The sequence below is a fragment of the Malania oleifera genome, chromosome 6 (genome assembly GCF_029873635.1).
Source record: "Malania oleifera isolate guangnan ecotype guangnan chromosome 6, ASM2987363v1, whole genome shotgun sequence".
NCBI classification, from domain to species: domain Eukaryota; kingdom Viridiplantae; phylum Streptophyta; class Magnoliopsida; order Santalales; family Ximeniaceae; genus Malania; species Malania oleifera.
The window spans coordinates 41,146,360-41,218,448 of record NC_080422.1 but is presented as its reverse complement, the minus strand read 5'-3'; the positions used below and the strand labels follow the sequence as shown (position 1 = coordinate 41,218,448).

Sequence of the window (72,089 nt, the reverse complement as noted above, 5' to 3'; positions counted from 1 at the left end):
AACTGTCATGTTCGTAAATCTGTATAAAACCTGTCATATCATAACTCGGTATAAAAATCGTCATATCATAACTCAGTATAAAAATCTTCATTTCATAATTCTATATAGAAATTGGTTATAGATATAAAACCCTCATATCATAACTCGGTATAAAAACCATCATTTCATAATTCTATATAGAACCTGTCATATCATAACTTGGTACAAAAACCGTTATTTCATAATTCTGTATAGAACTGGTTATATCATAATTCGGTATAAAACCGTATCTTTCACTGTATAATACCATAAAAACCACCAGGTTTAATTATGCAATAACTATAAACATTCTCATGCCACATGATTTGAGTGATATATCATAATATAATAAACTGCTTAGGGAAAATATATTTTGCTGAAAATAAAGGTATGATTATCTCTAGGGCTTAGTTTAACTTAATATATATGTTTTTTTTCAGGAAAAGGAGATTATCACCCTACTCACTTTAGTTTTCCCCAAATACGTATAAAATACCAAAACCCTCATTTTCATATGACTGATTCAATCAAAAAATCATACATAGTATTCGTGTATCTATATACTTCAGTTTAATCGGTTCACATTTCAAAAATAACTGACATAATCTAATCCCCTTACATGTTCCTGAAAATCTGCCTACAACCTTCGAAGAATGAAACCCTAGCCTCTTATCTAGCTGAGGACGAGGACCGAAAAGTCGAGAGGAGAAAGAGAGAGGACTGGACAGTACATACGGAGAGATCCTGGGCTAGAGAGAGAGAGTGAGAGACTTAGTTTAGGGAAAGGGTGAGAGAGAGAGAGAGAGTTAGAATGAAAAATAAATATAAGATCTTGACTTATAAGCCCTTTGCCCGCAGGAAACCGTCGATAGTTTGGTTACTTACCAAACCAATTTTCCAGTGTTCTTATATAAAAACTCTCGATTGTTTGAAACCGTCGACGATTTTCCTGAGCTCCATGAAACCGTCAATGGTTTGGTCCTATGCCAAACATTTTTCTCTCTTTTCCTTTCCCTTTTCTTTTCTTTTCTTTTCTTTATTTCCTTTTTCTTGGTTCGAGTTCCTACATTTTACCTTTCCCTTCTCCCACTCCGAACATTCTAATTTTATATGCCTTAATTTCCTGTACTTAAAGCAACGAATGTCCTTGTTCCTCTTGGACTAAGTTTTATTACAGCTCAATCCACTCCAGGACTTGCCTTTTCCTTGATCTTGATTACCCTTCGCCACGAACCCTTCACCATGTGAACCCTCATCGCTAGCCTTTTTCCTTTGATGGAACCCTAGCAATGCACTCATAATGTCTTCCAACTATAGGGTTTCTTTCTCCCAAGTTAACGTTGTAACCAGATTCTCGTATGTAGGTGACGTAGATAGGGAATTCAGCAACATTAACACTATGTCCTCTTCCTCAAACTTCACATTAACTCACTCCAATCACTAATGATCTAATTAAATGTGTTGATATGCTGAGTCAAGTCCAAACCCTCCACCATCTTAAGACAATAAAGCTTTTGCTTAAGGTACAACTTGTTCGAAATCGACTTGGACATGTATCGACACTCCAATTTCAACCAAACCGTCATCGGCGAGTCCTCATCCATGACGTGATACAACATGCCATCAGCTAGACATAACCTGACTGTGGAAACTGCCTTCTCTTCAAGCTCCTTCCAACTTACATCGTTCATGTCGTCCGACTTCTTTTTGTATAACGCCTTCACCATCCCTTGCTGCACTAGCAAGTCCTTCACCCTACGTTGCCAAAGCCCGAAATTACCAATTCCATTGAACTTGTTCACATCGAACTTAATAGCTCTGATACCACTTATTCATTCATTTCCCACGCAAGCAACAAGTATCTGGTTTAGATACCAATTGTTGTAACCAACAAAAACTCTGATACCTCTTGTTAACATTCATTCAACTTGAACAATAATAAACTCAAGAAGCACACAATCAAAAACGAATGAATCAACAACCACTAATGCAATCACTCAATGATGTAATATACTCAAGAAGCAATCAAACAATAATAAAAAGAATAAAAAACATTGTTGGCCTTTGTGTATTCCCAAGAGGGGGGGTAAATTGGGTATTAACTCCTAGGTTCAACTAATCCAACAACAGTATATCTCAACCTAGGGTCTTTCTAGCATATACTAATTGTGCAGACGAAAATAATAAGCGAAAATTTAAATCATGCACATCATTCACACTATAACATACACGTGCGATAAATATAAAGTGTAAAAATATAAACAAACACACGATATGTTATCAGGGTTCGACAAATACTGCCTACGTCCCTGCCTCTAGCTCGCAAGCCCGAGGATTCCACTAATGCCCACTTAATAGGTGGAATTGCACCAGTTACAACAAGGTCAATTAGTGGGGTTGACCTCAACCTGCACCTTACCAGGATGGTGCACCTAACTTTCCTAACTGGGTTTAAGCCAATCCGAGACTATTCCACAGGACTAGTCTCCCTCTTTAGGCCCACGCCTAGAGTACAACAAATATGAATTTATGTACACGAAAATATGCTTCTGAACTAAGCAGGTATGTACTACAATACGCATAGCATACTCAATCAACCACACATCAACAATATAGGAAATTGTAAGTTCAGTGATGTTTATCTTTGTGCAAGCAACACTCAACAAGATGTGATAACAAGTATGCTCAAGAGTATTCTAATCAAGTTATATCTTTAAAACAAGTTATATTAAATCTCAATAACAAATCAGAGTTTCAAAGATACTAATCAAATATTCAAACTAACTCTAAATATTTTCTTTCAATGAAATAGGCACAAGAGTAGTTTGAAAATACTATAACTTAGAAAAATATTTACACAACAAAATCAAAGTTATAGGAATCTTGCAATGACAATGCAAAGATCATTAAGCTTGTTAGTTTATCCCAACGCAAGATTTATAATGTTCAAATCTGTGGGATAAACTTAACCAAACTCCTCCAAAATCAATATCAATAAACAATCAAGGCAATGAGAGTATTAGTAATATTTAACAATCACTAGCACAATTAATATGCTCTTGCAATACTAAAATGTATCAAGGGAATGAAGAAATGAGAGTATTTGGGCAAAATAGGATTTTAAAAAAAGAGAGGATTTTTGCTAATGATTTTGCTAATCTGATGCTAATCCTCACAAATGAACCCATATTTATAGACAAAGGTCAAATTATGATCGTTTAGGACATGTAGGGTATTATTAGGAAAGTTTTAAAACACATTAGGACTTTTAACCTGGTTTAACCTGTTTAACCTCGGTAAATAATTAAGTAACTCGAGAAGATTCAAGTGACTAAACTTTAGTTCGGTCGCCCAAATAGACCCAGCGCAAAAAGGCTTTTTAAATGGTTCAGGTGTCCGAATTCAAACTTGGTTGGCTGAACAAAAGTCAAAAAGTTTTGGTGCGTGGTTCGGGTGCCCGAGAATATGTTCGGTTAACCGAACAGAGGGATTCGGTTGCCCGAGGCTTATTTTGAACTAAAAAATTTGGCAACCTGAGTTGGTGAAAAGTCACTTTTTAAGGGTTCGGGTGCCCGAGGGCGATAAGGTCATCTTGGGTTCGGCTGCCCGAAGCTTGGTCAAACTATTGACTTTCCAGCAGTTTGGGCGCCCGAGGTGCTTTGAACTTCTGGGGTTCGGTCGCCCGATCTCTCTCATGATTTTCAATTAAGTCCAATTTTTGCTTCAATTAATTTCCCTAATTATGTAAGTGATATGGGGACTATTTGTGCATTTGTTTAGGGACCTAAGGTCTTTCTATCGTACCAAAAAAATCCGGCGTTGGTCGTCAACTGAAGGGTGCCCTAAGGTCCTTTGGCTCCCTATGGTTAAATTACGGTCTTGTTGAGCTTACAATTACCTACATACATGACATGCTAAGACTATTATAGACCGATATAGATTATTACAAACTAAATTTCAAAACATAAATGCATTTATAATAAGAATCTTCTTCTTCTTTCTTCTTCTCTTCAGATTCTCCATGGAGTTTGACAGAAGTATGATCTTTAAGTCTTTTAGGCTTCCAACAATCCTTTCTCATGCGTTTGTATTGAATTAATGACCTGTTCAAGTACTAGGCACACACATTAGTAATATGCAATTTGTCATAATCAAAACTAGAGATCGGACTCAAAAAGTCAACAAACACAACTAGAACACACAAGATATACGTGGTTCAACAATAGCCTACATCCACAGGAGCAGCAACCTCACTTTCACTATAATCAATGTCAAAACCACAATCTTTGAAGTTTACTTGAAGCTTAATCTTATCTATGGTTACATAATGATGTTTATATAACCAACTAATGCCTATAAAAGAGTTCTAGCAAACCTAAACTACATCTATAGTTATCCCCTGGAGGAAAATCATCCACATAAGCCCATCTACAAGACTTTGACTTCAAATTACGTAATTTGTGCCGACGAAAACCGTTGGCGGTTTAGCCAAACCGACGACGGTTTTGTGCTGAGCAAAGGTCCTCATGCGTACTGCCTGAAACCTCTTCTCATGCAATTGTCCCTCGCGTCATGTAGTTTTCTCCAGTACATGTGATCCGCTCTGAATATGAGCCACATCCCCAACACCTATCCATTTCATCATTCAAGAATCTCCTCCTAGTAATTACGACCAATGCAATCATTTATTCACATTCCAAGTGAACACTTTTTGGTTTTTATTATTCTCAAAGGACTTTTCATGATTTAGGTTGCTCGTGTTTCACTCTCGAGTTTGCATTCCTGATTATTAATTAGGTTGAGTACTCAATCTAGTTGTATGTTAAAGGGATATTAGTGCGTGACATGGGAAGGAATTTCCCATGAGGATTATATATATTTTTTCAAACGAATCATAAGCATTATTCTCCATCCCATTGTGTCTTTACAAATTTGCAAATTAAAAATCACTTTTTTGGTGGAGTTATATATCCTAATTGATTTAAATTTTGAGTTCTCACTTCAAGTCTCAAATTTTTAAATTTATATTGTTATGGTAACTATCAAATTATGGATGATCTATAATAAAATAGATAACCTAAACTATAAAATGGATAACCATATTAATAAAATTGTGATAGGCTAAAGCTTAGCCATCCCCTATTCTTGCATGGTGCAAATATGAAATGTGCTAAGTGTTTCAGTACAACAACATAATGAGCCATGAATGCCTTATATATTCACTGCTAAAATAATGTAAAGTGGTGCAAGCATCACCTTATGGGGCTCCAGTGGGCTATACATGGGTGTGCCCCTAATTTACTAGGAATCACATTTATGTACACATCTTCCTTTCACTACTTTTCCAATCTAAGATAATTCCATTCGTGTCTTTCAAAATTGTAGTGTGTATTGTGGGATTTTGAAAATTGCAATAAAAAGATTAATGAATTTGAAACGTTTCACTTTTCATTGCTAGTTTCTCTCTCTCCCTCCACACACAAGATATGGTTGCTATTGTTTTTAATGTTTTACACCTTTAGTCGATTGATTTTTTTTTTTTCAGTTAAACGATTGGATGATTTTATAATGTGATTTTAATTAATTTGGGATCTATTCAGCTCCCAAAAAATCATTTTAATTTTTCATTTTCATCCTTTCAAAGAATTACAAAAGCACCACCTTATTTTCTAGTTTTCCTACACAAGTGTGAGAAAATATAGAAAATAAGGTTGCATCTTTGTAATTCTTTAAAAGACTAGAAATGAGAAATAAAAATTAATTTTCACTGTGAACATGCCATCAATTCTTTTAAAATTTAAATTGATCCAAAAATTATAAAAAAAATAGAATAAGAACAAAGAAATGATTTGCAGTGACAATAAAAAATTAATGACATTTCAAACTTCATTTGGACTAACAAAAAAATTTAGTCCATTTTTATTGAATATTAAAATTATAAACATATGTTTAAAAAGCACGTGGAGAATTAGAAAAAAGGGTTTATATCAAAGTTGGAATTATTTTTTTTATACAAATAGGAAAAAAATTTATTTTGATAACCAAGCAAGGTCTAGTTCAGTTCTAATGACATAGTTGGAATGACTGTTGTATCTTTAACTTTTCATGTCATATGAGATTTCATTATTTAACTTTATTTAATAATACCTATTGGCTAAATAGGCATGTTAAATTATAATAACAACCAATATCATGTTCTTTACTCAAATAGAAATATCAATTGTTGGATTGCAGTCATGATACTCCTTAGGTAACTTGTTAATTCCTCCACATAACAGGGTTTTAAAAAAGGTCTGTATTTAAATAGAACGCAATCAAATGATATATGTAGGTAGTTGGGTATTTAGCCATTTGATACAATTCTCCTATTGTCGGGTTTTAGGATTTAATCTTATGAAAATTGGTTTATAGCATGTGATGATTTATTATTCAATGATTCATTGTTTCATTACTCTAACTAAATATCTAAGGCTACTCTTGCCTAAAGAACTAGCTGATCAGATGGACTCATTCTATAGTACCTCCCAATGATTTGGAAGACCATCTCATTCCAAAACCTAAAAAAAGGATAGATATTCTACTCCCTAGAAGAGGCAAAAAAGCTATTATCATATGAATAACTGTTCTAAGTCCTTTACACATTTATTTTTTGATATCTAAACTAGGTTATTGTGCATGCCAATTTTACCAAAGGTGAAAATGTTTTTACGAAACTTTTTTGCACATCTTACCAAATTGAGTGGAACTCAAAGAGGCATCAGTTGGATGTTCCTACAACTTGCCCAATTTGTTGCTCTAAAAATGGACTATTTTAACATTTATTTTTTTTTGTTGCTATTATGATTTGCTCAAGCAGTTTGGTTTGCATATGCTTTCTGTTCACAATGATTGACTACTTTTCTCACTCTAAACAAATTATGTTTCTCACTTTCTTTTCACATATTTCTTTGAGTTACAAATTGTGGTATGTGATGGGGTCATAACACTTCTTATTTTTAATCAAAACCACCTCAATGGCTCTATCATCACCTAGATTAATGTGATATTGCTCAATATTTGGAAAACTATCACTCATCTCATATTTCTTGGGCCATTTTTCTAGCAAGAAAACTATAGTGAGTTCTTTGACATTTTTATTTTATTATGTTATTAAGAAGGATAATTTAACATGCTTGGTTGGTGCTAGTGTGTGGATGTTTTATTCAAGACATCTTTATTCAACAACACATATCATGGATAATTACTCTTTGTCATGTGGCTATTATTTAGACTTATTCTCATCTTGGTAGTCTGTTGTTGTCTTGTTCATTATCTAAGATATATGAGTATTCATTTTTTTAGTTATTAATGTTATTTTTTCCCTTAAGAAATACAATATTCTTTTTCTTTTTTTTAGTTTTTTTGAGCTTAGAGAATCGCAACATAGGCTCACATGAATCTGTGTAGATAACTTATCTTTGGTACCCATTTGACGCTACCATAATTAGGATCTTTTGTCATGTGTTACAATCCCATGTTGGGCATGTACTAAAGAGATGTTGTCATATAAAGATATGTAGTTTAGGCTTCAACCTAATGAGGTGCCTTTTTATATGGCAAAGACGTAAGGTATAAATGGACACTAACTTAGCTAATTAGGTTGAATCATTTATTTATTTATTTATTTATTACATAGGAATTCCAGCCACCAACAAGCCCTTTGGACCCTCTGGTGCGGCACCAAACCTACGGATTAACGTCCTTCCCCTAGGTCTCGCTGATAAGGTAAAGTCCGAAATGCGGGAACGGCTTCCATGCATCAGTTGGACGTTTGGCTAACCCGATCCCCGAGACACATCTTCATTACTATCCACGATTCCCGCTGGCTCACAAAAAACTCTCACCATCTACAGTCCCCGCTGGCTCATAAAGCGAACTCTCACCATTCAGGGTCCTCGCTGGCTCATAAAGTAAATTATCACCATCCATAAGTACTGTTGGTTTCGTAAGTGTATTTACTAAGAATTGAACTCATGATACTCTTTTTTATGTATTGATATCTTTCCATCACTCCACGCCCGTAGGAGCAATCATTTATTTTTTTAAGGTCTAACAAAGAGAGGTATTACAGTTTCCATTCCCAAGTTAGAGACAGAAGCTCTCTTCCCTCTCTATACGGGATGCTTGGGATGGGTTGGGAAATGCTTGAGTATTGAGATTGATCTTGATTTTGAGTTTGTAACCTCTACTGCTAATATGAAATCTTCGCTCATCAAGAGTCAACGGGAATCTAATCTGGATTTTATAAGAGACCACGGTGGAAATCGTGGGGTTTGGGTGAGGAAGAGTGCGCAGCAGATTCAAGCAGAGGTAGCGCGAATCACTGCTGCTGCTGCTAATCGGTTTTCTTTGCTGCGAAAATCTGATGAAGCAGATAATGAATTGGAAGAGTGGGGGCATCGTTCGGCTTGGGTGAAGAGGAACCCCCATCGGAGCCCTTTTGGTCGAGATCTACGACAATCCCAGAGTGGTACGACTGTTCATGTTGTTCAAGGGTTACATAGGGGGAAAGCTATGGTTTACAGTAGCAGAACAGGGACGGATGAGGATGTTAATGAACAATCTGTTGTAGAATCGAATTCTGAAATCGATTCTGATGACAGCACGAATGAGGAATCTGATGGTGATTGTGATTCTAATGACAACACGAATGATGACCCTGAAGGTGAATCGAATGAAGAGATGGGAATTGATGATTTTGTGTTGGGTGTTCAACTGAATGTCTCGAAGGAGGACGCTGATTGTGATGATTCTGCTCTGGCCGGTTTTGGAGCCTGCCCTCCAGGTGTTCGATAGAATCCAGCTAACGCAAATGATGCAAAGGGCGATGTAGGGGCTCAACAGAATTCAGCAAAGAAGCTGGAATTGGAGGGTGATTGTGAACAACACACAGGGAAATCAAATCAGGAATCTGAGATGAAAGAGGAGATTGAAGATGCCCTGAAATTCATTGAAATTTAAGGTGGTATCCTGAATGATTGGGTTGAAAAGAAGCATTTTGAGATTATGGCTGAGTTTGAGAGGTTGTCTAAAATGATGACTCAAAGGATTCTTGATGATGAAGCTTGCATGCTAGGTGCTCGACAATATGTCTCAACGGACATACATAAAGATAGATGGGGCTCAAAGGGCAAATACGAGTGTTGATGCTGGAGATTGCACTCAAGGTGCTCGATTAAATGTCTCAAGGGACATTCATGAGAAAGGTAGGCAACGATGGGCAGTAAAATATTTAGGGCGTTATAACACTACCTGCACTCAAGGTGTTCGACATAATCCCACAAAGGAGCAAAAGAAGTTCTTAATGAAAGGGGACAAGAAGGTGCCATGGGCTGATTTATTTGCTAAGAAAAAACACCAACAAAAACTGTGGAGCTATCCCTAGTTTTGTTTTGGATGGTTCAGGAGCCTGTTTTGAAATTGAAGATTTAGCACACGTTGCTGAAAAATGGATATGGAGACAAAATTATGAGTCTGGGGAGATGATCTTAGACTTTGCTATGTCATATGATTTTAGTATAATGAATACTTGCTTTAAGAAGAGAGAAGAACACTTAACCTTTAAAAGTGGACAAAATAGAAGTCAAATAGATTTTTTTTTAACTAGGAGGGTAGATCGTTTATCATGTAAGGATTGTAAAGTTATTCCAGGTGAAAGTCGAACCACACAACATAGAGTCTTAGTGTTAGATATGTGCATTAAAAAATGGAAGAAAAAGGATAAAATAAACCAGTGTAGGAGAACTAGATGGTGGAACCTAAAAGGAGAAAATATAATAAAATTTAAAGATAAAATGATCAAAGATGGGGATTGGACCTTAGAGGATGGGATAGATTCAAATACTCTTTGGAATATATTAGCTAGCTCTATTAAAAAGATAGCAAAAGAGATTTTAGGCGAATCAAGGGGAAGATTCTCAAATAGCAAAGAAAGTTGGTGGTGGGATAAAGATGTACAAAAAATCATAAAGACAAAAAGAATTTGGTATAAAACATGGTAAAAATGTAGAAACAGAGATAACTTTGAAAAATATAAGGAGGCAAGAAAAGATGCAAAAATGGCCGTTAGTGAAGCTAAAAATAGATCATTTAATAGTTTGCATGATAGATTAGGTACAAAAGAAGGGGAAAGAGATATATTTAAAATTGCTAAAGCTAGAGAAAGGAAGAACAAGGACTTAGGAAACGTAAAATGTATAAAAAGTGAGGATGATATTATCTTGGTTAAGGACGAAGATATTAAAGAAAGATGGGGAAGTTACTTTAGTAAGTTGTTTAATGAAAACCAAATAGAAGACTTAAATTTAGAATTGTCAAATGAGGAAAAGACTAAAAATATAAGATTTATTCGCAAAATTAGAGTTAACGAAGTTAAGTTTGCATTAAAAAGATGAAAAATGGGAAAGCTATGGGACCAGATAACATCCCAATTGAAGTTTGGAAATGCTGGGGTGATAACGGAATTATATGGTTAACTAATTTATTTAATACAATTATAAAAACTAAGAAAATGCCAGATGAATGGAGAAAAAGCACTTTAATACCTATATACAAAAATAAAGGAGATATTCAAAATTGTAATAACTATCGTGGAATTAAACTTATGAGTCATACGATGAAACTATGGGAAAGAGTAGTTGAACAAAGATTAAGGTTAGAAACGAAGATCTCAGAAAATCAATTTGGTTTTATGTCTGGGAGATCTACCACAGAAGCTATTTATCTTTTAAGAAAATTAATGGAAAAGTATAGGGAAAAGAAGAGGGACTTGCATATGATATTTATTGACCTTGAGAAAGCATATGATAGGATACCTAGGGAAGTTCTATGGTGGGTTTTAGAAAAAAAAGGGTGTATGTTGTAGGTATACCGATGTCATTAAGGATATGTACGATGGAGTAATGACTAGTGTAAAGACTATAGATGGAGAAACTAGAGAATTTCCAATTACCATAGGTGTACATCAAGGATCCGCTTTGAGTCCTTATCTTTTTGCTTTAGTGATGGACCAATTGACTAAGAGTATTCAAAAGGAGGTTCCATGGTGTATGTTGTTTGCAGATGATATTGTATTAATTGACGAAACTAGGGATGGAGTAGAGACTGAGTTAGAATTTTGGAGAGAAGCTTTGGAATCTAGAGGCTTTAAGATAAGTAGAAATAAAACAGAATATATGAAATGTAATTTTAGTAATGATAGGAGGAATATTGGAGACAAAGTTAAACTTGATGATAAAGAAATAAATAACACTTGTAGATTTCGATACCTTGGATCTATTATGCAAGCTGAAGGAGAAATTGAAGATGATGTAATGCATAGAGTTAAAGCAGGTTGGGTAAAATGGAGAAGTGCTTCAAGTGTTCTATGTGATCGTAGAATACCCTTAAAATTGAAAGGGAAATTTTATAGAACAGCTATAAGACCAGCCATGCTATATGGATCAGAATGTTGGGCGACGAAGAAACATAATATTCAAAAAGTAAAAGTTGCCGAGATGAGGATGCTTAGATGGATGAGTGGTATAACATTGAAAGATAAATTAAGAAATGAACATATTCGTGGTAAGTTAGGTGTAGCTTCTATAGAAGATAAGATAAGGGAGGGATGACTCAGATGGTATGGACACTTGCAACGTAGGCCTTATAGTGCACCTGTGAGGAAGAGTGACTTAGTTACTGTGGGGGGCAGTAGAAGGGGTAGGGGTAGACCTAAAATAACTTGGGAGGAGATAGTGAGTAAGGATTTAATACCTTTGAATCTATCAAAAGAAATGATCCATGATCGCATAAATTAGCGGAAAATGATTCATATAGCCGACCCCACTTAGTGGGACTAAGGCTTGGTTTTGTTGTTGTTGTTGTTGTTGTTGCTGAAAAATGGAAGAACTACTTGGTTGGTCACTTCGTGGGTAAGTTCCCAGGTAAAGCAACCCTTGATTTTATTGTTGGAAAATGGAAGGTTAAGGTTGAAATCTTTCACCGTGAGAGTGGTTGGATTGTTTTCAAACTAGGAAAATAAGAGGAATTGATCCATGTGCTACAAGGTGGCCCTTATCATGCATATGGACGACTTCTTATGCTCAAAAGGATTCCAAATTTTTTCCAATTTGAGAAAGAGAGATTTAGTGTTTGTCCAATTTGGATTAAGCTTAAAGATCCGCCCCTTGAATTTGGGTCTCCATATGCTTTGGGAAAGATTTGTTCCGAGTTGGGAAGGCTCGTGTGCACCGATAAACTCACCACTAATATGGAGAGATTATCTTATGCTAGAGTGTTGACTCTATGAGTGCAATCCTGTTTTGATAATGACAAATCACTTAGTATTTGATTTGTACATTGAGAATGTGAGCAGGAACATTACTTACCATGCCCGGAAGGTGATGAAGTCATGGAAGCCATGAGAATTAAAGCATACATAACCTAGCACAATCTATAGAACTAAAAGAGTAGAAGAATGAAGATGCAAACACCAAGTTTAAGATTGTCATGAGAATGAGTATTTAGAATTGATGTATATGCATATTTTATATGATATAGCTAGAAGTTCAAAATTTACCCTGCACATGCATTTCATGAAAACTTTTTAGGGTTAAAGATGGACTTAGAGAACTTATTTTGAACCCCCGGAAAATGTTTTATAAGAGATTAAAGTAAGAGAGCTCAAATGATTTTGAAAACTAAACTGAAAATTCTGAAGTTGATCTGTCCAGGCGACTGAGGAGTACCCTCAGAAGTCTGAAGATACAATCTTAGACAACTGAAGTTTTACTTTAGACTTCTGAGGAATTTCCTTAAAAAGACTGAAGAATTAGTTCAGTCATCTGAAAAATTAATTTTGAAACGCAGAATAGACAAAACACCTTCAAACATTTGGATTTTCAGTTCAGTCATCTGAATTGTGACTTCAAAAGACTGAACCCACAATTCAGTTGTTTGATCCTGTGTCTAGATTATAATTTCCAGTACTTTAAGGAACATCAAACGTTTGAACCTGAATGCTCAGTCGTCTAAACCTGCTGGAACTTTAAAATTCTGAGCTTTAGCAAGAAAACACGTGAGTTATTCACTTGATCAAATTGATCCAACGGTCAGGACTTAACCTAAGGCCGAGATTACTTATAAAAATAACCTCTAAACCTTAGTGCCTCACTTTTTGCATATGATTGAGGAGCCTTGAACATTCTTACACATCTCTTGAGAAGCTTTGAATACTATTGCTAAAAATCATCGCCTGCACTGCAAAGAACACACATTTACTTGGGCATTTGCATATTCAAGATCTGAGCAAATACTCGCGCAACTTCTGCTAAATCTAGGTTTGATCATAAGGTTTGGAAAAAGAGTTTATTGAGCCTTCAATTTTTTATTAATCGGTCATCTTCTTTATTATTTGTTTACTGAAAAATCTTTTTAGGAGCAAGAAACTTATTTTCTCATAGTTATTTATTTGAAAAATATTTTGAGAATAGTATTCTAAAGTTTGAATCATTCTGATATTTAAAGTTATATTTTAATTTAAAGAGATCTATCTTATTGGTACAAAAAGTATTTGAAAAATATTGTTTAAATTTTTGAAATATTCAAAGTCATATTTTTATTCAAAGATTTAATCGTGCGAGTTATTTGATAGTAAGAACTTAGATCTGCATAATACTCAAAGACTTTTTCATCTCATAAACTTATTCTTGAATATTTATTCTGAGAGATTGATCTTGAGTTATTATTTATATATACTTTTGTGAAAGATCACTACTTGAGAAAAGTTTTTGTTTAAAACTAAAATCTTGAAGAAAGTTTTAAATATATCTTCATTCAAAGAGTTGCTATTTGATTAGTATAAGAATTTTTTATTGCAAATACTAAGAGCTTCTAAATACATATTCTTGAGGAATATTATTTTTGAAATATAGTGTTTAAATCTTTGTAACATTCAAAGTCGTATATTTAATCAAAGATTCAACTTGACAAATTATTGATAGTAAGAACATAGATCTACGCATTATTAAAGATTATATTTGAAAGGATCTTATTTTCTAATCTTGCATAAAGTATTCTGAAATCGAACCATACATTTCTCCAAAGTATTTATTTATAAAATCATTTTTGAGAGATATTGATTTAAAAGGTAAATTTGTGAAGCATATCATTCATATAACGATTACATCGTTATATACATATTGAGTTTCAAATTTTATCATATGAATATGTGTTAAGAATTTTTATTGTAATCATTGGCTTGTTCAGAAACATATGAGTGTTCAGAAATTTCATCAATCTATTGTATTGACAGTTCGGGTTGTGAACCGGGAAAAAGAAAATTGTGCCTCTTGTAAGCAGTGAAGTAGGAGGAAGTTGTGCCTCTTGTAAATAGCAGAGTAAGAGGAAGTTGTTTCTCTTATAAGCAGTGGAGTAGAAGGAAGTTGTGCCTCTTGTAAGAAGGGAGCTTGTAATGGGAAGCTTCGTCCTAGTTAAAGGAGCGGATTAGTGCAATCCTTGGGGGTTTTGCCCAAGGTGAGGATGTAAGCCGGATTTGGCCGAACCTCTTTAAAAATTCGATGTCTGCACTCTCTCTCTATCCCTTTACATTTCCGCATTTATATTCATATTATATCTGTTGTGCATGTTTTAAATTTCGATATATATGAATATCTAAAATATATGAGAATAATTGGGTAATACTGAATTAATTGAGATATCTACGGATTAAATCAATTGAGTTGTATAATATTGAAATTGTGTGTATCCAAATTTGTGTTTGTATGGTTAGGATTCAATTAAGGATTGAAATACCAAAGTAAAATTTAAAATACTCAATTCACCCTCCTCTTGGGATTACACCTAAATTAACAATTGGTATTAGATTCTCATTACATAGACTTAAAAGTTTTTGTAAAAAGATCACGATGACTTATGTTGGTGTATCCCCATTTTGTGAGGGAAAATTCTCTACAAGCCCTCCAATGTTTTATAGTGAAAATTTCTTCGATTTGAAACTAAGAATGATTGTTTTTATCAAATCAATGGATTGGAAAACTTAGAGAGTAATTGTTCAAGGGAATTTTATACCTATGAAAATTGTCAATAATGTTGAAATTCCAAAGTTAGAAAATGAGTTTAATAAAAATGACATAGAATTGATGCAAGAAAATTTTAGTGCAATGAATATTCTATTTCTTGCCTTAGATACTAATGTCTTTCATGAAATTAAATCATGTCAAAGTGCTAAGGATATATGGGAAGAATAGGAGATTTGAAGAGACCAAAGGAAAGAAGTCCACCACTTGGGAAGATTCATGCTCAAATAATCAGGTAGTGGAAAATTGTGGTTTGATTGCATCTATTGATGAAGAGGTACACTCTACTCATTCTACTTCTCATAATGATTCTCAAAATGATTCATGCAATGATTGTGATACATATTGTGATACATGTTGTGATGGTAGTGAATATTTCTCCGATTGGAAACTAAGAATGACTGTTTTTATCAAATCAATGGATTGGAGGACTTGGAGAGTAATTGTTCAAGGGAATTTTATACCCATGAAAATTGTCAATAATGTTGAAATTCCAAAGTTAGAAAATGAGTTTAATAAAAATGACATGGAATTGATGCAAGAAAATTTTAGTGCAATGAATATTCTATTTCTTGCCTTAGATACTACTGTCTTTCATGAAATTAAATCATGTTAAAGTGTTAAGGATTTATGGGAAGAACTCGATAAGAGATTTGGAGAGACCAAAGGAAAGAAGTCCACCACATGGGAAGATTCATGCTCAAATAATCAGGTAATGGAAAATTATGGCCTGATTGCATTTGTTGATGAAGAGGTACACTCTACTCATTCTACTTCTCATAATGATTCTCAAAATGATTCATGCAATGATTGTGATACATCTTATGATACATGTTGTGATAATTCTGGTAGTGAATATTATGATGAATCTGATAATGATAACATGCCATCTTAGGAACTACAAAAGGGATTTGCTAAGGCTTATAAAATTTTAACAAAGATGTCTAAAAAGAAAATAATGCTGAAAAATGAAAATAAAGATTTAGCAAAACAGTTAGAAAATTTTAGAGAGTCTCATACTTCTTGGGAAAAAGAAAAGGTTGAAATGGAATTAGAAATTAAGAGATTAGTAACCAAAAATGAGGCATCACTGAAATATTTAGAATAAAAAATTAGTGTTGAAAAAGAAAAGGATTTGAAAATCATGAAATTAGAAAACAAGAATGATATGATGGCAAAAGAGATAAAAGAGTTACGATCCAAGATTTCAAGTGATAATGCAAAAGATCTTCAAATTTCTGAACTTGAATGTAAAGCAAATAAAATGACCTATGAACTTGTAAAATTACAAGTTGTTTACAAAAGTTTAAAGAATTTAAAAATTCAAGACCTAGAAAGAAAGATAAAGAATCAAGTTAAGATCATTCACACATTTACTAAGGGAAAAGAAAATTTTGACAAGCTTTTAAGTTCTCAAAAGATGACCTTAGACAAATAAGGTATAGGTTACAATGGAATTGAAAATAGGAGAAGAAAGAACCTATACATGGGGTACTTTGTTAAAGCGTCAAAATTCTATGCTAGTACCTCATCCAGTCTGTATGCTCACACCACCTACGTATTATGTAAAAATAAAGGACACATTAAATTTGGATGTCCTTTTAAAAGGAAAGGTGTAAAACCTAAACAGGTTTGGAGAGTCAAAGAAAAATGGATACTAAAAAAGAACCCCAAAAACTCCTCTTTAGACTTTAGGATTGAGAATTTAGTGGAGTCAGAAACATAAACAAAAAGGTGTCGTGATGACTAATAGGCTTGGGGAATAGTATATGCTTAAAATGTAAAATCTTAGTATATGTATTTACCACACTATTATTATACTAAGAATCCTACAAGAAAGTTAAGTCAAAATGATTCCTTTAAGCAATATATCCAATCTAACTACCTAATGCTTTTATATCATAATGATTGAGTAAAATGTTAAAATATTGGATAGCATGCTAACTTTGATTTGTTCAAAATAAAAGGTTGAAGGCCTAACTAGTTAAAATATCAGAAACCTTATATCTTTGCAATGAGTAACATAAATCATGACATTGAAGAATAAATCTACATCCAAATGGACAAGGTAACTGTTCCTAATAGATAATTCTTATTGCTTAACCCATCCTTAAATATTAAAATATTAAGTTAAGCAGATCATGTCCAATGCATAAGTCTGAGCCTTAGGAAATAAATCATATATTAAACATCATCTAATCCTAAACTCATTCTTGGAGCCTTAAATGGTTAAATCAGTCATCACTCTAGCCACAAGAATTAATAATCATAAATTTCATATCTATCAAGTGCTCATTAAAAGATATCCAGTTATAATCAAATTAGTGGAATTCTTTAAGGGATCAAATTGTTTACCAAGACATTTTTAATAAATATTCCCTTTGTGCTTAAAATATAAAATTTCCTAATTTTGATTTGTGATTAAGCAATTTCTTGCATAAGAAATATTTACCATACCACGATTATATCTGGAAAAGATTCATCTATCCTTAGCTCGTACCCTTGCTTAAAATTGAAGACATACTTATAAGGTACCGTCCAATGATTGGATAATTAGAAATACCCAAAGACCAGTATTCAAAAATTAAAATTCTCCCAAATTGCCTTTTGCCTAAATAGTTGGATATATTTGCTTCCATAAAATATTTTGAGTATTGTCCACTCATAATGAATATTCTTCTGAACTTAATGATAATTTAATTGTTAAGAGTATTTGTCAAATCTCACTTCACAAGCTCTCAAACTTTAAGTCAAATCTATTATAAGCTTTTGAATATGTCAAATGACTAAGTTATTTGCAATAGGTTCAATTTATATGAAAATGCAAATGACTAGGAAACCTAAGCGTTGAGATCCATAAGAAAAGAAGCTATATAGGCTTATGATCCTGATGTAAAATTGTTTATGACTTTTTGGTCCTCTAAGCTAAAGCAGGTAAAGTCAAGTATAAATCATTGAAAATCTTAGAACACTCGACTAAATTGGTGAAGAATGATTAAAAGAAAAAGACATAAGAATATGATAAGTGCATAATTGAAGGGGAGCAAATTAACTTGAAAATACTATGACTTTAAAAAATAAGCATAATCACATTTAGTATCATTTTTTGTATGTACATCTGGTATCAACTCATGAATGGTATGTGTACATTCTTTTGTGCATATTTGATGCAACTTGTTAACCATATGAATTTTTTAAAATTATACTGAACTAAATTGCATGCTTGAAAATATTTAGGGAAGCTGAGCTCCATTTCTAGAGAAAGAGCATAAAGAACTCATGTGCATCATGGTATCACTATAGTTGGTCTAAGTTATTCTAAAATGATTGTTTATACGACTTGGAAATATTAGTGAAATTAATCTTTGATAAGTATTAACATTTCATTTCATCTAAGCAAGTCTTCAAACTCTTTTTTTTTGGGGGGGGGGGGCATCTAAAAATTATTTCCTATCTTATTATGCTCACCATTATTATTATACTTAGATGTGCATTGAACTTTTTGTGGCATATACTCAATTATGATGATTTTATTGAATACTCTAAATGAAAAATATATTACTTTACTGCAAGTTTCTTAAGTTAACCATAGATCTGGCTTTAAAATGCATTAATATAATTCAGATTTGTGTGGTTAGTCTTTTTGGTTATAATTCTTTTCGGAATGTACTTAAAGCAAAAATCTAGAGCACAATTTGTTTTGAAAATCCAAAAGGTGAGAGATACATACTAGAGTAAATTTTTTATCAGAACTAAAGGGAAAGAGAAATTTTTTTTTTTTTGAGATCAAAAGGGGGAGAGATATTTTTTTTTATAAATTTCATAGCCTACAATGTGTATGAACTTAAATAAATAAAAAGGGGGAGAGTTTTTCTGAGCTAAAATAAATATAGTTGCCTAGAATTATATTAGATTACATAATTCAGGGGGAGCAACATTAATTAATATTCACAATTGGTTAGAAATTTCAAATTTGCCTTATTTGTTCACATTTGATATTAAGCTAATAGCATGATGATTGCATGTTAAATGACACATGTTGATCCTCACATAAACTTTTGAATTTTAAATGACTGCTTTGCTTAACCATGTCTATGTAAATTGACACACTGTGTATGTTCACATTGAAATTTAATTCAACAACACAAGTTTGCATTAGCAAGGGGGAGAAGTAAATTGAATATCACAGGGAGACATATTTCATAGTACAATTTTGAAATATAAAGGTTGCACATTTTTAAAAAGATGAGATATAATTATGTCAAAACATTTTTATTCTATACCTTTTTGTTGATGTCAAAAGGGGAAGAAAAATATAAGGTTATAACAAAAATAGTTAGCAAAAATAGTTTGCAAGGGAGAAAAGTACATAAGTACATGAGTTATACGTGCAAAACTATTGCCTATTTTACATTGTGCTGAATTTTATATTATGCATTATTTGAGGGGAAGTCTTGTTAGGTGTAACCCATTTTATATTTTTACTCGTGTATTTATCATCATCAAAAATGGGGAGATTGTTGACTCTATGAGTCTAATCCTGTTTTGATAATGACAAATCACTTGGTATTTGATCTATGCATTGAGAATGTGAGCAAGAACATTACTTAGCATGCATGGAAGGTAATGAAGTCATGGAAGCCACAAGGATTAAAGCATACATAACTTAGCACAATCTATGAAACTAAAATAGTAGAAGAATGAAGATGCAAGCGTCAAGTTCAAGATTGTCATAGGAATGGATATTTAGAATTGATATATGTGCATATTTTATATGATATAGCTAGAAGCTCAAAATTTACCCTACACATGCATCTCATGAAAACCTTTTAGGGTTAAACATGGACTTAGAGAACTTATTTTGAACCCTCGAAAAATGTTTTATAAGAGATTAAAGCAAGAGAACTCAAATGATTTTGAAAACTAAATTGAAATTTCTGAAGTTGGTTTACCCAGACGACTAAGGAGTTCCTTAGAAGTCTGAAAATACAACCTCAGATGACTGAAGTTTTACTTCAGACATCTGAAAAATTTTCTCAAAAGACTGAAGAATTAATTTTGAAATACGGAACAGGTAGAACACCTTCAGACGTCTGAACCCGAATGCTCAGTCGTCTAAACCTGCGGGAACTTTAAAAATCTGAACTTTAGCAAGAAAACACGCGAGTTGTTCACTTGATCAAATTGATTAAATGGTCAGGACTTAACCTAAGGTCGAGATTACTTATAAAAATAACCTCTAAATCTTAGTGCCTCACTTTTTGCATATAATTGAGGAGCCTTGAACATTCTTGCACATCTCTTGAGAAGCTTTGAATACTATTGCTAAGAATCATCGCCTGCACTGCAAAGAACACACATTTACTTGGGCATTCACATATTCAAGATCTCAGCAAAATACACGCGCAACTTTTGCTAAATTTAGGTTTGATCTTGAGGTTTGGAAAAAGAGTTTATTGGGCTTTCAATTTTTTATTAATTGATCATCTTCTCTATTATTCGTTTATTGAAAAATCTTTTTTGGAGTAAGAAACTTATTTTCCCATAGTTATTTATTTGAAAAATATTTTGGGAATAGTATTCTAAAGTTTGAATCATTTTGATATTTAAAGTTATATTTTAATTCAAAGAGATCTATCTTATTGGTGCAAAAAGTATTTGAAAAATATTGTTTAAATCTTTGAAATATTCAAAGTCATATTTTTATTCAAAGATTTAATCGTGCGAGTTATTTGACAGCAAGAACTTAGATTTGCATAATACTCAAAGACTTTTTCATCTCACAAACTTATTCTTGAATATTCATTTTCAGAGATTGATCTTGAGTTATTATTTATATATACTTTTGTGAAAGATCACTACTTGAGAAAAGTTATTGTTTAAAACTCAAATCTTGAAGAAAGTTTTAAATATATCTTCATTCAAAGAGTTGCTATTTGATTAGTATAAAATTTTTTTATTGCAAATACTAAGAGCTTCTAAATACATATTCTTGAGGAATATTATTTTTGAAACATAGTGTTTAAATCTTTGCAATATTCAAAGTCGTATATTTATTCAAAGATTCAACTTGACAAATTATTGAAAGCAAGAACATAGATCTACGCATTATTAAAGATTATTTTTGAAGGGATCTTATTTTATAAAATCATTTTTGGGAGATATTGATTTAAAAGGTAAATTTGTGAAGCATATCATTCATATAATAATTACATCGTTATATACATACTAAGCTTCAAGTTTTATCATATGAATATGTGTTAGGAATTTTTATTGTACTCATTAGCTTATTCAGAAACATTTGAGTGTTTAGAAATTTCATCAATCTACTGTATTGACGGTTTGGGTTGCGAACCAGGAAGGAGAAAGTTGTGTCTCTTGTATGCAGCGGAGTAAAAGGAAGTTGTGCCTCTTGTAAGCAGTGGAGTAGGAAGAAGTTGTGCCTCCTATAAGCTGGGAGCTTGTAACGGGAAGCTCCGTCTCAGTTAAAGGAGCAGATTTGTAGCGCCCCGGTCCTTTGTACGAACCTAGAGTGCTACTACGCATATGTTGTACTTGCATTTGATAAACATACATAAACAACCTACCCTAAATTGGGACAAAAAGGTGTATCTCATACAGATCTGTATTCATGCACAGCAGAAAACGTAAATATTCTTACGGGATCCTATTAGATATATACCAGAGTTCTATCAGTGTTTTTCAGTACACAAAATTCATACTTAAAACATAAACTGTATTATACCCCTTTACATTCAACCAGGCTAACAACCTAGTACTGATACAAAAACTTACGTCTACTAACAAGACTCTACGCGCCAATGTCCTTCTAGAAGACTAGGACCGACATCCTGTAGGACCTGAATCAAAGGTTGTAAGATTGGGGTGAGACACTTCTCAGTAAGGTGGAAGATATTACATCAGCACGTGACTACATGAGTTTATTTCAATTCAAAATAGTTGCACAGTATCACATTCACAATACTATACTATAGCAGATATATAAACATAATTTAGCATCATTACAAGCGAGAGTTCTCGAGGTTAGGGTAGGGTACATGCCAATACACTGTACGATCCCTCCACACGGTACTCAAACCTGTGACTTTGGCAATTTCAGTTTTTTTTTTTTAAATCATGTATATGAAAATTTAGGACAATGACCAGCTTTGGAACTTCCGTAAATATGCCTAATTACCCCGTGGCATGGGTTATGCACTGATAAAATCTGACAGGGCCCTGTTCGTGCAGGCACTGTCAAGCATCATATATATAGTCCGTTTGCCCCACCTGGTCCAATATTTCACCAGTGGCCCCATACACTCCTGTAAGCTGACTATCTCGATACCCACGCCGATTCACATGTGTGGTCGCACTGTACCTCAGTTAGCAACGGAACCGCGCCTCAAGCTATTTAAAGCCTCAGATAACCTGGAGTGTCTTTCAACTCCTTCAGAGTGTCTTTCAACTCCTTTAGTGACAAGCTATGGTCCCAATTTATCATATATATAATTTACAATGAAAACATAACAACCTGTACAATTCCAGTAATTTCATAACTGTAATTATGCAATCTTTCATGTATTCTTTCTTTCTTTCAAACAGTGGTGTTAACCGGCACAAACGCTCTCGGCTCAACCCTTTTTACATATAAAGTTTCGTGATTAACCGACACCTGTTTTCCACATTTTTAGATAATAGAATGGAACTTCAATTCTCACAGTTCATTTACAAGTATAACAATTAGGTATGTTCCACTTCATATCATATGTCACGCTCGTTTTGTCAAAACCGCTATAAACAGTGCATAACTTGAAAAAAATACTATTTGGACTGCAAACATGGGTATTAAATAGTTCTTACTTTAGTTTTAAAACAAATAAAGTAGTTTTGGAAAGTTTGGAGTTCATAGGCCAAAACCCCATTTTTGCCAAAAACCGTAAAACCATAAAATCGTAAGAAATATCTTTTATACCCAGTAAAATTTTGCAAATAAATAGTCTAAACATGCATAAAGAAATAAGCTAACTTTCTAGTGGTTTAGTTTTCTAAAAATACTGATGTAAACAAATCCCCTTACCTTAATCCCGAAAACCAAAACACGAACGAATCGATCCAAAACAACGACTCGAGATTTCGAAACCTAAAAATTGAAGAACAATACTTCACTATAATCTCGACTACTATATAACTACCGAACCAAAAACAAAATCAGATCCTTACCTCGATTTTTGGGAAAAAACCCGAAAATCCACAGATAAAAAATCTTATCCGCTATAACAGTAGAGATTCTCCTCCTAATCCATGTAGTGATGTCAGATCGTTAATTCCAGCAACAGACAACATGAAATCTTAGAGAGAAAGAGAGAGAGAGAGAGAGAGAGAGAGAGAGAGAGAGAGAGAGAGAGAGAGAGAGAGAATGGAGGTAACCTAGCAAGAAAGAAATGAACATTCTATTTATAACTAGTTTGACCCGGCCAGCCTCGTCGACAAGTTGAAGTTCTCATCGACAAGCCGAAGAAGGTCGCTCATGGCCGAGAAAGTGACCTCGTTGATGAGTCTGAGATTTTAGAATCTTTGAAAATCTCTCGGCATCTTTTCATCGATGAAACCCTACGTCTCATCACCGAGCCACAATAGATACTTCATCGACGAGAAATAGAGCCTCGTTAACGAGCTCTATTGTTTTATCCTTTTTAATTTTCCTTCTCTTTTCTTTATTTATTTTCCAAATTCGGGTTCCTATAATCTCCCATCCTTATAAGAATTTTGCCCTCGAAATTCACCAACCGATACCAAGCCCACTCTACCTTACATCGGAGACCTATAGAAAAGTCGGCAGCTACTCATAAAGCAGCTCCGACCCGAATTTATTACCTACTCTCACTTATGGCGGAGGAATACCGTGGTTACAACATAAAGCTTCACGAGCTTACAATATACACACAAAACTTTCCCAAAGATCATATCTACTTACTAAACATACTAGCATACATACATTCACTTACCTAACTAACTTTAACCGTCTCTGAACAACTGAGGATACTTCTATCGTATCTTAGTTTCTAACTCCTATGAAGCTTCTTCTTCAACTGCATGGTTCCACCACAATACCTTCACTAGCGGTATTTCCTTAGTCCGTAACTGCTGAACTTTTCGATCTAATATCTGTACTGGTACCTCCTCATATGATAAGACATCACTGATCTCTAGAGGTTCGTAACTTAGCACATAGGAAGGATCCGACACGTACTTCCTCAGCACCAACAAGTGGAACACGCCATGGACTTTGGATAGTGCTGGGGGTAAAGCCACCCGATAAGCTACTGAACCTATGCTTTCCAGGATCTCGAAAGGCCCGATATATCGAGGACTTAACTTCCCCTTCTTTCCGAACCTCATCACCCCTTTCATCGGAGCGATCTTCAGAAACACCATATCTCTTACCTCAAACTCCAGCTCTCGTTAACGAGTATCAACATAACTCTTTTGCCAACTCTTAGCTGTCATGATTCTCTCCCTGATCAACTTGACCTTTGCAGAGGCCTGCTGAATCAGTTCTGGACCCAATATCTGCCGCTCACCTACCTGATCCCAGTACAATGGAGATCAACACCGATGACCGTACAATGCCTCATAAGGTGTCATCTCTATGTTGGCCTGGTAATTGTTGTTATATGCAAACTCAACAAGCGGTAAATATCGTATACATCCGTCACCAAAATCCAGTACACATGCTCGCAGCATATCCTCCAACGTCTGAATAGTTCTCTCAGTCTGTCCATTTGTCTACGGGTGAAAAGATGTATTGAATGTCAGTTATGATCCCAAGGCATCCTGTAAACTCTTCTAGAAAAGAAACGTAAAGTGGGAATCTCAATGCGAAACAATAGAAACAGGGATACCATGGAGTCGTACTATCTCCTGCATGAACAACTCTACCAGCCTATTCAAGGAATAGTTGACTCTGATAGGAATGAAATATGCAGTCTTTGTCAGCCGATCAACTACAACTCATATAACATTTTGCCCATGCACCGTCGTAGGTAACACGTCACAAAATTCATCGAAATGTGTTCCCTCTTCCACTTGGGAATGTCAAGTGGCTGAAGTGGTCCTGCTAGCATCTGGTGCTCTGCCTTGACCTGTTGACATGTCAGACACTGCTCTACAAATCGGGCGATCTCTCTTTTCATGTTGGACCACCAAAAACATTCCCTTAGATTCTTGTACATCTTCGTACTGCCAGGATGTATGGTGTAGAGCAAACGGTGTGCCTCCTCTAGAATGACCCATTTAATCCTAGCGTCATCTGGTACACATACCCTGTTATGGAATCTCAAAATCCCATCACCAGAGATACTGAAATCCAGCTTTAATCCACTCTGAACTCCTTCCATAACCTCAACTAGCTCTGGATCCTCCTTCTGCGCTGCTCGGATCCTCTCCTATAAGGTCGGCTATACCACCAAGCTAGCAAGAACAACCTGGTGATTTCCTTCCACCACTTCTAAGCACAACCTTTCCATTTTCATACAGATCTGATGCTGAACTCCCACTGCAGAAACTAATGCATTCATAGACTTTCGACTCAACGCATCCGCTACCACATTTGCTTTTCCTAAGTCATAGCTAATAGTACAGTCAAAATCTTTTATCAACTCAAGCCATCTACGCTGCCTCATGTTCAACTCTTTTGGCATGAAAATGTACTTAAGACTTTTTTGATCAGTAAAAATCTTGCATCTTTCACCATACAAGTAGTGCCTCCAGTTTTTTAATGCAAACACCACAGCTGCCAATTCTATATCATGTGTCGGGTAGTTCTTCTCGTACTCTTTGAGTTGACGAGAAGCGTAAGCAACCATCCTTCCCTGTTGCATTAGAACACAACCAAAACCCTTCTTAGAGGCGTCACTGTAGATAACAAATCCGCCATCCCCAGATGGAATGGTCAGAACTGGAGTAGTAACTAGTCACCGTTTTAGCTCCTGGAAACTCAGCTCGCACTCATCAGTCCAATCATACCTCACGTTCTTCCTCGTGAATCGCGTCAATGGACCTACTAAACTGGAGAACCCTTCTACAAAATGACGGTAGTAACCTGCAAGACCTAGAAAACTTCTGACCTCCTGAACATTCTTCAGTCTCGCCCAGTCCACTACTGCCTCTATCTTACTAGGATCCACTAATATCCCTCCTTTGGACACTACATGCCCTAGAAACGAAATCTGTTCTAGTCAGAACTCACATTTCTTCAGTTTAGCGTATAACCTCTTATCCCTGAGCACTTGCAATACCAGTCTCAGATGAACATCATGCTCTGCAGCACTCCTAGAATATACTAGGATATCATCAATAAATACCACGACAAACTGGTCTAAGTATTCATGAAAGACCTTGTTCATTAGATCCATAAATGCTGCAGGTGCATTAGTCAAGCCGAATGATATAACCATAAATTCGTAATAGCCGTACCGAGTTTGGAAAGCTGTTTTCAGAACATCCTCCGTTTTCACCTTCAAATGGTGATATTCAAATCATAGATCGATCTTAGAGAAAATCTGCGTGCCCTGAAGCTAGTCAAACAGATCATCGATCTTGGGTAACGGGTATTTGTTCTTTATCGCCTTGTTAAGTTCTTTGTAGTCGATGCACATCCTCATCGACCCATCCTTCTTCTTCACAAATAGCACATATGCTCCCCAAGGAGAAACACTTGGTTGAATGTACCCCTTATCTAGCAGCTCCTGGAACTGTTCTTTCAACTCTCTCAATTCAGTTGGAGTCATATGATATGGAGCTTTCGATATCGGTGTCGTACCTAGAGCTAACTCTATAACGAATTCCACTTCACGGTTTGGAGGTAATCCTAGCAAGTCCTCTGGAAACACGTCGGGGAACTCGCGTACTACAGGATTCACCTCCAGTTTACTTTATTCTATCGGTGTGTCTTTCACAAACGCTAGATGCCCTTGGCATCCCTCCCAGAGCAATCTACCAGCCTGCAAAGCTAAAAGGATCCGTGGTGCAGAACGCACACACGACCTTATAAACTTGAATTCCTGCTCCTATGGAGATCTAAACCTCACTTCTTTCCCGTGGCAGTCGATACTGACATAATTGGAAGACAACGAGTCCATCCATAAAATGATATCGAAGCCATACATGTCAAATACTATAAGGCTAACTGGTAGTACCCTTCCCTGGATCACTACGGGAAAATCACGGACTACTTTATTACATACAATTGCCGACCCTGATGACATAGCCACTACCAGTTCATAACCCAACTGTTGCTTCTCTAATCCACACAATTTAACAAATTCCTGGGAGATAAAGGAATGCGTTGCTCCTGAGTTAAATAATATAACAGCTTTATTGGAAAGCATGTAAATATTACCTGTTACCACATCTCCAGCGTTTTCTGCATCACCCGGAGTCAAGGAGTACACCCTAGCTTGGGCAGTACCCCCTTACTGTTCACTTCGTGGCACCTGGGTACCACCTCTGAAAGGTTGCTGTGCTCCACCGTACCTTGGCAGATTACAATCCCTCACTTGATGTCCCATCTTACGACATCATAAACAAGCCTCCATAGCCCTCCAACACTGCCCCGCGTGAGGTTTCCCACACGTAGAACAAATAGAAGTGGACGTGGTACTCTGAGAAACACCACTACTGTTCTTCTTCTTCCAGTCCTAGTTTGCCCCTCCATAAGAACTGGAAGGCACAAGTCTCTTCTTTGGAACCTGAACCCCAAGGTCCTCGTGCAAACTCTCCTCTACTACGGTGGCTTTGTCAACAAGAGTAATAAAGTCCTACATCTGCCATATCGCAGTCTACTTCCTGATCTCCTTCTTCAGGTCCCTTTGAAATTTCCAGGCCTTCATTGCCTTGTCCGGAATCATGAATGGAGTAACACGAGATAGCTCTTGAAATTTGGCAACATACTACTGAACGGACAGCTGCCCCTGCTCTAGACTCATGAATTCCTCCATCTTGGAATTTCTGACCGTGGCTGGAAAATACAATTCAAAGAATAAGTCCTTGAATTGGGCCCATGTCACAACTACAAGAAGAGGTCGATGCTCTTCAAGCATCTTAACTGACTTCCACCATCTCTCTGTTTCACCCGTCAGCTTAAATTTCGAAAAAGCTACCTTCTTCTTTTCAGTGTAGTTCAGGACATCTAGAATCTTCTCAATCTCTCTGATCTAATTCTCAGCTCGAATCAGATCTGCACTCCCTACGAAGATAGGAAGTTTCAATTGTGTGAACTAGTTAATGGAGCATCCCAACTCAGCAAGGGGACGATCCTGACCCTTATTCGTTTGGAAAACCTCAACCATAAGCTACTGAGCGAAGTCCCGCAGAACACTCGTGGAGTTGCTGCCAGCCTCATGGCCAACTCCTTCACTACTACTGCCTCCAACGTTAGCAATAATATCCTTGAATTCCATCTTGAAAAAGCAATTGAGGAAATCAATTAGAAGCTTAATCAACTAATACTGCAATATTATAAACTCATTTCCCATAATAACATGCCTAGTACTGATGTACTCTAATGACTCACATTCTCATTCTAACTCAAGTTCCGCACTTTCACTTGGAAACAAAAGCCGTCAATAGATTGCCATGATTTTTTGAGCCCTTCGATGATCTAGAAAAACACAGAAGTCTACCAATGGATTTCCTATCTCTAGGTGTACAAAGCTTCACTCGATAATCATATTCACATCTTAAACTCTAGTATAGTCTAATCTACAGAACCTAGCAACCTAAGCTCTGAGCATACCCATAACCAGGCAGTGCAATTCACATCACACTTCCGGATTGCTAGGCTCTGATACCAAACTGTAGCGCCTAGTCCTTTGTACGAACCTAGAGTGCTACTACACATATGTTGTACCTGCATCTGATAAACATACATAAACAACCCGCCCTAAATAGGGAAAAACGGGTGTATCTCATACAGATCTGTATTCATGCATAGAGGAAAACGTAAACATTCTTACGAGATCCTATTAGATATATACTAGAGTTCTATCTGTGTTCTTCAATACACAAAATTCATACTTAAAACATAAGCTGTATTATACCCCCTTACATTCAACCAAGCTAACAACCTAGTATTGATACAAAAACTTACGTCTACTAACAAGACTATGTGCCAATGTCCTTCTAGAAGACTAGGACCGACATCCCGTAGGAATTGAATTAAAGGTTGTAAGATTGGGGTGAGACACTTCTCAATAAGGTGGAAGATAGTACATCAGCACGTGACTACATGAGTTTATTTCAGTTTAAAACAGATTCACAATACCACATTCACAATACTGTACTATAGCAGATATATAAATATAATTCAGCATCGTTACAAGCGAGAGTTCCCGAGATTAGGGTAAGGTACAGGCCCATACACTGTACGATCCCTCCACATGGTACTCAAACCTGTGACTTTGACAATTTCAGTTTTTTTTTTTAAAATCATGTATATGAAAATTTAAGACAATGACCAGCTTTGGAACTTCCGCAAATATGCCTAATTACCCCGTGGCATGGGTTGTGCACTGATAAAATCTAACAAGGCCCTGTTCGTGCAGGCACTGTCAAGCATCACATATATAGTTCGACTGCCCCCCCTGGTCCAATATTTCACCAGTGGCCCCATACACTCTTGCAAGCCGACTATCTCAATAACGGGGCCCTGTTCGTGCAGGCACTGTCAAGCATCACATATATAGTCCGACTACCCCCCCCTGGTCTAATATTTCACCAGTGGCCCCATACACTCTTGCAAGCCGACTATCTCGATACCCACACTAACTCACATGTGTGATCACATTGTACCTCAGTTAGAAACGGAACCACGCCTCAAACTATTTAAAGCCTCAAATAATCTGGAGTGTCTTTCAACTCCTTTAGTAACAAGATGTGGTCCCAATTTATCATATATATAATTTACAATGAAAACATAACAACCTGTGCAATTCCAGTAATTTCACAATCGTAATTATGCAATCTTTCATACATTCTTTCTTTCTTTTATACAATGGTGTTAACTGGCACAAATGCTCTCGGTTCAACCCTTTTTACATATAAAGCTCTGTGATTAACCGACACCTGTTTTCCATATTTTCAGATAACAGAATGGAACTTCAGTTCTCACAGTTCATTTACAAGTACAACAGTTCAATATGTTCCACTTCATATCATATGTCACGCTTATTTCGTCAAAAACCGCTATAAACAGTACATAACTCGAAAAAAAAAATAATACTATTTGGACTACAAACATGGGTATTAAATAGTTCCTACTTTAGTTTTAAAACAAATAAAGTAGTTTTGGAAAGTTTGGAGTTCATTGGCCAAAACCCCATTTTCGCCAAAAACCGTAAAATCATAAAATCGTAAGAAACATCATTTATACCCAGTAAAATTTTGCAAATAAGTAGTCTAAACATGCATAAAGACATAAGCTAACTTTCTAGCGATTTAGTTTTCTAAAAATACTAATGTAAACAAATCTCTTTACTTTAATCCCAAAAACCAAAACACAAACGAATCGATCCAAAACAACGACTCAGGATTCCCGAAACCTAAAAATCGAAGAACAATACTTCATTATAATCTCGATTACTACATAACTACCGAACCAAAAACAAAATCAGATCCTTACCTCGATTTTTGGGAAAAACCCGAAAATCCACAGATAAAAAATCTGATCCGCTATAACTGTAGAGATTCTCCTCCTAATCCACGTAGTGATGTCAGATCATTAATTCCGGAAACAGACGACACGAAAATCTTAGAGAGAGAGAGAGAGAGAGAGAGAGAGAGAGTGCTGGTTCGAGTTCTAGAAAGAGAGAGAGAACGGAGGTAACTTAGCAAGAAAGAAATGAATATTCTATTTATAACTAGTTTGACTGGGCCAGCCTCATCAACGAGTTAAAGTTTTCATTGACGAGCCAAAGAAGGTCACTCGTGGCCGAGAAAGTGACCTCATCGACGAGCCTAAGATTTCAGTATCTCTAAAAATCCCTCGACATCTTTTCGTTGACGGGTCCCTGCGTCTCGTCGTTGAGCCACAGTAGAGACTTCGTCGACGAGAAATGGAGCCTCGTCGATGAGCTCTGTTGTTTTATCCTTTTTAATTTTCCTTCTCTTTTCTTTATTTATTTTCCATATTCGGGTCCCTACAAGATTAGTGCAATCCTTGGGGATTTTGCCCAAGGCGAGGACGTAAGCTGGGTTTGGTCGAACCTCATTAAAAATTCGGTGTCTGCGCTCTCTCTCTATCTCTTTACATTTCCGCATTTATATTCATATTATATCTGTTGTGCATGTTTTAAATTTTGGTATATATGAATATCTAAAATATGTGAGAATAATTGGGTAATATTGAATTAATTGAGATATCCACGGATTAAATCAATTGAGTTGTATAATACTGAAATTGTGTGTATCCAAATTTGTGTTTGTATGGTTAGGATTCAATTAAGGATTGAAATACCAAAGTAAAATTTAAAATACCCAATTCATCCCCCTCTCGGGATTACACCTAAATTAACATAGAGCTTTGGTTGAGATAGATGTTGCCAAAGAGATTAAAGGTTCCGTCAAGATCAGGCTTCCTAATGAACAAGTAATTTCTAAGGAGGTTATTTATGAGTAGATGCCCAGTTTCTGCAAAAATTTGTTCTCGTCTAGGCCATGTTGAAGAGAATTGTACAGCTAATGAATATGTTCAGAGCAAGATGAATGAAGAACAAGCAAGTGTCATTCTTACAGAGAGAGCTGTTCAGAATAATACGAGTGCTGCACAGGGTGAGATGTTTGGTGAATCTGAAGTCACTAAGGTAGCTATGGTTCAGAGCATTCAGCCAGGTAAAGCTCCTGCAATGGATAGTGATTCTGATAAAGGATTTGCTGTAAAAGCTCCTCTTGTTTGCACTAGGAGTGACCTGAATCATGGAGAGGGTAGCCAAACCGAAATTGGGAAGAAGGTGCAGGGACATATTGTGCTAGCCTTGACTACACTTACGACGAGTAAGAAAAGGAATAAGGGCACTCGGCCTCCTTGAGGTTTAGCTATTCTTTTCCCATTTTGTTCTTGAATGTATCTTTTTGGATTGGTCTCTGTGCCCCTGGGAATGCCTAGGTTTGTTGTGTAGCTTTTGTGTTACTTTGAGTAGGAGCTTAGGTCTCCTTTCTTGATGTAGGTGGCCTTTTAGTTGGCCTTTTGATTGTATTGCTTAGCAATTGTGTTGGGGACTTGTTTCCCCCCCTCTCTGTGTATGTCCGGAGTATTTATCATTTACCAATCAAAAAATTACTTTTGACGCTAGATACTATTGTGTGAGTAGAACGTAGAGGTGTAGGTCCCACATGCCACTCTAATGGGGGTGTTAGAGGTAAGGTAGAGGATTTTGTCACGATCACACATTAGATGTTTATTAGGACATCTTAGCACTTTAAGGGTGATTTATATTTAAATCTCGAGACACTTTTTATAGGATAAAACAATGATGCCCAATGGATCAAAAGCACATAGTACCTCTTTAAAGTTGGACCAATATCACCGCATTACATATATCGATCAAGTTTACCTGACCAACTTGATTCCACATATGCTTTTCTTATTGCCACTTCTGACCTTCTCTTATTGTGTCTTCACAATTGGTGTTTCTGAGCCTCATATTTTTACCCCTTTATGTTTCTTCTTCCAACTTCTTAAGTTTTTTTTTTAGAAAATTCTGTTAGGTCAACTTTAATAAAAGGATAAAGACATAAACTCCTATAAAGTTTGGTGAAAATATGACCTTTTTTAAGGTTTTAGAAATTCTATGAATCTCCTTTAATGCTTGACAAAAAGGTGTAAGCTTCCTTTACAATTTCAAAAATTACATACACCTCCCTAAGATTACGCAAAAAACGTAATTTATTCGACACAGCAAACATGTTCAGAAAAGGATAAAAATTCAAAAAATCAATGCTTAAGGAATGTTGGTGAGATTTTTGAAATATAAAAGAAGTCTCCAAATTTTTTTTTTTTTCAAATTTTAAGGAAATGACATTATCTTATGTTCTTGTATAGTGTTTGAACATAAATTTTAGATTTGAATTAAAATTTATATGAATTTAAAATAAATATAATATATATATATCTTCTAAATCCAACTAAACCTAAATATAAATTCAAATAATAAAACTCAATGCTCCCATTCACCATCTTAATGAAATTGTATTTCCAACTTTCCAAGCTATAGTTCCAGGGAGGAGACGACAGGCAGCCACACGTGCAAGGTCACGTGCAAACGGCAGTCATGGGCGCAGCAAGAGGAGAAGCCGTGGGCAGCGTGAAAGTGTATGCTGCTCCAAGCGGCGACCACTTGAGCCAGCAGCATTTGCTGCTTTCCAGTATCTCCGTCTTCCTCCCATCCTTCCATCCCCACTCCTATCTCCGTAACAAACCCTAGACCCCGAACCTCTTAACACCGAAAAGCATCCCCCATGGAAATGCAGTAGCATGCTGGAGGGAACTCTCCCTTCTTCCTCAATTTCATGCCAACGTCTCGCCTTCTCTCCCGCATCCGCCGCTCCAAGCCCGTCCTTCAGCTACTCATCAGCCACTCATCAGAGACCCTCCGATTTTCGCCTCATCAGGGGCTTTGCTACCATACATGTACGCAGTTTAGGCACGGTTCTCGGAGGCTCCCCTTTTCGCCAATCGCAATTCGGAGCTCTCTGTCAGTGGATTTCTCTGAACGAATCGTTTCTCTAGGTTTAGTTGCATTCAATTCTAATCACCACTACTCGCTGCATCACGGTGAGTTTACTTTATTGTCTTTGCTTTAGTTAAGCTTAATATGATTTTTTTTTTCCTATTTCTGATCGTAGATATTATTTTAAAATTTTTTTTATTGTCTTGATTTGTAATCGTAGAATTCTTCACAAGAGCTAAGGCAATTAAGCGGGTAGATGTCGATGATCACAGGTGAACTGTTGACTGGTGTTTTTGTGCTGTATAGGAATATATATTCCAGCATACATATGTTCATACCATGTCTGGTTGCAGAGAAATTTGGAGATAAAAAAAAAAATTAGAACGGTGAATTTTTGAATTGTCATTAGTTGAGACCTGGCTAAGTGAAAAAGTTCTACTTAACTGATTATTACTTATTTATATATATTTTGTGTGTGTATGTGTGTGTGTTGAAACAACCCAAAAAAAATGAAATTTCAACTTTCATGTATATTATTTAGAGTGCAAGTGCAAATGTTGAAGTAATAGGTTTTAAGTTTTGGCTATGAAATATGAAACCATTCTTTGATGAATATGTTGAGATTCTTTTGTCTTTTAATGTTTGATTGTAATGTAAGTGTAAAGACAAGTCTTCTAATAAGTGAGCCAAATTTTAAACTTCTCTAAAATTTTGGAACTTTTAGGTCCGTTTGGAACTTGAAATTGGGGAAAATAAAAACATGAAGGAATCCACTTTTTTTTATTTGGTTATCAAGGAAAGTGAAAAAGAAAATGAAATATATAGAAAATGAATGAATATAAATTTATTTTGCATATTATTAACATTTATTTTTTTCAATTTTTAAAAGTGTTAAAAAAAGGTTCAATCTTAGCAATTTGAACATAGTGAGAAAATACAATGAAAATTCATCTCTTTCTTGTTTTCTTCCCTTTCTTTTCCTTTCCTTAGACAAAATTCTTGATCTAAATTCTGCCTTAGGGCCTGTTCAGCAGTAGAAAATAATTTTCATTTTCCATTTTCGTTTTTTCATATAATTACTAATATGCCACCTTCTTTTCTAGTATTCCAAAAAACATTTGTATAGGAAACTTGGAAGACATTTTTTATTGTTTTAAAACTTTTATATGGAAATGTTTGAAAATTGGAAAATAAGGTTGATTTCGGTAGTTCTTTAGAAAACTGGAAATGGAGAATGAAAATTGTTTCCCACAACTGAGAGGCCCTTAAATTCTTCCACATGTACAGTTTGCAAGAAATTTGCCTGAATAAAATAGAGTTTCATAACTATTTGATTTAGAAACAAAATGCAAAGCCAGACACTTTCCCAGGCTATGCACTAGAATGTTTGTGCACCTGCATGGGTGGCATGGGCAGTCAGTTTTGGGGCTCTAGGTTGCATTAGTGGCAGCACTTGGTACTTAGCACGAAGCCACATGCAAGTGTGCGTGATTGTGATCGTGTGGTGGAAATTAACTTTTCTTGTGTGATTGACAATGCTAGATTACATTTAATATTATGCAGTTTGTACAAATTATAACTAGTTTCTGGAGCGGTGCCTGCGTTTGTAAGAATTGGTGTGGTTGTGACCCTTAAGGTTTTAAGTAAATCTGCCTTTAGAATTATCTTTATATGTTATTCTTTAATTTGTTTTAAATACATAGCCATATTCACACACTATCTCATTGATAATTTTGAAGAGAATCTTCAGAATTGTTATTTCAGATTCTACTTTAGGCTCTGGCGTATCTTGGAGGCAAATTGCTGTATAGAGAACTTGTTTAGAGTGGGAAATTTTCGCCTTAAATAGTGTCACTAAAACATACCTTGAAACCTAAAACCTATGTCCAACTCTGCTGTCTTCTCTCTGTTTTAACAGAATGTGTATCATGGCTGGACCATTGAAGAGTGACAATTATGGAACAAGAAGGTTAATTTAATAGGAAACAAGAAGGCAGGGCACTTATTTTCTTTCCTCCAAATTTTGGATAATTAAGGACATATCAGCTGTAAAACTACAGTACAGTACACAGAATCAATACTGAGGTACTTGCTTGGAAAATGTGAAGAAGCTAACCAACTAATTTGCAAACGAAGACAGCCTTCCTATATTTGACCAAACAAAATCTCGTTTGCTGATCATGCTATTGAAATGTATAGAATATTGAGGTTGAAATGCCTTTTTTTTTTTTGGCTCTGTGAGCTTGAAATATTTAAACGCAGGGAGAGAGAGCTAGAGTTTCTAAGGTAGTGTTGGGAAGCATGGATTTTGGGGCTTGTATTCGGATTTGTATGGATTTGAAAGAAACTTAATACAATTTAATACTACCTTACCTTTTGTCCAAATCTACACAAATCCAAATCTATGGTCTGCATTCCATGCTCCCAAACATAGGGTAAGTGAAATTAAAAATAAATATGAAATATCGAACATACTCCAATAAAAATGGAGTTGCGGGGCACCTACATAGCCTATCCAAACATGGCTGTCAAGGCTGACCCATCCTGGCTGATTTACACCCTTAAATGCTGTGTTTGGATAAGCTATCTTGTATGTACACTTCATTTGCCTGGGTGGATAAATATTTAAGAGTTGATAATTTGATGGTGCTCCTATGTCTTAAAATAATGGATAGGAGTTGTACATGTGCATATGCAACTTATGCTTGTATATGGGTACTTTTAACTTAGGTGGTACATTTGTTACCAGTACTTGATGCGTAGCCTTCTCTTTACATGTTATTTAAAAGTTCTACAATTTTGAGATGTGGACCCTATGGGTTGGTTTGGAGTTGGATTATGTTTTTAGTGTTGCTTTGGTGCTTGACTAATGGCACTTCTGAAAGAGTGCCTTCATTTGTTTCTTGTCCTCTTACTCTCATTTTTTTAATAATTTTCTCTTTTTAATTAAAGAATTGATGGTAACATCAATCTGAAGTTATATATTTTTCTAGTGTTCTCCAAATTGATATTAAATGTCATAAATGGTTGGTTGGATTTGGCTATCCTTGCATGCTCTGGTCACTTTGATACTGATTAGAACATGTTTCTGAGTAATTTAAGGGTTTGGTGCTATGCGCTTGAAATAAATCTGGTTAAAAGCCATACTGATAATGGAAAGGCAGAAATCTTCCTCTTATTGGTCACATTCACATATATGATTAGTTTATCCAATTTGGATATGTTTAATAGACTATCAACTTGGTTGTGGCTTGAAATAAATCTGGTTAAAAAGCCATACTGATAATGGAAAGGCAGAAATATTCCTCTTATTGGTCACATTCTGATTAGTTTATCCAAATGTTGGATATGTTTAATAGACTATCAACTTGGTTGCGGCTTGAAATAAATTTGGTTAAAAAGCCATACTGATAATGGAAAGGCATAAATCTTCCTCTTATTGGTCACATTCACATATATGATTAGTTTATCTGAATGTTGGATATGTTTAATAGACTATCAACTTGTTTGCTCATTTAATCAATTATCTAATTTTTCCTTTTTTGGTCTTCCTTCTGCTATTTTTTTTTTAATTCTGGTCAGTGCTTTTGATACATGTTTATGCTAAAAGCCCTGTACACAATTTAACCTCCTCCTTTTAACCATCAGATGCTCTTGTTTTCCTTTTCTTCATCTGCTTAACAATGTTATTGTAGCCAACGAGCGGTCACAACGGCACTGTGGTGCAACTTTCTCGTTTTTTCTCTCAAATTTGTTGTTTGGTTCGCAACTTCTAGCCATGTTATGCTGGCTGAGGTTGTGCATTCAGTTGCAGATTTTGCAAATCAGGTACTCTCGACAGTGATCTCATTGTTCATCCTTATGCTAGAGTGGATATTCTCCTTTTGTTTTGCCTCTCTGTTTGAATTTAACTTTTTCTATTAACGTTTAATATATCAATGGAGAGAAACTAATTTCTGTTGGCATTGTAGGCACTTCTTGCTTATGGCCTGAGTAGCTCAAAGCGTGCTCCAGATGCTCTTCACCCGTAAGTCTGTTACACCATAAGCCACCTTTTTTCATCATTAATCATGCCTTTCTCATGTTGCATGTACGTTTGCTTTTTGACATGTATCAGATAATTGTTCTATATCAAAATACACTCAACCTCTTTTAGAGAATCTTAAATTAACAAAATGAGTAGGGGAATATTCATTCACCTTATTGGGAAAAAAAAACCATCCACCTCTTCCCTCCCCCTTTAATTGATGTGAATGTAGTCATCAATTGATTCAGTTCAAGTAATCTGGAAGTTTTGTAGGACTCATTGAGTTTACAGTAGATTCAGCAAATTGATTACTATTCTGGTTGAGGGTGGAGAAGAAAAAGTGAATACGTTGGCCATGATCATGATCTTGTCACTATCAATCATATCAATATTTGGTTGAAATGTAATGGCTTCTTTGTCATAACCTGAACCATGATTGTTTGCACCGACTTTCGATAGCTGATTTTTAACTGCAAAATTTCAGTTGCTTGAAAATTTTTCTTTGGTTGTATAGATGCACTGAAATGATTTCTTTGATGTTTTTATCTGAAACAAAATTAATTTTGACGTTTTGCAGTTATGGCTACTCGAAAGAAAGATTTGTTTGGTCTTTAATATCTGCTGTTGGTATCTTTTGTCTTGGTTCTGGTGCTACGATTGTTCATGGGTTTCAGAACTTGTGGACTGCACAGGTATTCATCTGACTGATTTTTTAACTGGTCTTGTTTTCCAAGATCTTAAAGACTCTGTTTCTCTCTTGTTTCATCCTCTCCCTATTCCAGTTTGTCTAGTTGTTCCTTAGTAAATGTGATTGTGCATTATTGATTTATGAACTCATCTTTTTTAGGCCCCTGCAAATATTCAGTATGCTGCTGCGGTGATTGGTGGTTCATTCATAATTGAAGGTATAGCTTATTGCATTATGGTTTTGTCTGCTGAGTTTTTGCTGGCACTTCTTTGGATTTATCTTCTTTAGCACACTCTTCCTTTACTAGTTCCTGCTTTCTTCTAGGTGCTTCTCTTGTTGTAGCCACACAAGCCGTCAGGAAGGGTGCAGCTGCAGAGGGAATGAAAGTGAGAGACTATGTTTGGCGTGGTCATGATCCCACATCTGTTGCCGTCATGACAGAGGCAATTTCTTGTTACTTGTTCACCTTTAGTGTTTGAACTAGTAGCACTGTTTCTTAGAAGTAGATTAATCAATCAGAATAAGATAACTATGATCTGAAGATTGTATCTGTCCTGTTTCACATATCCATGTTTTACTTTCAATGGGCTCGGTTTATGAATATATTCACTTGTGAGTGGTCTAAGAAGTGCAAAACAATCAAATGGTAAAAGACATATAAGATGACGTTGATAAGTATTGCATAAATTATATATCTTGGTAACTCTAATGTAATTGCAATCATGCCAAAGTGATGTACTTACAGCGTTTAATTGAAGGACAAAGGAAAAACTATGCAAAATTTAGCATGTGTGGAACTTCATATGGAATGAATTCTTTCTTGCTTGCTTCTTTCTTAACAAATTTTCTTTTGTTGATATTTATATAAAAAAACATAATATTGCCTTTCCTAGTTTTTGTGGCTTAAAATTTTTTTAATTCCCATGGAGGAAAATAAAGAAACCATACCCCAGAATATTGTGTGCTTCCAATGGACATGACTCAACATTTCAAAGTGGGAGTAGTTCTATCTATATAATCCTGGAGTTCGTAAAAATTGATTATTGAAGTAATGTAACAATAGTTCGTATTTTAGTAACATAACAAAGATAAATATTTTGAGACTATAATTGTTGGATACAGTGCTAAAATATGACAACAAATAACAAAGTACATTTGTTTCTCCAACTTCCAAGAAATCTATTGAAAATGTAATATTCTTCCTTTTTTTTGTTGAACGGGACATGAAATAAGGGCTGTTCTGTTTCCTCATGAGAAAGGATACTACCAAAAAAAAAAAAAATGGATGCTACACACATAACAGGGATGAGCATTTAATCAGTTAACCGAATTAACCGAAAAATTTCTGTCGAAGGATCTTGTTAACAAAGCTAAAACTAAATTTGATATTAACCGAACCCAAAACTAACCGAACTGAATTTCGGTTAAATCAGTTAATTGTTTTAACATTTTCATATATATAATTTATATAATGTATATAATATATATAATTATATAAAATTTTAATATAGATAATATAGGTAAAATTTTTAATTATTAATATATACTAATCGGTTAATTCGGTTAATCAAACACATTAAACCCCAAAATTGAACCGAAAACTGAAATTCAGTGAAAATAAAAACCGAACCAAACTGAATAAAATTTGAACTGAAACTGAATCAACCAAATCGACTCCATTAATTCAGTTAGTTTAGATTTGGTTGAATTATGCTCATCCCTAGCACACACAAAAGAAAGAAGCGTAATTGTTAATCTTTGTTTGTTTGGAAAATTTGTGAGTAGAAGTAATAGAATTATGACCATAGAAATACAAGAATGATCCAATTATTGAATTAGAGATTTAAAAAAAAAATAACTCTTATTTTTCAATTATCTTTGATTACCACCTTACCAAGTTGTAGGTTGTGGGCCAGCAATTTATATTAGGCCTTAAGGACTTAAATAAACAATAAACAACACCCATTATAGGAAATAAGATAATTCTTAACATACAAACGAACAATAAACACGGGTAACAAGACTAGAACCCTGGACTTCCTGTCAACCTAGCTTTGATACCAACATAATTGCCACTTTACCTAAAAGCTTAAGCTGTTTGGTTGTGGGCCAACAATGTGTATTAGGCCTTAACAAACCATAATTGAGATGCAAGCAAGCCGCTTCAAAGTTTCTATCTATTGAAGCTTGAAAAAATGTGACTTTTGTTCAAGCTTAGTGAATTGCTTAGTTTATTATAGCGGCTATCTTTAGCTTGGATTTTTTTTTCCTTTCGTAAGAATTTTTCAATTCGTTCACAAGACTTGTGTTCTAGATGGTCAAAGGTTAATTTATTCTAGCAGTAGCTACCTCCCACTCAATTTTGGTGGCGGGGGTGGGGAAGCGAGGAGTATAGACATGACATTTCTTAAAAGAGGAAAAAATACACAATCTATTGCGTGCTTCTTCCCTTTTGTAAGGATTTTTTGAGTAGTAAAGAGAAATTATATAAAAAATAGGCATCAAGGGGATGCCATCCAAGAACAACAGGAGAGAAGCGTTCCTTACTGGAAAGTGTCAAGAAAATCAAGGATTACTGGGGGGTCCCTTCCAACAAGCCCATAATGCAAAGTGGAGATGATAGCCATCCACTGGTCCATGGCAAATTGAATAGGAGAAGTAGTTCCTTCGAAGGCTTTTATGTTCCTTTCTCTCCACACTACTAAAAAAATAGCGAAGGGGATGATGGAGAGAGATTTCTTCCTTCCTTATTTGATCTGATCCCTTTCCAAGTCCACAACTCATCTTCCGCCGTAGCTAAAGTGATCCACTTCTGATTTAAGATGGCGATGGATAAGTTCCATAGTTTCTTGGTCTAGGAACAATGTTGAAGGATGTTACGAACCGATTCCTCCTACTCCAAGCATAAAAAGCATCTATTGACAATAGAGAAACCTTTTTTGTAAAGATTGTCCATGGTAAGTAATCTTCCAAGTGAAAAAAGGCAACAATTGAATGGGCTTCTGTTTTCCAAATCAGCTTCCAAGGGAAGTTAGTGCTGCTCTCATTTGGGGAACAAAGATGTTTGTAAAAACAGCTGATAGTGAAGTTCCCATCTTTGCTCAAAGCTCATTTGGGCTCATCTGAAATAGCCTGGCAATGAGTCTTATAAAGGCTACTGAAAAATTCTATAAGATTATCAAGTTCCTAATCGAAAGCATTCCTATTCGTAGGAATTTTTCAAATAATCCCTTGACTAGTGAGTTCCATGTGTTTGCAAATAAGGGCATCTTTGTTGTCTGCAAATTTGACGATGGAAGAGAAAGAGGATTTGAGTTGGGACTTGCCAATTGGCACGCCAAATATCATGCCAAAAGAACGCATCCTCTCCATTCCCCACTTGAAAGTAGATGAGAGGGAAGAAAATCTCCCATGCTTTTCTAATATATCATCAAACACCTGTACCATGAGCTTCCTTTGAAACTTTTGAGGTCCAACCATTGTGATGGAGGCCATATTTGAAAACAATAACATCCCTTCACAAGTGATTTTTCTCTATCATGAATCTCCAAAGCCATTTCCTTAAAAGGGCCTTGTTAAAGAATCAAAGATAATAAAAGATCTAAGGCCAAGACCGCCCTTTTGTAAAGGTTGTTTAACCAATCCCCATTTAACAAGATGATATTTGAAAACCTCCCTAGTGTTTCCTCAAAGGAATCTTCTTTGGATGCCTTCCAATCTCTTGGCATCCGCGCAAGGGATGGGGAAGAGAGACATGAAGTAAATTGGGAGGTTGGACAAAGTATTTTTAATGAGAGTGAGTCTTCCACCTTTTGACAGGAAGTTCCTTTTCTAACCAGTGGGTTTCTTTTCGGACGTGCCGACAATGGGATCCCAAATACCCTTACCCTCAAACTTGGCTCCTAATGGGAGGCCAAGATAGGAAAAAGGGAGGGCTTCGAGCTTATAGCCATGGATACTTGTATGCAAAGGACCACGATTGCAAGTCCCCATTGCAATGATTTCACTTTTTTGCCCAAATTCACTTTTATGCCTGAAACTGCTTTAAAACTAAGGAGGATGCAACTTAAATTAAGAATTTGCTCCAGCTCATCCTCACAAAAGATGATAGCATCATCTGCAAAAAAGAAGTGGATGATTTCCACAGAGTCATTGGACCTTCCAATGGCCTTTAAGAAGACTGCCTTCATTTGCATTAGTTATCATAAGACTCGACACTTCTATGAACATGATAAATGAAAGGGGGAAGGGGTCACGTTGTCTTACACGACAGATGATCTGAAGAAACCAGAAGGGCAGCCATTTACTAGAATTGAGAAAGATGAGGTTGAAATTCATTGACGGATCCATCTGCACGAAGGTCCCACAAACCCATTCTTCTTAGAATGTATAGAAAAAGGCTCCAATTGACATTGTCAAAAGCTTTCTCCATATCCAGCTTGCACACCACTCCTCTTTTTCCTCCTTTCATGTGGGCATCAACAACTTCATTGACAATCAAAGTAGTATCCATGATTTGTCTACTTGCAATGAAGGCGTGCTGGTGCTTTCCGACAACTTCAGAAATTGCATGTTTGAGCCCGACTACTAGGACTTTGGATAGGATTTTATAAAGACTTCCGACTAAGATGATTGGGCGAAAGTCATTGTTGTTGCAAGCATGTTGATGTAGGACGGGATTGGTCGACCTATGTCCTACGGTTCAACCCTCGCAAGCACATACACTCAATACACTTTAAATTAAGAATTTAATTAGCCGAACATAAACACTATAAATCATACTATATTTCACATGTTGTGGGATTTTTGAAAGGGCGTATGATGCTGTCCAGAAATAAGTCCCAAGAGTTCTTTCACAAAAGAATCAAGTTATATGCAGCAAAGATGTTATTCAAAAATTCAAGAATGTATGTTCTATTGTTAGCATAGCAATATTCCCACAATTGATTTTAAACTAGGAAGTATCAATATCGCAATCTATGGATTCAAAGGCTTATCAAATATGGAATTTCAGGTTTTCAAGCAAAGGTTTTCACAAAATTAAGCAAGGGTTCAAAACAAATACCGAGTTTACCAATAGATATGTTGGATGACTTGACACTTTTCAACACAAGTTAGTCCACACCTTAGGTTCTTCGTACAAGCTTTGAATTACCAAGACAAACACAGCAATGGAGTGGGGAAATAGTGGCCGTGTGGGGGGTATTTTGGTGATGGCCGTATGGGTGAGTGGGGAAGATGAAGATGGAGTCGTTGGATAGAATAGTGGTCTCTCACCACCTGATCTCCGAAGAGAACGCGTAGCCTCACACTACTCAATTGAAATGATTGGACAAAGCTATCAAGCTTCACAAAGGAATTTCCTTTCAATATTTCAATATTCAAACTTAGCTTAATTTTCAGTTCTTACAATGGAGATATATGCTAGCATGGGGGAGGGGGGGAGACAAGACATTAACTTAGCTAACACTCCCCACACAAGCATGGGAGACAACCTAATTAATACACACAACTTACTAACATATTTAATTCTATCACAACTTACCAACACACACAACTTACTAACACATTAAACACTCACATGCAAGCAAGCTTAATTGTCTTGCAATACTACAAATTAAATACAAAGACATAAGTCAAAGGGAGGCCCAATCCGCGTGGGGCCCATTGGAGCCGTGTGGGGACCATGTGGGGCCCACATGGGTCTTAGACTCAAATTTGCTTTGGCATATCAACTAGGGCTTCATGCACCGAAAGTCTTCATGAAATCCATGTGTACCTACAAAAGAGTTACAAACTGAAGTGGACATCTGGAGGTCGTCCATGTGTCACCATATCTGCAAACGAAATGGGTAATGCCAGTTGATCCTCATCACCCCTAGGTTCTTAGGAATTAGGGAAAAAGTTGGGTTGATGCTAGACACAAAATTGGTAGTTCTACGAAAATCTTAAAAAACATGAAAGATATATTGCTTGATAAAGTCCCAGTTCCTTTGGAAGAAAGCCATTAGGACCGGGGGCTTTATCCCATTGCAACTTTTAAGGGCTCGAACAATTTCCTCTTCCTCAAAAGGCCTTTTGATCCACCGTGTTGTGGAGAGGCTCAGGTTTCTAAACATAACCATCAACTTTTGGTCTCCATGACTCTGGTTCAGTGTACAAGGCTTATCATATTAAATCTATGGTGCGCATTAGTTGCATGATGGAAGAAACTGGTATTTCTAACCCCCTTCTTCAATCAGAGAGCTGTAGATTTTTGCCTCCAAACCATTTCTTCTAAAGTGATGACATGGGCAATATCCTTTTTGAGGGCAATCCTTGTGAATCTGTTTTCAGCATTGAGACCATCATTGATTTCCTTGTCAAATAGCCCTTTAATGTTGTCAAGAAACTCCTTTTCTCTTAGAATGATGTTGCTAAAAACATTTTTGTTCCACCATTTCAATTTATCTTTGAGCAATTTAAGCTTTGGGGCAACCACAAAGCTGGACTTTCTTTTAATTTGCAGCGCAAGCCACCATTTCTTTACTTGTTCATCAAACACTACACGTTTAAGACACATGTTCCAAAACGGAAAGGGTTTGGCCGCCACATAATTCTCCTTGTGTCAATGAGGATTGGAAAGTGGTTTGAGACAGGACGAGGAATCAAGGATTTGGTAACATGAGGGAATTGTTCCTCCCAATCATAGGAAATTAAGAATCTATCAATTCTTGAGTGTGACGTCGAGTTTGACCACATGAAAGGGCTTCCAATGAGTGGGGAGTTAACGAGAGCATGAGCATTGACGAAATCATGGAACTCCTATGTGCAAATAGATTTAGAAGAAGTCCCATTCCTCTCATGAGGATAAAGGATCATGTTGAAATCACCCTCAATGACCCACAAATTATACCATTTGTCTTTAATTTTTGTCATTTCTTTCCACAAAAGATGTTTGGAAGGCTCTTCACTTGGGCCATACCGCAAAGGTGTCACACTCATACCCAATGGATGTAATGGTCTTGGGCCCAACTGTGGTAGGGTATTGTTTGCTTTAGCCCTTTGGCCTCACGGGTTTGTCCTATAAAAGGCGCCTCACATAGTTGGAGTTCAAGCCATCCCTATAAACATGCTTTTAAATAACAGTAACGGTTCTCATAACACTAATGGTCACGTTGTAATAGTCTTGGCCGTTGCGAATGTTATGTAACGGTCATTGCGTCCGTAAATTCATTTTTTGCATTAGCTAAAAATATATAGATTCACTTGTTTTGATCCTAGGATCCTTACACTAATGCTTTAAATGATTTTTAGCAAATTTTAATCAATTTAAATATAACATATGCTACAAGTATTATATGTCATGTTGGTCCCTTTAGTTGCTATTGGCGAGAAGAAGCATGCATTTGCTAATTTTTTCATTACTTTATTAATTGTAAGTAAAATTCAAAATAAGAAATCATAAATTTAAAGAAATATAAAATATAGAATGCGAACTTTTGTATCTTTTAGTCTTTAATGGAATTTTTGTTATCCATAAAACAAAATATAGAATGTTTATATGTTAAACAAGAACAAAAATGCATACAATAGAATGTATTTTAGTCTCCAAACTAGGTGTAAGAGAAACAAATTTTTTTTTTAAAAAAAATTAAAATAAATTGAAAGACCTTAGAATACGAACTTACGTAATTTAGTAAGAGAAAAAGTTTGGTTTGGTAGTAATTGAAAAAATGCATACTAAATGTCAAGGAAAATAAAAAATGTATCATTGATTAAAAAAACCAACTTAAAATTGAATTTATAAACTTCAATAAAAGGAAATGGAAGGGAAAAATGCAAAAAAAGGACTCAAAAACCAGTTTTAGTCATTCACAGTTAGTCTGGCGCTGTAATGGTCCTTAACGCTCTGTAATGGCCGTTATGGTACCATAACAGACTGTAACGGTTGTTATGGTTGTGAATCAGAGCACCGTCAAGGTATCACCATGTGACAATCTCGGAAGCCACCAGTATCGTTACATAACGTCTGTAATGGCCATTATGCACTGCCGTTTTGCACTGATTTTTAAAACTGTACTTATAAGCCCAAGATTTCTCTAGTACACATCTGATGTGAGACTGTAACAATAGACCCCAGTAAACTTCTGAATGAGATTATCTTCAACACTCTTAAACAAACAAGAGACCGAGAAGGCATTGATGGATTGTTTGAGCAATTCTACAACCAAATAAAATAAAATAATGAGAATACCTCCTGCGTTATCTGTTGCATTCGGCACAGTCCATTTACAATTCTTAATGCCCCATAAACTGTTAACCAACCTGTTGTCCATGTGAAGGAATTCACCGTTTTTTCCTGAAAACAAATACATCCCCTTTCCAGTCGTTGAGAAACAATCTGATTATAGATTTTTTGTTTTATCATTGAGTCCCCTCTCATTCCATGTGATTAACTTCCTCAACATGGGATCAGTTCACCAACCCAGCTGCTTCCAGCCTCTCCGAATTAGAGTACTCTCCGAGCTTGTCATAGCTTTCAGAGCATTCCAATCTCTTCAATTCCCTACTTGGGCCTTGCAAGTGGCTCCTACCTTGCTGTTTTTTCCCAGAAATAAGAAATAATTACCTTGCCCTTTCCTAAAAGCCATTTAAAGATATCCTGATAGTTTTACTCACCAAATTCATTTTGCAAAGCTCCCATTTAGACACCTGCAGATTGAAATCTGTGCTATCAAATCCCAAATTATTAAATTCCCTCAGAAACTTGGTTGTGAGGCACACCAGAAGAGTGGTCACCAGCCAGGACAGGGCAGACCTGCTTCATTGAGCCTTGCTGGATCTTCTGAGAGTAGATAGACCCAAAGAAGACCTGCTGCGAGTCCAAAGAAACAAAAGGCACAACTGGAGGGGAAAGGGGTGAAAGCAGCTGACTTAACAGGCGAAGGGGGGAGGGGGATTCGGATAGTGGGAGGCTGAACAAGAAACCACCTGGGCTTGAACAAGAGGGGCTTGCAGCAAGACTAGCCCCCAAATGCTTGAAGCTTGCACAAGGTAATAGGCAAACGGAGTTGAGCCCAGAAGAATTGGAAGGAAGAGCATTGGCAGCCTCACGGATGACATGCGCGAAGGATTGTGTCTCTCCATACGTCTTGTCCACCAACTTCGATTGTGACTTGGTGATGGAAACCTTGATGCATCCCCCATGGTGAGGGCACACACACTTTACTAATGGGAGAGACAAAGGCGCAGCTCTATTAGGAACATGAGGGTGGCTCAAACAGTATGGCAAGAAAGTCTTAGGATAGCTTGTAGGGCTAGGGATCATTGTAGGACCTAGCTCCTTCACTGCAGAGTAGAACTTAAACCAGCCTTTTGAGTCAGAACCCTTCAGAATGGTGATGAGTCAATGATCCTTCAGTCTCCTCCATTAATTTTGGGGCAAGGAGCTTGCCAAACAATTTTGTTTAAGTTGGAGTAGCAAAGAATTCTCCTTCGACCTCCAGCATTGAAGCCAAGAGGAAGTCCTAACACTAAGTGAGCTCCAGAAATCATCTAGGGCAGCTAGGAGCCATTTGGTTTCACCCATGTCAAGAAATATGGAGAACTGCCTACCTTTGCAATTTTCAGTCACCCTAAGTAGGTCGACCTTCTTGCCATTCAGAGCAAGGTTGGAGGACTTCCTTTCAATGAAGATGGCCAACCTGCCATCGCGATGTATGGCGGAGAGAAAGGAGTTGAAGGAGGCTACAAGATAAGGAGAGAAGTTTGAGGTTGGGGAGGGGATCGTGGTAGAGGAAAGGATTGTGAGTCACTCTAGGGCACAGATGAAATGCTGTGAAGCGTCTAAGGACCGACAGAAAAGAACTTCGAGGAGGAGGAAGGATTCGTGAGTGGCTCTAGGGCTCTTATGAAACTTCTGTTCGTGGCTGAGAAGTAGGGCTCTCACGGGGCAAGGAGCTTTAAGCGTCATATCAAGAGAACTTCAATTGTCATTGAGAGAGAGAGATTTTGAAGGGTAGCGAGGAGAGAGGGTATCAAGGGAAGACAGCTGTGAGGCTTCCATGGTCTCCGACAAGAGAGAGCTTCGAATGTCTAGTCGAGAGCATCTTCGAGAGAACCATTCCCTTTTGCAAGAATTGTTGATTCTATCTCTCCTGTCCCTCTCCCTCTCTGTTTGCAGGGGAAAAAAAAGTCAGAGATCTGCAATTGTGGCTATTGAAGATGATTCTTTCAATCTTATAAGGATGAGGATGACTAGTGAATTTCAGTAAATGGAAGGTATCAAAGTCTTTCTTTTTTCTGAAATGAAACAGTTTTTGGTAAGTTTTTAGGCTTGTTGGGCATAACTAGAGGAAGAATTAGGTTGATCATTTTCCTAGAGGATTATGGAGTGAAAAGTTTATGGATGCCAGATGGTGTTAAACTGGTTTTTTCTTCTAGTCTCTTGAGAATAGGAAAGGTGCATGGAGGATTGAGCCATTGGCTGTGGCCTTAGGAACAGACAAGAAAAGATGATGGAATAAAGTTCTAGGGTTGCAAAGGTCTGTCATTGGTGGGGCTGTCCCTCAATTTTGGATGTGATTTGGGCTTATTATAAGCTTTAGCAAGGGGAAGTATGGATGTGTAGCAAATAGAGGAAAAGGGTGGGAAGAGGAGTATGAGTTGCTGGGTTGAAAAGGGGGTGACAGTGACAGTGACAGTGACAGTGATGGTGAGGATGTTCAGCAGGATCAGTAGGTTCTATTGAGCTGATTGTATTTTCTCTCTTTGTTTTCCATTTGTGTTTCAGGATTCTTCATCCTCTTGGTTGTACTTTCTCCTTAATGTTCTAACAAATTTTCCTTTTCTATAAAACTGATAATTTTTATGATGGGATTTTCTCGGTGGTGCTGATGAAGCAAATTGTGGCTTGGATGTTGACACTGACATTAATGAGCTAGGTTTGGCTTTGTTATTTATATACTAGTTTTTAGTATGTTGGAAGTTCTTGTTGTGCTGTCGCTTGTTGACTGTTTTGTGTATAAATTTATGTTCTCTTCTTTTTTCCCCCAATATATATTTATTCCTTTTTCATTATAGGCTGGTTTGATATGTGTTGGAATTGGTGTATTCCCTAGAGAGGGGTGAATTGGAATTTTAAACTTATTCCTAGGTTTAACCAGATATTAGCAGTATTTCACAACCTAGGGTCTGTTTATGCAATCCCAAGTGCGCAGATAAAAATAATATGCAGAGAAATTAAATCATGCGCAACATTCACAGTTAATTGAAAATAACATACATGTGCAGTAAATAAATTGTGGAAAAATAAAACAATACACACACAATATGTTATCGGGGTTCGGCCAATACTGCCTATGTTCCCGCCTCAGCTCGCAAGCCCGATGATTCCACTAATACTCACTTAACAGGTGGAGCGGCACCTGATACAATACCTGGTCAAATTACTAGGGTTTACCTCAACCTTTACAACCGATCCTTATAGGCTAGATCAACACCCCCTCAAGCCACGCCTGGAATACAACAAATCAATATAATTTTGCGTACAATGAAAGGTGCTTCTCCAATAAGCAAGTATGTACCGATACGCACAAACAATAACTAATGCACTCACAGATAATAGAATTTATGCTCAAGTGAGATCTTGAAAATTTAATTTAAGATGATATATTCGACAAGTGAATATTCAAGGTTACCTCAAAACCCTAATCAAGTATCACACAAATATTTTATCAAATATAATCACAGCAGATACTTAGGGTTTAAGCTTGCAAAGGATTTATCAAATAAAGTATGCAGACTCTCAAGTCTTGCAATTTGAATGCAAAGACTAGGAAGCCAAAATAAGTTATTCCCAATCAAATATTTATATACGAAATATTATGGGAATAAACAATCAAGAAAAACTCTCAAAAAGATTTTTAAATATGTATGAATATGTGAGAGTAATGCCAAGGAAATGATTTGAAACGATGCATAATAACACAATCAAATCTTCCTACACCTTGCCATTGATTTGCAAGTTAGGAGAACTAGAAAAACTGACTCTCTATTTCAAAATGATATTTGCTAATAAATATGTAAGAGAGTGTATAGAAATATGCTTGGAATATTGAGTATATAGCAAAAGAAGTATAAAAGATTTGAGAGAATTTTTCCTAGTTACTTTTGCTAATCTAGTTGCTAATCAAAGCAAATGAGGGGATATATATAGATATCCCTCAAATTTTGACCGTTGGGGACCTATTGGGGATTTTGAAAGAGTTTAATTGAAAATTAACTCCAATTATCCTTAATTAATCACGTTAAAAATAAGGTAACCCGAGAGTTTCGATCGCCCGAACAGACACTCAGAGAAAAGAGATTTTTTCAAGTTCGGGTGCCTGAGGAAAAGTTCGAGTGGCTGAGCAATGGCGAATTTCCCAAACGTTTGAGGTTCGGTCGCCTGGTTATCAGTTCAGTCTGCCGAAGGGTATTTTTGAACTTAGAGTTCGGGCGCCTGGGGAAGGTAGAAAGTGACCGCTCTTATGTTCGGTCGATCGTGGACATTTAGTTCAATTTTAGTTCGGTCGTCCGAGCCATAGTCAACAGGTTGACCTTAAGCTAGTTCGGTCGACTGAGGCATTTATAACGCCAAGGTTCGGTCGCTTGAAGCCCTTTCAAGCTTCAATTTTGGTCTTGATTATGATAAGACCCCTATTCATATACTTATAACTTTTGAGTTATAGGGGATTTGTCATGAGGTTCTTGGGGACCAAGAGTTAGTCTATGGTCTATGCTTTTAAATTAAGCCCAAAAACTTGGCGTCGGTTGACCTTCAGTCGACCGAAGTCTGTGTAAGCCATGTTTTTGTCCTTGAACTTACTCAACCATGTGTGAATAAGTTATAGCATTTAGGTTTGAGAGGTAATGGTTCCTATGGTCACTCTAAGGTATCTTGAGCATAAATACCTATTATGCATGATATGCAGATTATTACAGACCATATGATTATTACAAACCCAAAGAAAATATAACACAATACAATACAACTTGAAAGAAAAGTAAAAGAACTTCATGTTCTGCTCCTTTGCGCGTGGGTTGCACCGAAAGATGTGCTCGTTTAAGTGCTTCTCGGCTTCCATTTCTCATTTGTCATCCGTACTTAGAAAAGTAAACCTGTTCATACACTTAGCACACAAATGAAATACTGTGGTTTGTCATAATCAAAACAGGAGACGGACTCAAAAAGTCAACAATATGGCTGCAAATGCAATAATTTGAACACATGATCTCTTTGTTACGTGGGGGCTATACCATGAGCAAATTACTATTTTCCTGGTTTTGAACACTTACTAGACAGTTTTGTTAGGTTTATAGGATTTAAATTTATGAAAAAATAAACATATATATATTTATTTTATATTGTTAATAGAATCTTACAATCATCTTCGGTTAATTTTTCTTATTATCTTAGGAGGATACCTTATTCTCCTTTTTTTATTTATTCACCCTTAATTATACCTCTTTTTTCTATTTTTTTTAAAAAAAGAATCTTATGATCTTGATCCGGTCTTGTTACTGTTCCAGCTATCCATGTAGGATCTTTATTCCTGATTAGCAGTCTTGTCTAATATGGGAAGGGAGGGACTTAGTGACTTACATGAGTGAAGTAGCATCATGAAGGGTGTGAGGAATGGTTTCTTAAGGATTCTCAATTGAGAGCATCTGCAAGGAAGAATCCAGGGCGTGTGGGGGATCTCCCTCTTGCCTCGGTTCCTCTGGGTCTTGAAGGATCTGAGTAGCATGATAGGTCAGTTGAGGACTGCTTGCGGCTTGATCGCAGACCACCTAAATGTTCTGTTTTGTAGGATGGAGGTGGGTTCTGTAGTGGCAGAAATCCCACTCTCAGGAAGAATTATTTGGTATGGGTTCTGCATAAGGACAAATCTGTTAGCATGCTCATTGGATTGTCTTTTTTGGGGTTTGAGAAGCAATCAGAGAGTCGTTTGAGAATCAAAAGAAAGACAGGAAACAAAACAAGCTATAAGAAAGGAGCTAATGTTTGTCATAAAAGTTGGTAGGTGAATGGGGAAATAAAAAATGCTGGAATATTCTTCGTCAACTGCTGTAGAACTGGAGAAGTGAAGGGACAGACTGAGGAAAGGCAGGCAGGGGTCATATTGATGTTGATGACAACCCTGCAGATTATATCTCCAATTTTTGGGGATGGAATGATGCTAGGACAAGGTCTATAGTAAAAATTTTCTTCAGGAATTGGGAAAGTTGGGAAGGTGCTAGTGACATGATCTCTAAAATTAGGAGGTTTGGAAGTCAAGTCTCTTATTCATTTTAACATGAGCTTTTCTTAGAAGGTGGATTTGGTGTTTTTGGTATAAAGTAGCATCTTTGGGGAAGGGTTCTTTGGTACAGGGCAAGAAGATATGGATTTTTTTTTAAATAAAAATTACTGCTCATGTTACTGTAGTTACCTACTTTAGGTTATTTATAGGTATTTGAGCTTTTTTGGTTTGTTTTATTTTGTGTGATGGGATTAGTTCAAATCGGTGGTCATCATTTATTCTTGCAGGTTTTTGTGGGAATTAATAAACTTTATGCTGTTGGCTTTTAAATTCTCTTAAAAACTAGAGTTTGCATGATAAAAATCCAAAGAAATTTTCTCCTTATTCCTCTCTTTTAGGCTTTGATTAACAATTTTAAAAAATCCCTGCCCACTTCTCTTCCAACTGCATTCCTGTTATAGCTAATTATTGCTTGGAATGGAATGGATTGACCACCAAGGGAAGGAGTGTATTTTTTGTTACACATGGAGTTTGGAATGATTTTGAACACGTGGAGTTTGTGGTAGCCAATGGGTGACTTCTAGTCAGTTTGAGGGGTCTTAGGAGAATCCGACTTTAACAAAAGAAATAGAGAGTGGAAAAGAAGCAGGACAACCCCATTCAAGCCAGGACCAGTTTCCCAGGAAGCTATTTGGAAAATTTCACCCCTAACCAAAGTTAATTTCTCTGCCTGGGTGGCAACTTTTGGGAAAGATCTTCATTGTTAACTCTTCAGACAAAAATCGGAATGACTGTTCTTACCATGTGCTCTTTTTGTAAATAAGATGCTCATCTATGGATGACATCATGCTTCACTGTCCCTGGACTAGAAATCTGTGGAATTTGGAAACTGTTATGTCTGGCCAGCACTGGGCTAGAGCTGAGACAGTGGAAAAGGAGATCTAGGCCTGGAGAGAGATTCCATTGAACACTGAAAGTAAAAAAAAAAAAAAACCCTGACCTTGATCCTTCTCACTATTTTTTTGGGTCATGTGGAGGGAGAGGAACATGAGTTGTTGAAGGAACAGCTACAGTTCTTACAGCCTTGAAAAAAAATGCTCACAATTCGTAGTACCCAATTTAATGAATTGGACAACCTACAATGTTCAGTTTTTGGATATTTTATCACACAGATTTCCAATTTTTTTTTCATCTTTCAAGTTTTTATTTTTTATTTTTGTTTTGCATATTTCACTTTAACCTAACTTAATAGCTCGTTTAGTGGACTGTATATGTTGGATACTTACCAGTTCTAAAATTTTTTGGACACCTTGCAACACAAGTGATACTACTCTTTTTTCTTCACTGTAGCTGCATGGCAGCCCTTGTCTCTTTTAATGAATTCACCTTTTTCTCCTGGTCCGAAAAAAAAAAAAAATGAAGAATAAGAACTTTCCTCTTATATTGCCTACTCTGTTTTAATTACTTGTATTTCAGACTCCAAAGTAAGTGCATTGTCTGCATCAAACATGTCAGATTTTTCTTGTATATTCTTGCATTTAATACACAATTAAAGTTTATTAAAGATAGAAAAGAAAGAGAGGTACTGCTTGGAGATATCAAAAATAGAAAGAATGTAACTACACTGTCTCTGCTGCCACTGAAAAGGAAATTTGATTTGAGGTTTTGTATACAATTGCCTTCTCTTCCGTTCTGTGATAGCCAATTTTCTATGATGGCTAGAGTTTTCTGTATGCTCTGAGTACTGAGTATGAATGCTATGAATGTTCACCCAAGTTTATTCCATTTTATTTTAGGCATGAAGCGTAATTGAGACATTAGATGAGGCAGCAGCTGCAGCAGTATGTCTTTGGCTAGTTTCATTGATACTTGTCTTCTTCAGTTATGAAGAAATTCAGAGTTTAGAATTTGGAGAGGAAGAATAGAATTGAGAGAAAGTTTTTCTATATTTGTCGGTGTGTATTTACATTGTACAGTGCTCCTATTTATACAATTTCTTCAGTAGACAATTAAAGTAAATCATGTTGATTACACCAATTAAGTATCCGTGTCTGGTGGTTTGAACAATCTCAAGAGAGAATTTCGGTCTTTATTGCCACACGGTGAATCTTGGGTTGCCTTGTGTGTATGGTCTTCATATTGAAATCTTGTTATTTCCTTAACACCCCCCTCAAGTTGGAGTAGACATTGATCATACTCAACTTGCTCAGTAAATGGTTGAGTTGTGTGGGTTCGAGTGCTTTTGTGAATAAATTCGCAAGCTGCTGACTTGTGGGTATGTGAATAGTTTGAATAACTTGATTTTGGATCTTCTCCCGTACAAGATGGCGATCGATCTCTATATGCTTTGTTTGCTCGTGGAAAACTTGATTACATGCGATGTGAATAGATGCTTTATTATCACAATACAACTTGATTGGTTGTGGGTGAGCTATCTAGAGATCTGTCAAAAGTTGCTTTAACCAAGTAATTTCACAATAGGTTGATGCCATAGAGCGGTATTCTGCTTCAGCTAAGGATCGTGAAATTGTTGTTTGCTTCTTGGTTTTCTAAGAGATTGGTGATTTTCCAAGTAAAATACAGTACCCACTAGCAGATCGCCGAGTGTCTCTGCATTGAGCCCAATCGGCATCACTAAATGCATGTAACTGAATACCACTGGAAGCTGACAAAAGAATTCCTTGCCCAGATAACTGTTTGAGATAGCGCAAAACTCGATGTGCTGCATCCAAGTGGGAAGTTCGAGGCTTATGCATGAATTGGCTCAATGTGTGCACCGCATATGCCAAATCTGGTCTAGTGATAGTCAAATATATCAATTTCCCAACCAGTCTTTGATATGAAGATGGATCCGAGATAAGTTCTCCATCCGTCTCACTAAGTGTCAGGTTTGGTTCCATTGGTAGATTACACGGTTTTGCCCCAAGGAAACTAGTCTCCTCAAGTATCTCCAAGGCATATTTCCTCTGTGACAGGAAAATTCCAATTTTGGAGCGAGCTACCTCTATCCCTAGAAAGTATTTCAAGAGACCAAGATCCTTCAGTTTGAAGCATTCTCCCAAGTATTTCTTAAGCCCATTGATCTGTTCCAAGTTGTTTCCTGCCAAAATAATATCGTCTACATAGACCAAGATGATGGTGAAACTTGTTTTGTGGGATCGGACGAACATAGAGTAATCTGCTTTAGATTGCTTATAATCGGCATTGATAAGTGTGAAAGATAATTTAGCATACCACTGCCTGGATGCTTGTTTGAGGCCGTATAGAGGCTTGCTAAGTTTGCAGATCATGGTCTCCCTCTTTCGTCCGAAACCAGGAGGAAGATGCATGTAGACATCTTCATCGAGATCACCATGTAGAAAGACATTATTAACATCTAGCTGAAAAAGGTGCCAATTGTGGACAACAACAAGAGCGAGGACAGTGCAAACAATGACCATCTTGGCAACAGGGGAAAAAGTTTCAATGTAATCAATCCCTTCCTTTTGGTTGTAGCCTTTGGCAACAAGGTGAGCCTTGTAACGTTATACAGATCCATAAGGATTGTGTTTGATTTTGTACACCCATTTGCAGCCAATGGGTCGCTTGTGGGGTGGAAGAGGAGTCAAAGTCCAAGTGTGATTGGCTTCCAAGGCATCAATCTCAGCATGCATGGCAGCACACCACTTGAGATCCTGCATGGCTTGCAAAAAAGACGGGGGTTCTTGTGCAATGGAGATAGCTGTGGTGAAAGCACGGTGTGTAGAAGAAAGGGAATCATAAGAAAGAAAAGCAAAAAGTGGATAAAAAGTACTTGAAGAACGGACTGCTGCCGAGTCAGATGATGGGATAGGACGAGAAGGGAGTGCTTGTTCAACATGGAAATCCCGTAGGTAGGCGGGTGGCTGAACTGCATGTGTGGATCGCCGGATAGGGACCATTGGAGCAGGAGAAGGGGAATGAATGGGAGGTGAGCCAGGAGGTGTCTGGGTAGGGTTGGTGGAGAGAAGATCTAGAGAGTCAAGAGGATGTGGTAAGATAAAAGAGGATGGTTCAAAAGGATCCTCATAAAATCAAGATTTTGTGGGTGGCAAGATCATATAACGCACAACCCTTTTGTCCGTAGGGATATCCAATGAAGGCACAACGAATGGCACGAGGGTCAAATTTAGAAGGGTGGCGGAAGTGAGTGGAGGCATAACAAAGACACCCAAATACTCGAAGTTGGTGATATTTAGGCGAGGTGTTGTAGAGTTTTTCATAGGGAGATTTCCCGCCCAAAAGAGGAGTAGGGGTTTTGTTGATCAAATAAGTGGCAGTAAGAAGAGCATGACCCCAAAATTCTTTGGGCATGTTGGTCTGAAATAGAAGAGCTCGGACAACATTTAAAAGATGACGATGTTTATGTTCCGCAACCCCATTTTTTTGAGGAGTGGAAACGCAACTAGTGTGATGCACAATGCCCTTTTCATAGTAAAATGAGGGAATATTGAATTCAAAACCATTATCACTCCGCACAATTTTGATTGTATGGGTAAATTGATTTTCGACGAGTCGAATAAATGTTTGGAGAAGAGAATGAGTCTCCGACTTATGACGTATTAAATAGACCCAAGTATAGCGAGTGTAATCATCAACAATGGTCAAGAAAAATTGTGCCCAAGTGAGTGATGGAACACTGTAACCCCCCCAAATGTCAACATGTATTAATTGAAAAGGTACAGTAGAAGAAATAGAACTTGAAGGAAATTCAAGACGGTGTTTGTTTAGCCAATGGGCAAATGGAACATGGATCCAAATTAGAACAACTGCCAAAAATATGTTGTGAAAGTAAAGACAAGACTTTATTGGATAAATGCCATAAATGGGAATTCAATGTAGCCACCTGATAACGCGCGGTAGATGTCTTGTGGAAGTAGTACAGTTCATCCTTCTCAGTGCCCTGTCCAATCATCCTCATCGAGCATAGGTCCTGAATAAAACACAGGTATGCATAAAAAACGATTAAGCAATTGAGATTTTGACATAACAGGTGAACAAAAATGAGGTTAAAATGAAAGGAAGGAACACAAAGAACATTTTTCAAAATAAGGGAAGGAGAGAAAACGATGGATCCAATATGTGTTACCACAACATGAGAACCATCAGGTAGTCGTATTGTGTGACCAAAAACAGGAATATAATAGGTTAAGTCAGTGGGAGAGCGCACCATGTGATCGGTGACTCCACTATCAAGAATCCAAAGATATTCGGAAGAAAGATGGGAGAATATACGTAATAAAGACTCAGTAGTACCTATATGGTTTGCCATAGGTGATGACTGGGAGTGGAGCAAGGCTGAAAGTTGTTGGCATTGATCTAGAGTAAAAGGAAGACTGCTAGTGGATGGATTGTTGTCAGCGGAAGAGACCTGGTGTGCACTTGGTTTGGAACCCGAGCTAGTTTTATGGGGTCCAGTTGGGAACCCATGGATGAAGTAGCAGCGATCCACAGTATGGCCTTCTTTGTGACAATGAGTACACTTTGGTCAGGGCTTGCGAAACAGCTTGCCATCTTTTGGTGTGGGGAGAACACCTTTTGCAGCTAATGCAATCCCATCTATAGGTGAGGGAGTTTGGACGTTCCGTTGACAATCTTCTTGAAGAACTAAACTGTAGATGCGGTTGATCGTGGGCAAAGGATCCATCAAGAGAATCTGGCCACGAATCACACCATAGGTATCATTAAGTCCCATAAGGAACTTCATGTGTGCTGGTACTGTTGGTATTTAGAAACATCTCCCTTAGAGAGATTGGACTAAAGAGACGACAACTCATCCCATAGCAATTTCAGCCTTGTAAAATAGGTGGCCACAAATGTATTACCTTGAACAAGATTATGGATTTCTTGTTCAAGATGATACATCCTAGGACCATTAACTTAAGAAAAACGCTCCTTCAAATCTATCCAGATATCTCGAGCAAGATCACAAAAGAGAACACTAGCAGAAATTTCTTTTGAAAGAGAGTTGAGAAGCCATGCTTTTAGGATGTTTTTGCAATGATTCCATTGTTGTTACTTGGCAGAAGAGGTCTTGGAGGGCTAGGATATGGAACCATCAATGAAGCCGACCTTGTTCTTGGTGCTGAGGGCAATGACCATGGATTGGCTCCATGTGTTGTAGTTGGTTTCAGTCAAGAGATTGGAAACCAAGATGATGCCAGGATTGTTGGAATTATTGAGATAAAAAACATGACTTGGATCATCAAAATTGTCGATGCCTGTAGTATTGGTAGCCATGGAGACAAATAGAAGAGTTTTTTTTTTTTTTTAAAGATGAATATGGATGTATGGCTATCTGGGTTTCAGTGCTGCGTGGAAATTGGTGCACCCACGAGTGACCTTAGTATTTGTGCAATTAAAAATTAAGAACATGGGGGCAGCATATAAGGAGATTTGAGAAAGGTAAGGTGTAGATCTGAGATTGATCAGCAGGGATATTGTTGGTGGTGGCGAGAACGGATGATGACAGAGAGCCGAGGGTGGTAGTAGCCGTCGGGAGTCAGAAAAATTGTAAAGAAGATCTGCACGTAGTCCGGAGACGATGATCCGATCTGCATTGCGTCGAAGGAGGTAGAGAGCTGTTGGTCGGAGCTTGAAGAAGTCGGTGCCGGAGAGGTCGGCAATGAAGCGTGGAACGGAAGCAATGGCGACGAGCAAAAAGGAACTGGCGATAGTGGAGAGAGGGAGAAAAGAGAGAGAGAGGCGCATGCGGCTTTGCGATCGGCAATCAGCGATCGGTGATTGATGTCGAAATCCTAACTTGGCTCTGATACCATGAAGAAATTCAGACTCTAGAATTTGGAGAGGAAGAATAAAATTGAGAGAAAGATTTTCTATATTTTTTTGTGTGTATTTACATTGTACAGTGCTCCTATTTATACAATTTCTTCAATAGACAATTAAAGTAAATCATGTTGATTACACCAATTAAGTATCTATGTCTAGTGGTTTGACCAATCTCAAGAGAGAATTTTGGTCTTTATTGCCACACGGTGAATCTTAGGTTGCCTTGTGTGTATGATCTTCATATGGAAATCTTGTTATTTCCTTAACAACTTAGGAATGTCTTTTTCATCATTTATAGGCACCCTAAACACTACTAGTACTGCTGTCTTGCTTCTTATCCATGCCATGAAGTTTCAATGTTTCGCATTTTTGGTGCAAGAAATCAACTGTTTCTTAAAATGCTTTGGTAAAGTTAATTAAAAATGTGTATGAAAACGTACTTATTAGAAAGTATACACTTTGTTTGCCCTTGTTTGCATTACTGTTGCTAATGAGATGTTTATTTGAATTGCTGACTTTGATTTGCATCTTGTAAAGGTTGAACTGTAGAGTTGATTTCATTGATTAAGACATTGCAAGTACTGGTGAATTTAACTCCCAGTGCACAATGTTTATGCTATTGGTGGTCTGATTTATACTACATATCAATGTTTTTAAAGGGCTCAATCGAGGCTCGCCTCAAGGCCCGACATGCCTAAAATTCCTTAAAAGGCTCAATCTAAAATACCAAATTCCAAGAAGGCTAACTCAATTTATATTAACTCTTACAAATTTGTGTAGAAGACATGCCTTTTGCTCCTTTTTAGTTGAGGCTTACACATTTTGAGTGTGTGATTGTCAAGTTAAATTTGGCTAGAAAATTTTAACTCCATGTTTATATAAAAGGAATGTCATAATATGAGTTGATTCCTAAAACTCTTGAACCTCAACCTTTCCAAAAAAATTGAGAGTTATATCTTAGATCTTGAAAATAATTTGAACTTTGTAATGTTAAAGATATTTCGTCATTATTTACATAAAGAATTCAAGTTAGCAATTTTTGAATGACCAACAAGTAGTTTGCAGATTATATTTGATTTTTTGTTTTACACTATGTTTGTGATTTTATTAATTTTTCTTAATTTTTAAAATATATGTAATTTATTTACATAATTTTATCTAAAAATAAAATTCTCAAAAGGCTAACGCCTGAACTCATTAAAGCTTACACCTTGTCTCTTAAGGGTCAGAACACCTCGCCTTATGCATTTCACCTTTTAAAACACTGCTACACATTTATAGTTCTGTTCTATAAATATGTCAGAATTATAGTTTTACTGTGTCCTTTATGTGTTCCTTTTCAACTGATCTCAAATATGCAGGATGGTGCTGCAGTTACCGGACTTGCAATTGCTGGATTGTCATTGGTCGCTGTGAATACCACTGGGAATGCAATATACGATCCAATTGGCTCGATTGTGGTAGGCAACCTACTTGGAATGGTGTGTAATCCTTCCTCCCTTCAAAATTTATCAGATACTATAATTTTATTTGATTTGGCGAATAAGTGCATATGCATTCAATTGTATTTGTCAGCCTAAAGTTCATTAGCAACTATCGAGAGAGAGAGAAAGGGGGAAAGGCGGGGGGGGGGGGGGTGCGCATTTTGGCTCAGTTTATCCTAAGTGCTCTCCTGGTTATTCAGTATCTTATGCCCAAGAACAGGATTCCCATCTGTTCACACATCAAGATTCCTATGAATATTACATTTTTTTTTTTATATAACATGAGTAATCTAATGTTACTTCAATAAGATTACCAGCCCTTTGATATGTAAAAATGATAATAATAATATCATGGTTATATATATATTTTTATTATGATAATTATTATTCAAAGCTGTACTGCTATTTTTTTATTTTATTTTATTTTATTTTTTTCAGTAGGAAAGGAAGTTAATTAGGAGAGAAGAATGTATGAAGAGGATGAGAAATCCTTAAATATCAAACAAAAAGAAATAAAACAAAAGAAAACTATTATGGTGAAAGAGCTTAAATAATAATACTAATAATAATTTTTATGATATTTAAATAATAATATTAATAATTATGATAAAAATTAATTAATTTCTTCACCCTTCTACCGCCGCCACGCGGACAAACTTCATTTCCTCCAGGACCAGACAACCACAACCCCATCTTATCCACAAGTTTTTGGGCTGCTTCCTGCTTCATCCTTCCCATCCATTTCCTCCACAGGAATAGACAAAATCCCATCCTGTTGATCTTTTCCCAGACCAACTTCCTCAAAAAGAGAAATTGCCTCCAAACTCTCTATGGAGATGGACAGACACACAATAGATCCCAAGTGAATCAGGTGACTTAGATATATACCCTTGTTGTTTTCCAAATTTCATCTGATAACAGACCTTCATCACATGCAAACTTACTGACAATATCACCCCATTGATTTTTCTTCTTACCAGTAAAATCATTTTCTTCCAAATCCTTCTTTTGACCATTAATGTCCACCTGTGCTGCCTGATGAAGATAGACCTTAATGTCCGACTCCCTATGGACCCTATCCTTACTATAGTTAATTGCCTCATCTATGTTTTTTTCCCCCACACATCAAGATTAATCTGCACATCATCCCAGAAAAGTGTCTTAGCCTTTGTGTCCCTACCCCCATTAACATTATGCAGAGGATGTTCATGAGCCAATCTTTCAGCATGCATTTTTTTTTTATATAGAAAGAGAAACATTATTGAAAAGACAAGTAGTCCTCAAGCAGAACAATGAAAGAGGAAACTTCCAGTTTCTGACGACATCTTAAAAACAGAAACCCTTAAAAAAACCAGCGCTATAAGCCCAAAGGGAAGCCAAGTATAGAAACCTGTCCCAAATAAATCCCACTGATAATTTCTTCCCTGTAAAAATTCTAGCATCTCTTTCCAGCCAAATTCCCCACAACGCAGCCCCAAGAGCACATCTCTGTATCCTTATAGCATCCTTTCCAAACGAGAAAAAGAAATAGTCATCCTATCTTCTGACTGAACTTGGACAGACCCATAACTCTCCAAACACTGCAAAAAGAGACTGCCACAAGTTCCAGCAAAAGAGCATGGAATAAACAAGTGAGATACATCCTCTGAACTATTACCGCACATAAAACACATATCCAGCAACAGAGCTTTAGAAGGTCTCCTACTGTGCGGAAGCCCTTCGTCTTAGAAGGAACCTTAGCCTCCCCCCAAAAAAAGAGGCATGGAGGGAAGATATTTGTTTCATTTAAATTTGGGCTTGAAATGGGTAGAATAAAGACTCAACTGCATCTGCATTGCTTTACAAATCTCTCAATAAGGCATATAATGTGAATGACCTCCAAAGTACGTATTTCTATAGGATTCCTTGCTAGAAAATTTGTTTCTGTATTTTCTTCCCTGGCAATCACACACAGAATCCCATGCCTGAATTGATGAATGCTTCTTTTGGTAGCTTTTGAATGTGTCGTGAGCCATATTATGACTCCTGTTAGCCAATTGTTAAACATACCGCGGGGTTTTATGTGCTTGAACTGATTTTTTAATGCAGGTAGCTATATTTCTTATCCAGAGGAACCGTCATGCCTTGATTGGCAGAGCAATTGATGATAATGATATGGAAAGGGTTCTTCATTTTTTGCAAAATGACCCGGTATAGTCTGCATTCATTTATTATGCTTTAATTATACTTTCTATCTTCTTGTTTACACTTATTTGAATGCTTCCTCTGCCCAACCAATATAAGATTCTGTTGTAGGTAGTAGATTCTGTATATGATTGCAAAAGTGAGGTGATTGGACCTGGATTTTTCAGATTTAAGGCCGAAATAGGTATCATTTGGATATCCCCTAACCCTTCCATGATTCCTCATGAAACTAGGCTTTTAATTGTTTTTAATGAATTTCTATGCCACTATGATATTCAAGCCTGGGAAAGTCGATGCATGATTCTTTGAGATGTCAGTATATCAGAAAGTTCCATATGATGTCAAATGCTTGTCAGTATCAGTTGTTTATCGGAATATATATAACTGCTGGTGCAAGTTTGTGCATTTTATTTTTAGATGTCAACCAGTCAGTTGAAGAAATAAAATAACTTCCTGCTATACCAGATGGATTTCTATTCACTAAAGTTTATTTGAATCCATTTTAACAAATCTTTCTGCTTTGATTTGGAATTGTTGGAATTTCAACCTTATCTGAGGGTGTCAAGTTTGTGCCAGATTTTAATGGTGTAGTGTTGGTGCAAAATTATCTAAAAAGGAGTGGACGTGAAGCTTGGGCCAGACAGGTTAGTTTGATCCGTTGTTTTCTTTTTGGTTTATTTCAATTCAAAATTTGGCGAGGAATCTGTAGTTTTTATATTTATTTACATATAATCTTGAAATCATTTTGCAAGCCGCATTAGAAATTCCTGCCAATTTAGGATGGATGATCATACAATATTATCATATATGTTGACACTTGGCAATTCCTGTGGTAAACTCGTTGATTGTAGCAAATGTGTAAAACTGTGTACAGTGGCACAATTTTAGAAAGTCTACTGTCTTTATTATAAACACTCTAAAATTGAAATACCTTTGATAAGGACTATTTCATTTAAATAGGGTAAATCAATTTTCTCTCCCCAACTTCTATTCTAATTTTTGGAACTTTTCCTAGCATTTTAAAAATAACAATCTGACTTGGAGATTCCCTTGTTCTCACTACCTTCCATATCACTGCTTCATTGTCAAATACTGCAATAGGAAGTGATGCTGCCAGCGATGTTATGCTTTGGAAGGAAAATTGTGTCCAAAATTAACCATTTTTTCCCTTTTTGATTTGCAATCACACTTTTTTTTTTTGTGTGCGTGTCGGGGGGGTTGGAACCATGGTCAAAAGCTAAAATATTCTTCACATTATTGCTTTTCTTTACCATATTTTTCTATGGGCACCAGGGTGGGTGGAGGGAACTTATACTAACCAAATCTTAGGAGAGGTGTATAATATATTTGAGATCTTAGGGATTTCTATAACTGCTAGTTAGTTGGTGGTAGGTAAGTGTAATTGCCCACCCTGTCCTCGAAAAAAAGAGTACAAGACCCAATGTAAACGGTTCACACGCAGACACACGTTTATGGGCAGGATACAAGCATTGTTTAAATAAAGTTTCATTAAGTTTGACACACATACACAATGCATAATATTGTATTACACATTCATAGTTTGATTGAATGATGCTTGTGAGGGCATGGTGATTCCTCTATATATGGAGTTTTTTTGGACGAGAGAGAGAGAGAGAGAGAGGCCAAACGTCAAGAGCTCAAATGAATTTTATCTCCTCGCGGGACTCTCAACTTTGATGCCAGATCATAATGATAAAAGTTTGAGTGCTTAATTTTATGAAATACCCCTATTCCCCATCTAAATAATTAAATAACCAAAATGCTCCTTCATGCTAAAAACTTGTCTTGACATGCCTCAAGTGTCTTTCCAAAATGTTCAACTGTCCTAGGTAGGTCATAAACTCCTTGTGTCTCAGTGATGTGCGATCCCAACTGAGGGGCTTTTTGTTGTGTAGATGGTAGTTTTCAGGTTTAGGCACTGTCCTTTTGATGGGCCCAGCGTGTAAAAGCAGGCTGAGTCTTATGCATTCTACCATTTGCTATATATAGTCCATGAGGCTGTGAACCACTTCCTAGCTGTTTGGATCCCTAAAAAACTAGAAACTGTCATGCATGTGGGTGAGCTGTAATGTATTAGAGTTATCTGACTGCAGTGTACTGATGTACGCAGTTTCGAGAAGCTGCAAAGGAGAAGGGGGATGCGGCTTTGCTTAAAATTATGTCAAATTATGGTAAATGTTGATTTGAGCAGTCAACTTTCTAACAGTATTTTTGCTTATGATGCAATAAAAACTAGGATGCAATGTGTAACTGTGTTATGGCAGGTGAAGAAGTGGTTACAGCTCTTGGTAGCGAAGTTGATAGGCTTGAAAATGAGATCCAGGAGATTGTTCCTGGTATTCGGCATGTTGATATAGAGGCACACAATCCAATTGGCCTGTCACCATGATCTACAGTTTCCCATGTTCAATCAATTTTTTTTCTCTTTTTTTTTCCCAGTCAATCTTGCTACTGATTACTATCCAACATTCATGATGAATTTCATAAGGCGCATCCTGTATATTTCATGAGAAGTTGACAGTGTTTGTTCTAGAGTCACTAGGGAGATACCAATATATATTGGAACAGATTGGGAGTTCCAAAGTTGGGTCTTAATGAGCTTCAATGATTGCTTAATCAAGGATAAATTTTAGCAGATAACCCAATGCTCAACTCTGGTTTGGCCACTATGTTTTAGTTGCTTGTTTACATATTTCTTTGATGGTGGTCTGTGGGTGTAACTTTTTCCTTATGACTCGATGCTCAATAGATGTGAATATCTGCTATGCTCTTTTTTCGGTAATCCTGAACTCCCATCCTCCGATGAGCCCTTCCCCCTGTGCGACACTAAACTGGGGGCTGAAGATCGTTCCTCAGCGCCAAAACAAGGCATGGTTAATAAGCACGGTTGCATACTTGTATCAACCTTCACCTCAAGAGGCCCATGACTCTCACACAAGCCTTGCAACGCTTACCCAGTTTTTGGGTGGCGCGGGGTTGGGTTTTGTTTGTAACTGCTGCCATGCTTTTGCATATTGATTTTTTTTGTTTTCGAGTAAGTATTTGAATGGAGGGTCTTGGTGGCTTCATGGGAACATTTTTATTGATCGAGTTAAAATTCAAATTCACCGGATCCTTTAAAACAATTTTTTATTTCTTAATTGCTGCAGAGAAAATACTATTATTGGTTATGGGGTGCCAGCTTCTGTTGCCATTTTCATTCGCATGCTAATAATAATCTTAATTTGCAGTGGAACATCGTAATTTTTGGATTTTCTGAGCTTTTGCAGTGTCAGTCTTATAAATTAACAGTAGGCAAACTTGTCTCTCAGCATCTTTGAAATATGAGCACTATGGCTACTGAAGGTATATACGAAACACACAAGTGGAACAGAAGGTTTATCAATGCATGTGGGTGAAAGAAACGGGAGTCAAAGTACCTATGCTACAAGTTGAGTATGGGGCTGTTTTCCAGTGTCTTGTTTTCCTCCGTTGTGTTTAAACATGCTCGAGATCAATGAGACCATCTTGTAATTTTTAACATGCCAGACAGCAATCAATGTTGATGTTGATGTGTTTCGTTCTCCAGTTCTTAATTGGAGACGAGATTTGCTGTGATGTCAATAGCTGAAGATTTGAACCTTCCAGATATTTTAATCCATAGAACTTCACCAGTAACAGAAGCTAAGGCGCAATGAAGCTTTTGTAGAAGATCTGCTAGACAGCATTTTGTTTCTTAGATTTCCAATTGACGGTGAGAAAAGACAAGTGAGACACAATATTAAGTTTAGGACTTTCAAGATTCAAGACAGCATGAATCATTATATATCCCATTGGAAAACATGTAGGTTTGGCCATATTATCCTAATATCCTATAAAATACCTTCTTCATGCGTAAACCCATATGTGAAGATAATCATCCATATGTGATTAGCCTCAAGAGCTGCGATTTCATCAATTCCCATAGCTTTGCACCATTCAGGTAGCTTAGCTGCTTGATCTTTTATATATTTTAGGTTCAATATAAGATGAATTGGAGACTGAAAGCTCTATACGCAAGTGATAAACAATTGCAATATAAGACTATGGATAAACAGAAAGATTACATAGCAATTGAACGGGGAGGAGTTGCCTGCAGAGATGAGAGAGAAATGGACGGAGAGAAAGATGGCAAATCCGGATGATATTCTTTTGATTCAGTTGACCATCCCATAGGACCAGATGGTAAATCAGAATGAGAATTAGTACTTATGAAGAAGACGAGTGGAAGAAAGTATGAACAAACCCATCTCAACTCCACAAAATCTCCAATTAATCTTTTTAATCGAACAATCCAAGCACTAGTAAAACTCTCAATGTAACACTACCATAATTGCAATAAATCCTTAAATCAGCGTTGATTGTTGCTCATCTTATAAAATCACATTCAGATTCTACTTAAACAAATTAATGCCTCTCCTTGCCCCCACAGGAATGGAGCAGTGATAAGCGCTGAGTAAGATTTGCGGAGGATCGTGGGTTCGAGTCTCAATAGATGCGCTCAGTGATCGGCCTGGCTACACATGGGGATCGATCCCGACATGTGTCCTAGGATGAAGATTCGAGCGAATGGCCGACCGAAAGGCGAAGAAGCTGTAAACCGCATCAGGCTTAATCACGAGGGGCATACTCTAGGGGGGTGTCACTTCGAGGGGTTAGTGCCGCATCAGGGGGTCCAAAAGGCTCATTGATGGCTGGAGTCTCCATCTTAATAAAATAAAAAATAAAAATTAATGCCTCTCCAAGCCTAAAGCTTACTTCACACAAATGGGTTATCGTTATTTTACATAAAATATTACATATCAATATTATGTAAACATGATAATTATCTAGAATTCGATTATCTGTATCTTAATATCTAGTTTTGTTATATTTATATTTAAATTAATATGTATAAGTGTAATGCACGTGCTCCATCACTACTTCTTATGCATATGCATACGTGTAATGCACGTGCTCCATCAAGAATGAGTACGCCTAATAATTGGACGAAGACAGATGAGCATGGTTGGGCTTGCACATGTTTAGCCCTAGACCACCTATCTCTTAGGTTTCCCCCTATACATTTAGTAGTATAAAATGTATAATATATATAATACAAAATATTAAAAAATATATATTTCTTTATGTAACTATTTAACAATTTTTCTTCATTTTTTTAACATTAGTGTGAGACATCTGCATTGCAGGTGAATCCAATTTTATTTTTATTTTTTTTAAAATACAAAAAAATTAATTTAATGTAACTTTAGGTTTTACCTTTTTGTCGCCCTTTATTTTACATATTTAAAGTTTGACATCAATTGTTGGCTCCCTTGCTCGCGAAGGTGGGCCTCTAGGAAAAATTATAGTATTCATTTCCACTTTCATTGAATTTGATCTCCTATCAAATAGGTTAACAACAAAAGTTGTAATCCATTTTATGTGACTAGAATAGTTAGAAATTATTAGACAATTGTAGATGCACACAAAATCAATTAAAATGCAAAATAAATAAATAAATAAATAAATAAATAAATAAATGTTTTCTTCCCCCTAAATGTTAAAGAAAAGCAAAAAGACACTTGTTGGCTGCAAGAACACCACATAATGCTATTTTGATGAGATATAACTTATAAGTTTACCATAAATGACGAAGCGAACAAATATTGCTCGTCTCACCTTGGTTTTCTTTAACCAAGTTATTTAAAAAGTAAAACAGATAAACGAATACCAAGCAGAAACATAAAAGATCTAAACAAAATCAAGTTACAAAAGGGTTACCATTATATAATTAAAAGATACTTTACAATATTTCTTTTGATAAAATAGAAATATCCAACACCAATAAGTCATGTATTCTAGATTTCGTATCCTCATTCTTCCTACTTGTAATTAAAAGATAAGGACATAGATTGGTAAAAATCACACCAAAACCTAATAAATTAGACATCCTTTTAATTAAAAGCCAACCCATCTAAGAAGGTTGGGAAGTTGACCAACTCTCCATATTCTTCAAATCATGGAAGCAATGGAATAATCCCTTCGTTAGTAGTGGATCAAAACATTTAAAAATCAACCACCGGAACTCTCTGTTCCAAAATTCAATGTGATGAAGTTAAAAGTTAGTTCAATTGCCTATTTGTTTTAGTGGTGTTTCTTATCCTACCAGCTTTCATATTATTGTTCCTCGATGTTGTCTATGACTTGGGATATATGTTCAATTAAAGCATGTTGTGCCCCCAGGGCATTGGTGCAGTGGAAAGCAGACAAGCAATCCTGTAGGTGTTGGGAAAGTAACAAGACAACTAGCACAACGGATAAATCTTTCCCAAAAATTAAATTTATGACAAGCAAAAATAACCAACCAACAATAATAATAAATCACACACCACAATAGAAACACCACGATTTTTAACATGGAAAACCCCTCCAATATGAAGGGTAAAAACCACGGGGCCTATGAGACCCAATAAAATCTCCACTATTATAGAGGCAAAAATTACAACATTACAATCACAAAAAATGCTCACAAGCTTAGAGTAAAAATGATTTCCAAAAGAATCGCGATAAAATAAGAATGAGCGGAAAGAAGTCACTTGAATGTAGTTACTGTTAGTGCTACAAAATCAGTTTCTCTAAAGTTTTTAAACAAATCTCCACCGTCCAGATCGAAGGTCGACAAATCCCGAACGTGCTCTTTAAATTTTAGCAAAATCGGGTCACAAAATACCTTCCGATCGTCGAGTTGAATCGATGAAAACTGCTCAACACGCCTCACACATTGCCATATGCTTTTCCTCATTATTGCAGCACTCACCCCTTTTTTTTTCTTTTGTGTATGTAACGGAACTCCACAGTAGCTTTTAAAAGCTACGACTCCTGCTCCTCCTTTAATTGGCCCTAATGGGCTCCAAGACACATGGGCCTTTTTCTTTTTTTATTATTGTGGGCTAGACCCAACAAATCCCACCCCCCCCCCCCTTCCAGCCCATAAGAGGAAGGAGACATTGATTAATATTATCAAAAAATTTTGATACCGGCTGTCTCGGCACACAACTCAAGCTTTGCACGAGGTACCACCTTTGTCATCATATCAGCAGCATTCTTATCAGTGTGGATCTTCTTAAGTTCAAGCAACTTAGAATCGAAAACATCTCGAATCCAATGATATCTCACATAAATATGCTTTGATTTACCATAAAAGGTTGAATTTTTACTGAGATGAATAATACTTTGGTTATCACAAAATAACGCATACCGTTTCTAAGTGAATCCAAGTTCATGAACCAATTTCTTCATCCACAATAACTCTTTACATGCCTTAGTAACAACAATGAACTCAACTTCTGTAGTGGACAAAGTAACACATTTTTGCAACCTGGATTGCCAAGACACAGCTCCCTTTGTAAAGGTAATCAAATAACTTGAAATAGATTTCCTCGAGTCCAAATCTCTAGTCTCCAACCATGTCTGAATTTGTATAGCTAACCAGAACAGATTTTTCATAACCAAAATAGAGTTTCAAATCAGTTGTACCACGGAGATACCTCATAATCCATTTCACAGCATTCCAATGCTCTCTACCTAGATTAAAGAGAAATCTACTAACTACTCCAATTGCATGAGCTAAATATAGCCTTGTACAAACCATGACATACATTAAGCTTCCAACTGTAGATGCATATGGAACACTTTCCATGTCTCTCTTTTCTTCATCATTAGAAGGAGACTATTTACTGCTTAACTTGAAATGTGTAGTAGGAGGAGTACTTACCACTTTGGCTTTCTTTAAGTGAAACCATTGAAGTACCTTCTCAATATACTTTTCCTGAGATAGCCATAACTTCTAAGCACTTCTATCATGTGAGATTCTCATGCCAAGAATTTGTTTCGCTGGTCCCAAGTCTTTCATGGCCAAAGACTTGCTCAACACATGGTTTAACCTGTCAATTCTAGAAGCATTGTGACCAATAATGAGCATGTCATCAATATAAAGCAACAAAATAATGAAATCATCATTAGAAAATTTTTGAACAAATACACAGTGGTCTGAAGTCGTCTTCCTGTAGCCTTGTTGAACCATGACAGACTTGAATTTCTTATACCACTGTCTAGAAGCTTGTTTCAGGTCATACAAGCTTTTCTTCAATCTGAAAACATAATTCTCCTTATCTTTCACCACAAAATCCTTAGGCTGGTTCATATAAATTTTGCCATGGAGGAAAGTAGTTTTCACATCCATCTACTCAACCTCCAAATTAAGACTAGCAGCCAAGCCCAAAACAACATGGATTGACGACATTTTCACTACCGGTGAGAAAATCTCCCCAAAATCAATCCCCTTTTTTTGATTGAAGCATTTGACAACTAATCTAGCGTTTTATTGTGGGATTGAAGAATTCTCCCTGTTTTAATCTATAGACCCACCGATGTTTCATAGCTCTCTTAGCTTTAGGTAATTTTACCAGCTCAAAAGTGTGGTTATCATGTAGAGATTTCATTTCATCTTCCATTGCACTAAACCATTGTTGCTTCTGCTCACTTTCAAAGGCTTCTTCATAACACTCTGGTTCTCCCTCATTAGCTAGAAGAACATACTCATCTATAGGATATCTCGTGGAGGGATGTCGGTCTCTGGTAGTCTCTTGAGTCAAACTGTAGGTGGTTCAATATTCGAAGTACCTTCCTCATTAACAGTTTTGTGATCTTCCACCACATGATCATTCTGAACATCTGCCTCTGTATCATACTG

At 36.5% G+C, this 72,089-nt stretch overlaps 1 protein-coding gene across 2 annotated transcripts; it reads left to right on the top strand.

Moving 5' to 3' along the window:
- Positions 1-33,377: 33,377 nt before the first annotated feature.
- On the top strand, positions 33,378-65,977 carry LOC131158149 (metal tolerance protein C4). Of its 2 annotated transcripts, none has more exons than XM_058112798.1 (13): positions 33,378-33,963; positions 34,080-34,131; positions 37,555-37,687; positions 37,831-37,886; positions 38,464-38,578; positions 38,734-38,791; positions 38,899-39,017; positions 61,010-61,129; positions 63,221-63,322; positions 63,428-63,500; positions 63,893-63,960; positions 65,448-65,508; positions 65,602-65,977. In XM_058112798.1, the coding sequence occupies exons 1-13, from the start codon at positions 33,699-33,701 to the stop codon at positions 65,724-65,726; spliced, it is 1,347 nt and encodes a 448-aa protein (XP_057968781.1). In that variant the 5' UTR covers positions 33,378-33,698; the 3' UTR covers positions 65,727-65,977. The 2 variants fall into 2 exon arrangements, with proteins under 2 accessions (XP_057968781.1, XP_057968782.1); XM_058112799.1 differs by having other exon boundaries at positions 33,462-33,963; positions 61,010-61,108.
- The last annotated feature ends 6,112 nt before the right edge of the window (positions 65,978-72,089 follow it).

Coding starts and splice junctions, on each gene's coding strand:
- LOC131158149 (XM_058112798.1), top strand. CDS start 33,699: ATGCCAACGTCTCGCCTTCTCTCCCGCATCCGCCGCTCCAAGCCCGTC. Junction 38,792..38,898: donor TGGTTCATTCATAATTGAAG/GTATAGCTTATT, acceptor GCTTTCTTCTAG/GTGCTTCTCTTGTTGTAGCC. Junction 63,501..63,892: donor CAGATTTAAGGCCGAAATAG/GTATCATTTGGA, acceptor AGTTTGTGCCAG/ATTTTAATGGTGTAGTGTTG.